The sequence below is a fragment of the Myotis nattereri genome, assembly GCF_964212035.1.
Source record: "Myotis nattereri genome assembly, chromosome: 1".
NCBI lineage: Eukaryota > Metazoa > Chordata > Mammalia > Chiroptera > Vespertilionidae > Myotis > Myotis nattereri.
This window is the reverse complement of record NC_138075.1, coordinates 155009918-155082006: the sequence shown is the minus strand read 5'-3', so window position 1 is coordinate 155082006 and position 72089 is coordinate 155009918. Positions and strand designations below refer to the sequence as shown.

The 72089-nt window shown below is 47.4% G+C and overlaps 1 protein-coding gene across 2 annotated transcripts; it reads right to left on the bottom strand.

Moving 5' to 3' along the window:
* Positions 1-33004: 33004 nt before the first annotated feature.
* PFKFB3 (6-phosphofructo-2-kinase/fructose-2,6-biphosphatase 3) lies at positions 33005-61872 on the bottom strand (the record flags this gene model as incomplete). 2 transcript variants are annotated; one of them, XM_081113865.1, is made up of 15 exons in its annotated part: positions 61421-61521; positions 52276-52401; positions 51154-51250; positions 50413-50479; positions 49758-49832; positions 49347-49403; positions 46907-47031; positions 46228-46435; positions 45718-45864; positions 45463-45567; positions 43992-44121; positions 43299-43361; positions 43121-43185; positions 40955-41128; positions 33005-35703 (listed from the first exon to the last, which is right to left on the bottom strand). In XM_081113865.1, the coding sequence occupies exons 1-15, from the start codon at positions 61494-61496 to the stop codon at positions 35656-35658; spliced, it is 1563 nt and encodes a 520-aa protein (XP_080969991.1). In that variant the 5' UTR covers positions 61497-61521. The 2 variants fall into 2 exon arrangements, with proteins under 2 accessions (XP_080969991.1, XP_080969990.1); XM_081113864.1 differs by lacking the exon at positions 33005-35703 and adding an exon at positions 39363-39389 and having other exon boundaries at positions 61421-61872.
* Between the last annotated feature and the right edge of the window lie 10217 nt (positions 61873-72089).

Genomic DNA, 72089 nt, shown 5'->3' with positions numbered 1-72089 from the left:
GGTAGGTGAGCACATGCTTTGACCCAGAACTTGCTGTAACTGAAGACCGAAGACAACGGTATCCTAGGAAACCCGAACATCCAAGGAGCCCTAACATGACCTTTCTTACCCCACCCCTATTAGCCAACCACACATGCTGAAAATGATGGCATAGAAACAAAGGAAAAATAGGTCAACCCAGAGTTCCCCTTCCTTTTGGTCCTTCCTTACTCATCAATAAGAGAGTGTTGGTAGCCCAACCTGTGTGGCTCAGTGTTTGAGCATCAAACTATGAACCAGGAGGTCACTGTTCCATTCCGGTGGTCAGGCACATGCCTGGAATGCAAGCTCAGCCTCATGTGGGGGTCATGCAGGAGGCAGCCAATCAATGATTCTCTCTCATCATCTTTTTTCTATCTCTCTCTCCCTATCCCTTCCTCTCTCAAATCAATAAAAAATATATATAACTAAGAAAAAGAAAAAAGAGAGTGTCAGTAAAAATGTGAACATATCAAGAAGTGAAATTAAAACAATTGAGTTAGTTTCATATGATTCCATTATTTTGGTAAGGACAAAATACATATGCATGTACAAGTTAGGAAAAACTAACTGTGTGACTTTGAAGATTCTGCTTATGGGTAAATGCCCTTATATTTGCATTTAAAATTGGCATTCCACAATATAAAGATAATCAGTAGAATTCACACTAATTACATAACTTTAATTTTTCTTTATTTAGAATGATACTAAATGCCAAATTTAAAAAAAAAAACACTGTAAATCAAGAAACCACAGAAGAAAAAACTTTATATTTAAGTATCTTTAATGACTTTTTTTTTTTTGCTTTGTGAACAAATGGTTTTGTATTTTCATTTTGCACATGGCCCCCACAAGGTATTGCCATGAGTAGATGATGTAAAGCCCTAGGTAGCGCTTTGAGTTAATATTGCCAGTGAGCAGTCTCACTATGGAAAAGCTTAATATAAGGGATGATGAAGGCAGAGCCCTCTTCACCTGTGTGAGACCTAGGCAGTCGACATGGCCCCATGCTTCAGAAGGGCCCATTGCTTGGTTTTATGCTCTCCGTTGCTGTCTTGAAATTCTGGACACATTTTGAATAAGCAGTCCCACATTTTTTTCATTTTGCATTGGACTTGCAAATTATGTTAACAGTCCTGGGTGATGGCACAGTAGAATCCTGTGGGTTCTACTGGAATTAAAGGTATCAATATAAACTTATGTTTCAAATAATATAATTATATATACAGATATATTATAGATATTGCATAGCTTTACATATGTGTATGTATGTACAAGTATACACATATATATGTGTGTATGTATACTTACTTATATTGCGTATACACCGATATTTATCCCAGCCCTGACCACTGAAAGAGCCCAGAAGCAATCACATCCTAATAGTTATGCATGCATCTCCGTCCAGATTGAGGAACAAGGGCTAGTTGGGATGTGGCTGATCCCAGGACTGAGAACAGGGAAGGCACAAATGAAGGCAACATGTCAAAGGAAATAAAAGCCAGCTTGAATATGTTCCCACTACCCAAATCTGGAACAATTTGAGCATCAAGTGATTTAGAAAACAAAAAAATAACACATACCTATAAATACAATGAAGAAAAAAAGAGACAGAATTCCAATGCAAATGTGGCAAAACATTTCTCAGGTGTTGAATCTGGTTCCAGGAAATAAAAGATTTCTCTGTACTATCCTTGTAGTTTTTCTATGAGTTTGAAATTACTTCAAAATAAAAAGTTAAAAAATCAAAGACTTAAGAATAAATGGTATACACCATGTGTAAGATTTCTAACAGAAGAGTGTCAAATATTATTAAGAGAAAATAAAGAAAACCTGGGATGGGGCAGGAACTGGGTGGAAGGGGAAATGGGAGGGGAAAGGGTGGATATCTGCAATACTCTCAGCAATAAAGATTTTTTAAAATTAGAAAAGAAAAAATGCTCAATATCACTAATCATCAGAGAGATGCAAATTAGAACCACAATGAGGGCCCTCGATGATTTGGCTCAGTGGATAAAGGGTCAGTCTGTGGACTGAAGGGTCTGGGTTCAATTCTGGTCAAGGGCACATGCCCTTGTTGTGGGCCCAATCCCCAGTAAGGGGTGTGAAGGAGGCAGCTAATCAGTGATTCTCTCTAATCATTGATTTTTCTATCTCTCTCTCCCTTTCCCTTTCTCCTTGAAATCAATAAAAAAAATTTAATTTAAAAGTACACAATGAGGTATCACCGCACACCTGTCAGAATGGCTACCATAAATAAACCAACAAACAGTAAGTGCTGGAGAGGATGTGGAGAAAAGGGAACCCTGTACACTGCTAGCGGAATTTCAGACTGGTGCAGCCACTGTGAAAAACAGTGTGCAGTTTCCTCAAAAACTTAAACATGAATCTGCCTTTTGACCCAGTGATCCTACTTCTGATAATATACCCTTAAGAATCCCAAAATTTCAATCAGAAAGATTATAGGCACCCCTATGTTCATAGCAGTGTTATTTACAATAGCCAAGATCTGGGAACAGCCCAAGTGCCCATCAGTAGAGAGTGTATAAAAAAGCTAGAGGAAATCCAGCTAGTGAAAATACTAGAGGAATCCAAAGGCAACAAAATCTCAGACACATGCCGAAGCAATTTCTTCACCGATACAGCTCCTAGTGCATTGGAAACTAAAGAGAAAATAAACAAATGGAACTACATCAAAATAAAAAGCTTCTGCACAGCAAAAGAAACCATCAACAAAACAACAAGAAAGACCACTGCATGGGAGAACATATTTGCAAATGTTATCACTGATAAGGGTTTAATCTCCAAAATTTATAGGGAACGCATACAACTTAACAAAAGGAAAATAAACAATCCAATCAAAAAATGGGCAAAGGACCTAAATAGACACTTTTCAAAAGAGGACATTCAGAAAGCCAAGAGACATGAAAACATGCTCAAAGTCACTAATCATCCAAGGTGCAAATCAAAACAATGAGATACCATCTCACACCTGTCAGACTGGCTATCATCAACAAATCAACAAAGGACAAGTGCTAGAGAGGATGTGGAGAAAAAGGAACCCTTCTGCACTCCTGGTGGGAATGCAGACTGGTGCAGCCACTGTGGAAAACAGTATGGAGTTTCCTCAAAAAACTAAAAATGGAACTCCCATTTGACCCAGTGATCCCACTTCTAGGAATATATCCCAAGAAAACAGAAACACCAATCAGAAAGGATATATGCATCCCTATGTTCATAGCAGCACAATTTACCATAGCTAAGATTTGGAAACAGCCTAAGTGCCCATCAGCAGATGAATGGATTAGAAAATTGTGGTACATCTACACAATGGAATACTACACTGCAGTAAAAAAAGAAGGAATTCTTACCATTTGCAACAGCATGGATGGAACTGGAGAGCATTATGCTAAGTGAAATAAGCCAGTCAATGAAAGAAAAATACCACATGATCTCACTCATTTATGGATAATAAAGACCATTATAAACTGATGAACAAAAGTAGATACCGAGGCAGAGGAGCATTGAACAGACTGTCAAACTACAACAGAAAGGCCGGGGGTGGGGGGGGTTGAGGGGCAGGGGGGTAAGAGATCAACCAAAGGACTTGTATGCATGCATATAAGCATAACCAATGGACACAAGACACTGGGGGATAGGGGAGGCCGGGGGAAGGTCGGGGGGGGGGGGAGGAGGGAGAAGGAGACATATGTAATATTCTTTGTAATATTTTAAGCAATTTAAAAAAAAAAAAAAGCTGTGGAAGAGGGAAAGGGAACTCAGTGGGACCCTTTCCCCCTCTCCACTTGGGAGTCTGTACTTGTTCTTCAATAGAAAAATAAATAAATAAAAATAAAATAAAGCTGTGGCACATTTACACAATGGAATACTACACAGCTATAAAAAAGAAGAAACTCTTACCTTTTGCCACAGCATCAATGGACATGGAGATTATTATGCTAAGTGAAATAAGCCAGTCAAAGAAAGGCAAATACTATGTGATCTCATTATATGTGGAATCTAATGAACAAAATTAACTAATGAACAAAATAGATCCAGGGGTATAGAAGCATGGAACAGACTGTGGAAACGCAGAGGAAAGGCAGAGGTAGGTGGGTGGGAAGAGATCAACCAAAGAACTTGTATGCATAAATGCAGAACCCATGAACACAGACAATAGGGTGAAGGCCTGGGCCTAGAGGAGTCAATGGGGGGATAAAGGAGGGCACATGTAATTCTTTCAACAATAAAGATTTAATTTTTATAAAAGAACTGAGGAAAGAAAAGCAGAAGTCATTATCATATATATCAGGATGATGGTTACTTTTAGAAGGTAAAGAGGGAATGGCAATTAAAATGGGGCAAAAAGATGACTTCTGGGGACTGGCAATGTTCTATTTTTTACCTCATTATATATGTCACTGCTTTTTGATAAATTTCAGAGTCATACTTTATTTTTGTACACTTTTCTTTATGTCTGGTTGCATTTTACAATAAAAAATTAAAATGTAGACAAAACTACACATTTCTTAGGATCATTGTAAGGATTAAATTAATTAGAGTGTATTTAACATTTGCAAATATATAATATAATATAATATAATATAATATAATTAATATAATATAATATAATAATATAATATAATCTATAATAATAAAAGCATGATATGCTAATTAGACCAGATGTCCTTCCTTCCGGACAAAGCCACAGTGGGCAGGGGCCAAGACAGAGGCAGCAGAGGTCCCTGGCCACAGTGGCAACAGGTGGGGGCTGAGGCAGAGGTGACAGAGGCCTGCAGCTGCCACAGCAGGCAGGGACCAAGGCAGAGGTGACTGCCATGGCAGCAGGGGCCAAGGCCCTTGCACAAATTTCATGCTTCAAGCCTCTAGTATAATATAATGGGCATTGAATACAAGGTAGTTATTATCTGACTAGAGGCCCGATGCACAAAAATTCTTGCAAGGGTAGGCCTTCCTTCCCCTGGCTGCCGGCACCAGCTTCCCTCCAGCACCCGGGACCTGGACTGCTTCCCTCCTCCAGCCGCCCACAGGCACCTGGGACCTGGGCTGGCTTCCCTCTGATCCCAGCTTTGTCAAGAAGGACGTCCAGAATGACGTCCAGAAGACATGTGGTCTAAGTAGCATATTACCCTTTTATTATTATAGACTAGAGGCCCGGTGCACAAAATCCATGCACTGAGGGGGTGTCCCTCAGCCCAGCCTGTACCCTCTCCAATCTGGAACTCCTCGGGAGATGTCCGACTGCCAGTTTAGGCCCAATCCCACACAAATTGGGCCTAAACTGGCAGTCAGACATCTCTCTCACAATCTGGGACTGTTGGCTCCCAACCGCTCGCCTGCCTGCCTGCCTGCCTGCATGATTGCCCCTAACCCCTTCTGCCTGCCAGCCTGATCACCCCCTAACTACTTCCCTGCCAGCCTGATTGACGCCTAACTACTCCCCTACCAGCCCGATCACCCCCAACTGCCCTCCCCTGCTGGCCGGGTCACCCCTAACTATCCCTGCTGACTGGGCACCCCTAACTGCCCTCTCCTGCAGGCCTGGTCACCCCCAACTGTCCTCCCCTGCCAGCCATCTTGTAGCATGGCAGTCAATTAGCATATTCCCTCCTTATTGGCTGTGGGCACCGCCATCTTTGTGATAGTGTGAGGGTCAATTAGCATATTCCCTCTTTATTAGATAGGATGTAGTACTACTGAGAGGTGAAAGTAACAATAAACTCTGGGCTAGGTAAAAACATAACCCTAACAGAGGGCTTACAGTGGTTTCTAACATATACTAAAGTCTGCAGGTAAAGGTGGTGTTTACTACAGATAAATGCCAGGAGACGAGGAATTATGCTTGCTGCAATGCCTGACTTGTGAGAGTTTCTCAATCATTATTAGAAAAATGGATGGATGGATGGATGGATGGATGGATGGATGGATGGATGGATAAACTGAAACAAAAGTTAGTCTGATACAAAACTGCAGTTCCAAGAATGTAGAGACGTTCTCCATGCAGTGCTCTTTGCCCCAAGTTAAATGCAACACCATATACAACAAGACTTCAGGCTTTGTGATAACAGGAAAGACCATTTTTGCTGAACATTTCATGGTACTTCCTGGCTGTTTACAGGCCAGGGTAATGGATTATGTCAACCTGGATCTATAATATCTACCAAAGTGGGTAATTTCTTCTACCTACAAATTAAGGGTTCTTCCAGGGCTACTAATCTAGGCTCAAGGCAGAGTATGGGTAGTTTCTCCACCCAAACAGCCTCCCACAGAGAGCAGAGGCTAAGCTAATGCACATCCAATGGACAGGGATTCAAGCACGAAGGGGAGGCACTTGACTGAAAACCTGTTTTCCTAAGACAGCCTAAAATGGCAACCAGGCATCTGGAATGGAAACCACCAAAGCCACAATTTTCAGTCCAGTATTGAACATAATTGTAGACTTCAAAGCATTGTTCCTTGCAGGGAAACATCACATATTCTCCAAGTAGCACTACTCTCCTTTCACTCAGTATGGCCCGTCTGATTATCAGAACGGCAGACCGAAAAGCCCAACTACAGAGGCATGAGCTCTGGTTCATGGCAGAGATCTTGTACATGTGTTATTTTTTATTCCTATGATAAAGCATAATATGTTTGCTCATAAACTCTGAATGCCTCTACCTAAAAAAAAAAAAAAAAAAAATTAATGCCTCTACCTACTCCTCCACCTCTCTTCCCCAACCCTAATCCCTTCTGAGGTAACACAACAGTTGGGTCCTTTTCCTTCCAGGCTTTTTTCTTTACATGCACATGTTTCTTTTTACTTTAAAAAAAATGGTATCAGCCCAGCAGGTGTGGCTCACTGGTTGACTGTGATGCAAACCAAGAAGTCACGGTTCAATTCCTGATGGGAGCACATGCCTGGGTTAAGGGCTCAATCCCCAGTAGAGGATGGGCAAGAGGCAGCAGATCAATGATTATCTCTCATCATTGACGTTTCTATCTCTCTCCCTCTCTCCCTTCCTTTCTCAAATCAATAAAAATACATTTTAAAATAAAATAAAATAAAAATGATATCAAACTATATGTGTATAGTATAATAAGCAATATAGTTGCTCTTTGTCCTATTCCTGGCACAGAGCTCCTAAAAGTCTTGGAAATTCCTGAGCAGTAGGAGTATCTTTTTGTATTCATAAGGATCCCTTTTTTATTATCCCTGAATTTATGTTGAGATAATTCAGGTGGGGCCCCTAGGTATCCTGAGGATGGGGCTGGTCATCAGAAAGACCAAGTGATCAGAGGGTTGGGACTTTCAGCTCCAGCTACAGACCTAGGGTGAGGGTGGTGGACTTTAAACTATAAAAACTCTTGGACAATGAGATTGGATGAGCTTCTAGGTAGGTGAGCATGTGGAGGTGTTGAGAGTGCGGTGCACACAGAGAGGGCAGGGAAGCTCTGCACCCCTTCCCACATACCTTGCCCCATGCATCTCTTCCACTTGGCTGTTCCTGAGCTATATCCTTTATAATAAACCTGTAAATGTAAGCAAAATGCCTTCCTGAGCTCTGTGAGCCATTCTAGCAAATTACCAAACTGAAAAAGGGGTCTTGGGAACCCCAACATGTAGCCAGTCCTCCAGAGTACAATTGGCAACCTGGGACTTGTGACTGGCATCTGAAGTGAAACTGAGCCCTTTAACTCGTGGGATCTGACACTGATTCCTGGTAGCTAGTGTCAGAATTGAGTTGAATCATTGGATACCCAGCTGGTGCTGAAGAATTGATTGGTGTTGGGACATACCCCAGGAAATGTTACTTGGCAACTTGTTTGGGTTTTTTTATTTGTTTGTTTGTTTGGGGGGGGGGGGGCAGTTAGCTTAATGATGATCATAAACTTCCAAAGGAAGGACTTTGCACTCTCACATCATTCTTTCTGTTAGTTGCATAACAAAGCAGACACTCTAACCAGAACCCCTGCAATCCCTTTACCATTCCAGTGTGAGTCAACCCCTGGCATATGTGTGCTTTTCTTTAGCTGCCTGCACCTGCACGTCTCTCCTGAGGCCTGACATTGGGCCTCTCGAGCCCCTGGCCTGAAAGCACTGAGAAGCAGGAGGACCTGCCAGGTGATTATTAAAGCCCAGCTCCTGGCCCCCCGTTGGTACAGTTTATACTCCAGAGTTTCCCAAAGGGACCAGGCAGGTGCCAGAACTTTATACAAAAATCACTCCCTGACTCTTTCTTTTTCTTCCCCACTCCTGCCTCCCCCTCCTTTATCAGGTTCTCCGGGACACTTCCATAATAAATCACGTGCAGATGATTCCTCATTGCAGGTGTGTCGGGGAAAGATGACTTATGACACGTAAATTCCATGGAATATGATGTTCCATAATCTACCTAAACAGGCTCCTATTTGTGGATTTTTATGTTATTTCTGTCTTTTCCTGTCCCAGGCCATGCTGGACACATACTTACACCTACAACAGAGTCCCTCACCGCCTGCCAGCTGTTCTAATGAGTTGCTTTGGTGGTCAAGTCAGTTGTTCTGCCTCCTGCCATTATAGTTTAAAAACAAGCATATGAACATGACTGCGAGGATCCCACTACCTTTATTAGTGACTATGAACTAAATGACTGGGCAGCTTGTTTGTTTTTCCTGGAGTTAAGGCTCCAAAAGCTCAGCCCAGCCAAAACCAGTTTGGCTCAGTGGATAGAGCATTGGCTTGCGGACTGAAAGGTCCCAGGTTCGATTCCGGTCAAGGGCATGTACCTGGGTTGCAGGCACATCCCCAGTAGGAGATGTGCAGGGGGCAGCTGATCGATGTTTCTCTCTCATCTATGTTTCTAACTCTCTATCTCTCTCCCTTCCTCTCTGTAAAAAATCAATAAAATATATTTAAAAAAAAAAAAAAAAAAAGAAGAAGCTCAGCCCACACAACTTCCAAACTGCCTGCTCTCAGGTTCCTAAGTAATCAATGGTTATTATCACACACCCTCCCCAGAGGCTGGGTCCAGCAGACGCATTTTCAGATCAATGGCTCAGGGAGAGTCCTTGGTCTGAGGAATTACAGGGTCTTATTTCTCCATGTCTAACCTCTTCCCAATGCCTTGGATAGTCCCAAACAAAAAAGATGAAATCTTAATGGTGGAAAGACTTCCTTTACTGTGAAGTTGTTTTCTGGAAGTTTCTTAAATGAAAGGGCACCATGTAGGTTGAATACTGCTTTCAGAAATGGGCAGCAAGGACGTATGGAAATCTATTCGGAACCACTTTGTGTAGAAAACCTCTAAAAAGAAGCTAAACTATCTTACTCTCTGGGGAATCACCAGAGTAGAGATCACGAAATTCTCTGTACAGAACCTAATACAGCAATAATTGGGTTTCTTCGTTTTACCCGCCTCTTGGGTGAATTTGTTTTACCAGTGTCTGAAAGACCCCCTCATCTCTGACTATGAATTTCCATTCACTGAATAGTTCCAAATGGAATGTCAGGATGATTTTTCTCCATCACATTAACTGTGCCTGGTAATTAGGAGCCCCACCTCATTTTTAAACCTTTCCAGGGCAATTAATAAAGTCAGCCCTCTTACAACATGCAGCCATCGTGTGAAAAAAAGAGGTGTGGTGATTGCAACCTCTGAGTTGCAGGACAGCTTGTCTGAGAAATGGAATATAAGAAGACATTGCAGACACAATTGCATTATCACAACCCTGGGACCAAGTGGGTACAGACAAAATCTTCTCCTCCCTGTGTTATCAAATCTTATCTCTCTTTTTTTTTTTTCATCAGGAATAAGAAACTTAAAACAGGTTGATTCACCTGTAACTCTCACAGTCTCATGTCCCATCCCTTACTGTACTGAAAAAACAGCAACTCCAACTTGTGTCCTCTGGTTCAAGGAATAGTGGATCAAGCCATCCAGGAAGAGAATAAAATCTCCTCCCAGAAAGCATCTCACTTCTGATGCTGAGAACAAAAGACAGAGTAAATGCCGAGAACATGGGCCCTAAAATCTGAGATAGAAGGAAACCCAGAGATTAGACCACACAGGGGCAGTGGACAGAATAACAATTTTTCAGAATGTAAGTGGCTTACCCCAAACCAACTCATTAGTGGCAAGTCAGAGACTGCAGCCTGCTGTCCTAACTCCTAGCCTGGGGTTCTTTCCACTAAAAGACGTTGCTAATGTTTTTAGAAACACAAAGAGCATGGGAAAGAACAGAAGGTAAATGCCAAGGCCTCACAGATCACCTGCCTGCGCATTATTATCATTATTACGGCATGTTGTTGTCACATTTTCCCACACATGTGAAGCCGAGGGAAGCAGCAGCACTACTTTTCCATCAGTGTTAGCATCTCGCCTCCCCAAGCCTCCCCTCCGCGCCCAGGACTTGGAGCACTGCCAGCCAGGCTGATGTCATTCAGAACACCAGCCTTCACCTCATGGAATTCACACAGCCAACTGGCGCACAGCACTGTCTGCCCATGGGGCACCAACGTTTGCTTGGCCTGGCAGAGTTCTGCACACTAGACAAAACTGAACTTTTTTAAAACGACTATTTCTTTCAAGTTTACATAGTGAGATAAGAGAGACGCCTGTTGAAATAATCTCATCCTGCGTTTTTGCATTAAAATTGATTGCGTTTTTAAAAAGTCAAATCAATTTCATTTCATTTACCTGGAGATTAGAAAGAAATAGAAACTGGAATGCTATGAATGGGGCCTGACAAGACTAAGGGAAAAAAATGTCAGGTTAACAGAAAACAACATTTTCACTTGGTCTGTACTGGCACAAAACCACAGTATAGAGTAGACACAAAAACGTATTTTGTACAACAGACATCCGACTCTGGTCTGAGAAAGTGCCAAACAGAACAAGAAAACCTCTTTGAGGCCTGTCTTTGTTTCAGGTTAATGTGGTTTCTTTCAGCCAAGTATCATTAGGAGCTGCTTCCAAGAGAATCAGAGCCCAGCCAGTGTGGCTAGTGGTTGAGCGTTGACCTAAGAACCAGGAAGTCATGGTTCGATCCCATGGTCAGGGCATATGCCCGGGTTGCGGGCTCGATCCCCAGTTTGGGGCCTGCAGGAGGCAGTCGATCAGTGATTCTCTCTCATCATAGATGTTTCTATCTCTCTCTCCCTTTCCCTTCCTCTCTAAAATCAATAAAAATATATTTTAATAAAGAGAGAAGTGGAGAAGCAGTACAAGTGCCTCTCTGGACTCCAGGGTGCTGGGGCGAGCACCAGGTCTGCGTTTGGGTATTGGTCACCTCTCTAAGTATCCACATACTGCCCTGCCAGTCAGGGGTTGGACTAGGTGACCTAGGGTCCCTTCTAGAAACTCCATTGTTTTACTCCTAAGTAGGAAAGAGCACATTTTGATTGATTGGCTTGAGTGGATAAACAAATGGGGGTAAAGAGGAAAAACTAACCATCTGAAAATGCATGAATTAAAAGACACTATTCCTGTCGCAAATGAAATGTGCTCTTTCTCTTGTCTTGGTGGAGCACCACCTGTCCTCTCTGCTGCCCCTGCCTGTGACATGACCTTTTCTTCCCCTCCTTACGCCAGCCATTACGGTGGAAGAATCTGGAACCAAGGCTACGGGAAGCTCATTCTGAGCTAACACTTTGTGTCACAGACACACCTCACCCACCTGGCTGTTGGATGATGACACTGTCACTCTTGCCTGGAACAAATCAGCTACATTAGGGGGCTATATCCTGCCACCCACAGCCATTGACCTCAATGACTTGTTTGCAACTTCATCTGGTAGCCAGTTCACTTCAAAGCAATTGCCCAATTAGTTAATTTTACAATTTAGATTTCTAAAAGAGAGAGTAATTTTTTTCACCTTTCCATAGGCAGCCAAGCTTTAATAGAAGATACATAGGAAGAAAACTAAAAGTCAAGATATTATAAAGGAGCAGTTAAGATTTTATTATTTTTAACTAGAGGCCTGGTGCACAAAAATTTGTGCGTTCGGCAGGGGGGTCCCTCAGCCCGGCCTGTGCCCTCTCACAGTCTGGGACCCCTCGGGGGATGACCACCTGCTGGCTTAGGCCTGCTCCCTGGGGGATTGGGCCTAAGCTGGCAATCAGACATCCCTCTGGCAGCCTGGCAGCCCTCGGGGGATGTTCACTTGCCAGCAGGGAGCAGACCTAAGCTGCAGTCGGACATCCTTAGCACTGCTGAGGAGGCGGAAGAGGCTCCCACCACCACCGCTGTACTGGCAGCCATCAGGCTGGCTTGTGGCTGAGCAGAGCTCCCCCATGTGGGAGCGCCCTGACCACCAGAGGGCAGCTCCTGCATTGAGCGTCTGCCCCCTGGTGGTCAGTGTGTGTCATAATGACCAGTCATTCCCAGTCTTTCTGCTATTAGGGTCAGTTTGCATATTACCCTTTTACTATATAGGATAAAGGCCTGGTGCATGGGTGGGGGCCAGCTGGTTTGCCCTGAAGGGTGTCCCAGATCAGGGTGGGGGTCCCGCTGGGATGCCTGGCCAGCCTGGGTGAGGGGCTGATGGCTGTGTGCAGCTGGTCACACCCCCTTCAGGGTGGGAATCCCCACTGGGGTGCCTGGCCAGCCTGGATGAGGGGCTGAGGGCCATTTTCAGGCTGGCCTGAGACTGAAGCTCCCAGCCTCTCCTTTTTTTTTTTTTTTTTTTATTCTGGGATTTATTTACCTTCTATAATTGAAACTCTGTTGCCGTCACTGGCGCTCCCAGCTCTGAGGCTGAGGCTGGCTGAAAGCAGGTATCTGGGGTTTGTTTAGCTTCTATAATTGAAACATTGTTGCTTTCGGGCTCAGAGCCGGGCCGCGGCAGGCGGGGAACCTTGGCTTCCTCCATCACTGGAGCAAGCAAGCCTCATGTTCGCTTCAGCTGCGTAGCTGCTGGCCGCCATCTTGGCTGGCAGTTAATTTGCATATCTCACTGATTAGCCAATGGGAAGCTTAGTGGAGGTATGGTTAATTACCCTTTTATCTTTTATTAGATAGGATTATATATGTAATAGGTGTAAATGTTTTTATTATAAAAGATCTAAATGTAGTTTATAGACTAAAACATAAAGGTCCTGCTTTATCATCCCCATGCACTTCACCTCCAAAACTAATTTATCTTATTAACATTTCTTCTAGCCTTTTTCTGTGCATTGCCATATAATATATAAAAATGGCATATATACAAGTAAATATAAATAGAGACATACTATACTATACAATAAAGTCATGTGTTGAATAATGACGTTTGAGTCAATGGCAAACCACATAGACAAAGTTGGTCCCATGACATTATAACAGAGCTAAAAAATTCCTACCTCTTAGTGACATCATAATGTGGTAGCTAGTGTCAGTCATAACACAAGGCATTACTGTCTTTTGCTCAGCTCAGTCTATCATAGTCATGCAATTGGCTAGAAATACCTGAGGATTCCCTGGTCCCCGGTGAGCTTCCCATGGACCTCTCCCCTTTCTAAACCAAGGTTACAACTGGACCCAGCCTTATGGTTCTTATTACCATTGCAAGATACCCTTCAGCAATAACCATTAGGAAACTTTGAAGGAAAAGGGTTATTACTTACAGGCCATGGGGAGTATAAGGCAGGCCAGGAGATGCACAGCCAGGTCATGGGTAGGGAGAGAGCACCCTCGGACCTGGGTTCTGCTTTTATTGGGGTGGAGTGTGGGGGCTTAGGGTTTCAGTGGATTCACTCTTTATTGGTGAATTGTAAACATAAGAACAGAAACTTAAAGCATCCAACATAAAGCTTTCCTTGTGATAGATATTCAACTAATGCTCTTAAGGTGACTGATTAAATGCACTCCCATGAGAGTCCATCTTTAGAATGGCATTTCCATGCTAGATAAATTCACATCTTATACTTTTTCACTAGCCCAGGAAAATGAAGTGAATATATTTCCAAGGGAAAGTGCATCAATAAAAATGAAAGAAAAGGCCCTAACCGGTTTGGCTCAGTGGATAGAGCATCAGCCTGCGGACTGAAGGGTCCCAGGTTCGATTCCGGTCAAGGGCATATACCTTGGTTGTGGGCACATCCCCTGTAGGGGGTGTGCAGGAGGCAGCTGATGGATGTTTCTCTCTCATCGATGTTTCTAACTCTCTATCCCTCTCCCTTCCTCTCTGTAAAAAATCAATAAAATATATATTTTTTAAAAAAATGAAAGAAAAGTTTGGATTTCCCATTTCAAAAAATTGTTCCCATTGGGTTTCTTCTCTTTCTGGAGATTCATTGATTTTCTCTAATCAAGTTGGACCAAGCAAAACAGCAAAGACAATGGCTTCCTGGCCACCTGGTAACTACAGTTACCTGGTTTAATTCCCCTTCTATCCATGACATTCTGTGTGATATAAGGCACATCATTTAACCTCTGAGCTGGAGTTTTCTCATATAAATTGTTAAAAGATAAACTGAGACATATTAAAACTTTAAGGTTTTAGAGCAAAAATCAATTCAAATTGGTCCACAACATCTAATCCATCAGATAGAAAGGAGCCCCAAGCAGCTGTACAAAATGGAAGGCTTTACAGTGGGAATAGGAAGTTGTATTAGGTGAAACAGTGGTTAGTTACTGCAAGGTCACTTTCCTTTAGCAGATGGAAGGGATCTGCTGATCAGGTGATTCCTGATTCACCGGTTTAATGTTCCATTTCTGGGAGAGCCAAAACTGTGATTAAGTCTCAATTTGGTGATGTGGGACTTAACCTAAGTGACTCCATTTTGGGACTGTTGTCTTGTTTTTAACAATATAAATGGCAAAAATATATAACTATCTCATAAACTTGTGGTGAAGATTCAATACAGTGTTCTAAGAGTAAACATCTAGCCCATAGCATGCATTCAAAAATTACTTTTGTTTATTCTTTGGGACCATTTCTTCATTTTTACCCTGGAAAGAAAATCCAGTTAAATTCTTGCCTCTAGTTCTTATTCAAAGAACACTTCTAATACTTTTGACCACTGAAGAGGTATAATATCCCCCATCAAAACCAGAAGTGGTTCGATTAGGAGGGGTCTGGAAGGTACAACATCACAGCAGTGGAATGAGAAAAGAGGTCTGGGCGAACCAGGGAAAAGAAAGATGGATTTTCTCTTAATGAATGGAGAGCTGAACTCTTGAACCAACTGGATGTTTTCCTTTGTTTTGCCTTCTCCTGGACTAGCCAAAAGCAATGGGCGGGTGGATGTGACTGCCTACTTCCTCCCGATTGTTTTTACAGACCTACATTTTGAGAGGGCTAATTGTTAGAGTCCTCTTCTTTCTTCCCCACAAGAAGAGAGCTTTGTTTGGCAATTAAATCAGGCTGCCTGAGACACAAAGCCTTACCATTTCAAATCAAGGTTTGGCCCCCAAAATAAAAGAAGTATTGCCTCATTTTCACTTAGCTGACAATGTTTTCTCCTTCAGAGACTGAACTGGAGTTTTCCATCCAACAGAAATACTGGCCCAACCATGATGCAAAGCAGAGCATGAAGACAATTACTTAGATATCTCTGTTCTACTTGCAGTTGAAATGCCGAAAATAAACTGGAATGTGTTGTTTTTCCCTGGGCAGGATGCAAAGGTGGCTTCCCAGGTTCTTGTCCAGTTGGATTCAAAGAATGAAGCCACAGACAAAAAGGTGGTATAGGAAAAGATGGTAATTTATTGAGAAACAAGCACAGACTCCCATGTGGGGAGGAGGAGAGAGTCCCACCAAGGCCCTTTTTCTTAAGGTTTATAAAGGTTGCAGTTCTTTGTGTCCTGATATCCCTTCTGATTGGTCACTATAGATCCTTCAGAGCTCAAATCCCAGGTGAGGTTCCCCTCTTTTTCTCCCTTTTGTTCTTCTATTCCCTTTGGCCTTCCTCTTCTTTCTCTGAATGAGTGGCTTCCTTTCTTTTATTCTGTAGATGTATACCTTCTGCAGCTCCCAGCTTTGCAGCTCTGTGATCCTCCCCCATGGACCCTCTAATTCCTAAAGCTTCCTAACCTGCCTATTTTACCCCTAAAAACTCCTTTCACAGTGAATGAAAACAAGCAAATATTGCCTTTGGTTTATCTACATAAAACGGCCCTGGCCCTCTCTCTTCCTTTGTTTGGGACTTACTGCACTTCAGACTCCTAGGGAAAGGTCACCGTACCAGTCTCCAGTCTCCGGGGGACATGGGCTAGTCCTTGCTATCTCTGGAGGTTTGTTTGACAGCCAGCTTTGCAAAACAGATGCACTTTTGCCCTAGCCAGTTGGCTCAGTGGATAGAGCATTGGCCTGCGGACTGAAGGGTCCCAGGCTCAATTCTGGTCAAGGGCACGTACCTTGGTTGCAGATTTGATCCCCGGCCCTGGTTTGGGAGGCAACCAATCGACGTGTCTCTCTCACATCGATGTTTCTCTCTATGTGTTACTCTCCCCTTCCCTTCCACTCTCTCTAAAAATCAATGGGGGGAAAAAATTAAAATAAATGGAAAAATATCCTCGGGTGAGGATTATCAAAACAAACAAACAAAAAAAAAACAAAACAAAAAACCAGACATAATTTTCTCTGATGTTCTAGAGAGCCCCTGACAACTTCTCATTGTCACCGTGGAAGGTGATTGTCTGCCCTGAGACTAAAGGATTGAATTCTGTGGTTTAACCTGCATGTAAACTACTTCGGTCCTGCCTTTGGGAAATACTTCTCATGTTTCCTGGTGCAAGTCACTTGGCAAAGTCACCCTCTAAACAGGAGACTCTAAGGGAGTGTGACTCTAGCAGGGTAGACAGCCAGCACCAAAAGGCAGCCCCACTTTGACAGCAGAGTTGAACGAGAGGACCTGGAAGATCGCAGTTCACACAACCTAGGCTTCTAAGACTAAAAAGCTCATATTGTGATGTGTTATCCTTCTCTTTGATAAGGATTAATGTTTTTCTCATCACCTGTAAAATTCCTCCTAGCATTTAGCACAATCCTGGAGCATAATAGGAGTTCCATAGATTCTGAATGAATGAATGAATGAATGAGCACATGGACAAACAAACAGAAGAACCTGGTTTAACTCAGTTCATCTCACCTCCCCACATAGCACCGTAGTGATGTGGCGAGGGCCCCGATATGCTTTTGTCCTTAACTGCCCTTTACAGCTTCGAAATCCACTGTAATCTTTTGTGAGCTGTGAATTTAAAAGATGAAGAATTCCTTGTGCATATATCATCTGCTTGCCACAGAACAGATTTATTTTTGTGGGGAAAAACCCAGGTGCTTGACTGAACTAAGTTGTGTTTTAGGGTCCAACTGACCCAGAGTGCCTGCTGAGTATAGCTTTTCCTGAGCACTGTGTTCACTCTCAGGGCTGGGCCAGGTTGCAATATACTTAATATCTTTCCAAAACAGAGGAAGCAGCCTGATTGCCCTAGAAAAACCATAGTCTCTCCAGAAGTTCCCTTCCACTTTGACCAAACTCATCTTCCCGTGGCCAGGGGTGGTTCTGCTCGAAAGACTGAGAGCTTGATCCTCACTAAGTGGACTTCATTCAGTCTCCCTGTGTATAGTGCTTTCTTACCCTATAGGGGATTGGTGTCATGCTCTTCCTTTGCCATCTGAGTCCCAGAAAGGCTCAAACAGCTGAGGCAAGGCCACGCTGCCCTCTCCATGAGCTGAGGAAACAAAGAGCTAACACATTTAACTCAAAAGCCCTGAAGTTATAAAATGATGACTAACAATTTGTCTCACACCTTTCCACGTCAGCTGAGGAGATGCAAAGTGAGTTAGAAAGAAAACAGGCCCCAGGAGGAAAGTGTTCCAGCCCAGGAAGACAGCTGCCTTCAGCTGATGGCTCAGATGTGCAAATGAGATAAGAGTGAGAGCACCCAAAGGCCAGCCTGTTCAGAACAGCCAGTCCTTGCTTCCTTTCAGATGGAAGGGAGGGTTTCTCTGAAGCTGTCACAATAGGGTTGCTTCCTTCCCCCTCTTGTACCTCTCTCTGTATTTGTCATTCCTCACTAACTTCATCCACTGATGCAGTCTGGGATTTAAAAACAAAGCACACAAAAAAGTAAAACAATCTTGGATTGAGTTTCCTAAAATCATGGAGCTAGACAAAAGAAACTAAATTAACCATTTTGGGACCAGGTACCTGGGACCAGCAACAGCTCCATTTCTAATCACTACAATGTGATATTTAAATATCTCTTTTTTTTCTTTTTTTCAATGAGTCTTTTTCTTAAATAAGACTCTCTGAAGCTCTAGCTTTCTTCTCCTCATGGCTACCTTGGCCGTCTTGGAACTTTAAGAACCTGAGCATCTCTGCTGAATCTATTAGATTGCTTGCTATAAAAGTGATACCACTCTAATTAGCCAATTAGTAATAGGAAAGGAGCAAAGGGAGGCCAGACATGTCATTTAGACAGCTTTCCCAGGAAGCTGCAATTTCACACTCCCCAGGGAGCCACCAGCCCATTCCCTGTAGATCACTGGGGGAAGGGATCCAACAAAGGGGAGATAGACATATGCAAAGTGAAGTTGGGGTGAATAGGAAAGATGCCTATTAGTCACCCCTGGGAACAGAGGCAGTTAGCCAGAATTGGTGTGGCCACTGCAAGCCTGCAAAAATTTGGGAATACATAATCCCCTAAAATAAAGCATTCTCTTTTTTGTTGTTCTTGGCTCATGGGGCTCTCTTGTTTCCTCCATAGCCCTGTGGTCCTGCGGACCCCACAGGAAATGGACTGATGGGCTACAGCAGGGAACACAGCTAAGCTAGCCTAATGATATATTGGACTTCTCCAACATGGGACAGGAACTCAGGACACTGGCTCAAATTCTAGCCTTATTAAAGCCACTGCTACATTTCTTCTATGGTGAGACTGAGAGAGAGGGGACCTTGGAAACTCAGGGATTTAATTCCACACAAATAAAAATCACTCGTTCTCCCATGTGAGTCTCAGAAAATTCTTTTCCTTGGGATATAGCAAGAATTCCACTTCCACAAGCAACAGGTGGGTCTGAAGACTTCTCCCCATGGGTAACAAAAGGATGTTCCAAGTCTTACAACGTTTGCTAGCTCTAATACTTAAAACAATGACCTGCATATGACAGGCATTCAGCAGAATCTTTTTGGTGAGAATAACCCCCTTCCAAGTCATACTGCAAAAGCCTCACTGGAATAATTAAAATAAACCCCTCTAAGCTGGACAGAAAGTAACTGAATCTGATGTTTAAAAACAAACAAACAAAAAACACACCCTGTTTTCAGGGCATTGCCATAAGAGTACATTCATCCTGCAGGCTCGACCCAAACATCTGAGAGAAATCTTCCGTAATTATGTTTTCACTCTTTCTACTTTTGTCAGAAACACAAAAAAGAGTTCTGTCTTTTCTAATCATTATTAAACTGCTGATTTAAAGTGGGCAAGGGGAAAAGCCAACTCCATAGACATTTTTTTGTTTAGTTTCATAATAAAAATTGTTTGAATAATTAAATCTGCCTTGTTACGGGGAAGAGAGGATGAAGAGACCTTGGTTCTTATCTTCTTGAGAGAAAGATTTCAATCCAGAGGCAAAGTGTAGAAAAGCAAGCAAGAATTTATTGACCATAGCAAAAATATAATTAAGAGAGTGAAACAAGGGCCTCGAGAAAGCAATAGGAGAGTCTAGACTGGGCTGCTTTGGCTCATTAGGAAGTCAGAGAGAAGGGGGCCTTGGAGACAGGTTCAGGAGGTTAGTCTGGGACGAGCTGCCTCTGCTCATTGCTCCCCTGGTTGCAAGTCTCCTGGGGTCCTTTACACGTTAGGGGATATGTGTGGGGAGTAGGAGGAAGGGAATTGGAAGGAATGGCACAGGTGTGCTCCCTAGAGGGAGAGTGTGCTGGGACCTTCATTTTCAGAGGCTTTAAAGGCTGGACATTTAGGGGAGGTCTTGGGGTGGATCAACAGAATATTCATCAGCTTTATGCTGATGTACCAAAATGAGATTTATGCTCTTAAGTTGTCTGTCCTTGGTGTGGTTGGCAAATGTCCTTAATTGGATTTCTGTTATCTGTCTCCCTGAATAGAGTGATTTAAGCTTTTTACTCTCTGGTTGGAGAGGAGAAGTACAAGCCATTTATTTTTTAAAAAATATATATATATTATTGAATTTTTACAGAGAGGAAGGGAGAGGGATAGAGAGTCAGAAACATCGATCAGCGGCCTCCTGCACACCCTCCACTGAGGATGTGCCCACAACCAAGGTACATGCCCTTGACAGGAATCGAACCTGGGACCTTTCAGTCCGCAGGCCGACGCTCTATTCACTGAGCCAAACTGGTTACGGCACGAGCCATTTACTTTTAAGTGTCCTTCGTTTAGGGAAGATAGGATTTGCTAGGTGGACACAAACTGCTGTTTAACTGTCTCAGCTTCCCTATTTTGCTTCTAGAATCTTCCTAACTTGTTATTATTCTATAAAATTCCCCCCTCAAAGATTTCCAACCCTAAGATCTTTTTTTTTTGTATCCCTAAAATCTTTTAGGATTGATGAGTAAGTATGGTCTATCTTTAATAACTGATTCCTGCTGATAATAGTCATAGTCCCTGCCTATGTTAGGGTATGGAAGTCTCTATCCCTGCCAGATCTAAGGGAGACAAGGGAATGGGATTTGAGACTGGAATAGAGAGGCCATTGGTTGGTTTTTCTAAAGTAGGGATGGGCTGGAATTCCTGAAGTGTCATCATTTTGACATGGAGTCTCACTTCTGGAGGTAGCGATGTAGATAGACCTATATTGTGTAAACAAATAATCAGTTATTTAATAAGGAGTATGCCTATGAAAACAGAAGCAAAAATGAAGGTTAATAATCATAGCAAATTATAAATCAGTTTCTGAGTCTGTAAGACTGTCAATCTGGAGAAGTCTTAACGTTTCTTTTGGTAGAATGAAAGCAAGCAGTGACAATTTGATAGATCCTTTTTATCTGCAGTTTCAATATCTTTGATGATGTCATCAGATGTTCAGGTAAATTCTATATGGTTGACATGAAAGGGCGAGGACTACGCCCTCCAGCTTGCCCCAGGGTAAGGGCTATGCCCTCCATCTTACCTTGGATCCTCCATTTTTGGGCAGCCGCCACTAGCCATGTACTCAGCAAGGCTTCTTCCCGGAAGCCCAAGCCTCTGCTAGCCACATCCAGGACTTCTTTAAACTAACCAATGACAATCAAGGGAAGTGCACGCCATAGATATGACCACATCCTGTGTAACAAGACACCAACTTGAGCCTGGCCAATTGGCAGGGCCCACACTCCTTTCTCCTCCCCTTATTCCAACCCCCTATAAAACCCCTCTTCCCACAGGGCTAGCTCTCTCTCTCTGCCACTTGCTGCTGCGTCAGTAAGGAGGGTAGGGGAGCCAAGCCCAGGCTTGAATAAAGACTCTTATGCTTTTGCATCGGACATGGCTGGCTCCCTGGTGTGGTTTCTTGGGGATCCTGAAATCTGGGCATAACAGACATTGTGATCACCAGAACACTGAGCTGAGTTTTTCCCCCCTCCCCCCCCCCCGGAGTCATGTCTCACGATGCCAACGAATGAGCGCTGTGGACCAGAAGATTTAAGCAAAAGTGTGAAAATTTATTACAAGTAGACTTGTTGTAATGTACCCCGTGAATCACAGAAGGATGCCTCAAGAAGTCGAATTAAAGAGTCACATTTATTGCAATCTGGGACTATGAGGGGCCATTCCCCAAATCTCATAGTGATAAGATGGCTGCAATACCAGATTTATATAGGCAAAGATCACAAAGATAAGATTACATCCGAAGGTTTGGAATGAGGAACATGGTTCACAAAAAAGCAGTTTACAGAAACAGAAGCAGCATGTTATCTAAATTACAGTTTTGGGTCTCTGGATCACTGAATTGACAGAAACACATTATCTAGATCCCTCCGGTCTAGAATGAGGAACCTGATTTGCAAAAAGCAGTTTACAGAAGCAGAAGCAGTTTCATGTTATCTAAATTACAGTTTTTGGGTCTCCGGATCACTGAGTCAACAGGGACACGTTAACTGGAGCCTCTGACCTTGGGATAATTGTGCTGTTCTTCCCAGGTAAAGGAAAATGTGCTTTCTAAGACCAGTATGACCACAACCAATGGGATAGTCACAGTACAATCAATAGGGTATTCAATCGAATGGGGTGATTTATATAATTCAGAAAATCAAAATAACTTTCCTATTGTTAAACAAAGCAAATAAGTACAGAAGCCAAACAGCAGGGCTAAAGTTAAACTAGTTTCTACCTGAGATGATTGGTACCATAGTTCAGACTCAGACTCACTGCCTAGGGAAAGGGTCCAGATAATGGGTTTCTAGTAAAGCTAGTTGGTCTAGACTCTAGGGGTGGGCAAACTTTTTGACTTGAGGGCCACAATGGGTTCTTAAACTGGACCGGAGGGCTGGAACAAAAGCATGGATGGAGTGTTTGTGTGAACTAATATAAATTCAAAGTAAACATCATTACATAAAAGGGTACGGTCTTTTTTTTCAATAGTTTTATTCATTTCAAACGGGCCAGATCCGGCCCACGGGCCGTAGTTTGCCCACGGCTGGTCTAGAGGTATATATGTGTTACAAGCCTGCTCTATATCTACCTGTGTCACCACCTGATTGATTCCCTCATTGTTCTTGCCCAGTAACAGACCTGAACTTTCTCTGTTCCTGTGCATCAGTTCACCTTGTTATTGCAGGCCCTCCCTTGATTTCACATGCCTCCCACTCTGAGTCCAAAACATTCAGTTATTACTGCATGGTTGGTTCCTGTGATTAGGCTTGCTCAAACTGCCATGTCTGCCAGGTCCTATGTTCCACCTGCCTTTGTTTTCCACTGGCCCCCTGCCCTGTCTGCCTATCTGTCAGGCCAATTCCTCTCAATTGCATCAGTAGTTCTCAATAATCCCAAGTTAAAGGATGGGGTAAAAAAGGAAACATTCGCTTGGAGGATTGAAGGCAACTAAAAGAATTCAGAAATCAGTTCAGTTTATAGGTAAAAATAAAAATTTAGAAATGATCAACTGCACTAGAATCCAAGAATCACAATTGGGCATTGTGATTTCCATTGAAATACATTTTTCCTTTCTAAAAAATCACTCTCACTTTTATCAAGGAGACTGTATTAGATCCAGTTTTAATTTAACCTGATTATTTGTATAAACACAATAAGCATAGCAATTGATTGCATAAGCTTTGTAAAATTTGCTTTGCTGTAATTTCATTCACATGAAATCTTCAGATTGAACTTTAGTCAGCCCCTCCGGGCACAGAAGTCAAGCCACACAGTTGCCATCCAGCTTTTCCTGCAATGCCTATAGGTTTGGGTGGATTCCTCAAGTTCTTGAGGTCCCAAAATGTCTTGAGGTCCTTTCTTTGCCATCTCCCAGGAAAGCAACCTTCATTCTTACCTGAAAAGATGGCCATGAACCATGTGAATAAGCAAGGTACCAGGCCATATTTTCCAAGGGGTACTTATGGGCTTCAAAGTCAATCTCAATTCCTTAAGTCTCTCTGGTGACTTCCAGAATGAATCCTAACAAATCTCTCTTGATCATGACATTCTAGTCAAAGACTTGGTTAATAAAACCACAATTGTAATCTGGTTTTGTGTGTCCTATTATAAAGATGTAGATGAAAGGAACCACATGCTGACCTGACAAGCTCAGGGAAGGCCTGCATGGCAGTCTTGCAAACTCAAAGACCTAAAGTAACCACAAAGGATGGTCTGAAGTTAAACTTTAACTAAAAGCAGTCATGGTGGGTAGTCACCTCCCAGATTGGTATCTTCCCAACAAGGTCAAGCTTAACCTTAACTTGTGGCAGAATGCACGGGAGAATGATCAGCCAGCACTCTGAGGAAGGAAAGTTTAACCTTTATTTCACAGATCTGCTAGTCCAGGGGAATTCTGGATCCAAAACCTGAACTGAACTCTGGGGAGGATCTGACCTAAAAATCTCTTCCTGTGGTGAGCCCCTGAGGGTCCCTGCAGCTCTGCCCAAGTCAGTCTTGGCTGGACCTTGGGGGCATGCTCTACAGCTCCACCCAAGTCAGCTATGGTGGGGCCCTGGGGTTAGGCTCCGCAGCTCTGCCCAAGTCAGTCAGAGTGGGGAAGTAAGACTACAGTTTTAACCAGATACTGAACTAGGGTGCAAGCCCCCCACCTATTTTCCTTTTCATTCTCCACCCCCCCCCCCCCTGCCCCCCACACCCCATTGTCTTAGCCAGTTTGGCTCAGTGAATAGAGTGTCAGCCTGCAGACTGAAAGGTCCCAGGTTTGATTCTGGTTAAGGGCAGGTACTTGCATGTTCAATCCTGACTCCAGGTCAGGGCATGTGTGGGAGGCGACCAATCAAAGCATCTCTCACATCAATGTTTCTCTCTCTGTCTCCCTCTCCCTTCCACTCTTTCTACAAATCAATAGAAAAATTTGCAGAGGTGAGGATTAACAACAACAAAAAACACTGATGGAATCTCAGGCTTTCACAACATTGATGCAATCCCGGGCTTCGTATCTTACTGAAGTAATAAGTATTAAATTTCTAGCAAATTCTGTCTATATGTCAAATAGCATATCAGTCAAATATTTTGGGAGCTGGAAGGGGCCAATAGTGGCTAGACAAGTCTTAACTTCACCTGCTTTTGGCTTTTTATTGCAGAAAGTCTGTAATGTGGATTTGAAACTGTTGATAGAAATGTTTTGTACTTTGTTGAAGGTATGTTTTTTAAAAGTGAGGGTGAAAGGGAAAATAGGGAAGGGGGCTTGCAACCTAGTTCAGTATCTGGTTAAAACTGTAGTCTTACTGCCCCACTCTGACTGACTTGGGCGGAGCTGCAGAGCCTAAATACCTCAACAATCGGTTTGTCAAATGTTGGCAAAAGACTGACAAATTCATTTATCCATTTTCAGAATGTCTCTTTCCATTTGGGTACATTTTTTTAGTCACAGACAGTTTAGGGTCACTTCTGAGAGCCATAAAGGCTTAGATATAACCCCTTGTCCATTCTCTTGGGAACAGCAAAACAGGCCCTCGCTGTAAGATAGTTTGGTCCCATAACACTTCTAGCTGAAAGAAAACAGGTTCTGATTTAAAGTCAGGCATTGATTAAGAAGCTTTACTCTGAAGGAGAAGGCAACTTGAGTTGGGTGTGGTTAGGAACAGATAAAGTAGCCCCAATATCTATAAGAGCCTTAGGGGCTTCCTTTTGTATAATAAATTTAACTTCTCCAAAAAAAAAAAAAAAAATTTAACTTCTCCCAAATTGTCACTGAGAAGGGGAAATACCCTTGGAGCAACTCTATGCTAGCTTCTGGTTTCTTTCTTTCTTTCTTTCTTTCTTTCTTTCTTTTTTTTTTACTACAGTTGAATTTATTTGACATAAACAAGCTTCTATTTCAAAATTATTTCAATATATATATATGAACAAATTAAATGTGCCTACTTTAAGACATAATTTTTTCTGTTATATTTTTTAATTGAAAGATATATAGCAAAACTAAAGGCTGCTGGTTTCTTTTCTAAGTCCCATTGCAGCTTTCTATAATTCTTTTTGAGGTGACCTGGCTTTCTACAATAGAAACAGCTCCCCTACAGCTTCCTAGCAGACCCCATTTAGCAATTCTGTTGCCTTGCTCTCAGAAACCAACAGGCATATATAAAAAGGAAAATGGGGGCCTTGCAATAGTTCCCTGAAAGGGCGAGTCGTCGCGGGGCCTACGTGGGCCGGCCGCCGGGCCCCATGAGGCACAGCCTGACCACGCTGCTGGCGAGGCACCGACTCCCCAGCCCACTGCGGGAGCCCGGCGCAGGCCGCCTGCCCACCGCCCCCGGATCAGACCCACGCGGCAGCAGTGGTGGCAGGGTGGGGCGCGTGCCCTTGCCGGAGGAGATGGAGGAGGAGGCGATCGCCGGCGCCCCCAGGGATGAGACAGAGGACTTGAACTTCCTGTCTGGGCTGGAACTGGTCTATCTGCTGGACCCCCCGGCAACCGGACTGGCCCCTGGAGCCAGGGCTCAGCTCGCCCTGGGAGGGGCGAGGACTGCGCCCTCCATCTTGCCTTGGGTTCTCCATTTTTGGGCAGAGCCATGTGCTCGGCGGGGGGGCTTCTTCCCGGAGGCCCAGGCCGCTGCTGGCCACGCCCAGGATTTCGCTGGACTAACCAATGATAATCAAGGGAAGTGCACGCCATCAATATGACTACATCCTATGTAATGAGACACCAACTTGCGCCTGGCCAATCGGCAGGGCCCACAGTCCCCTCTCCTGCCCTTACTCCACCCTCCTATAAAACCCCCGTCCCATCAGGCTTCGGGCTCTCTGCCACTGGGCTTACCGTTGCATCTGTGAGTGTGGTCGGGGAACCGAACTAGTTCGAAATGAAGGACTCTTTGCTTTTGCATCGGACTCGCTGGCTCCCTGGTGGGCTTTTTGGGAACCTTGAAATCTGGGCACAACATTCCCCACTCTGACTGTCTTGGGCGGAGCTGCGGGGACCCTCAGGGGCCCACCGCAGGAGGGCTTATATGCACAATAGTTTCTCTGCTTTGCAAACAGAAGGCAATGCCCTCACCCAACCCAAAGTGCTTACTAAAGTGCATTGCCCCCAGCTCCAGCCTACCTCTTTGGGGCAATCCATGAGGAGCCCCGATGGGTGGGCAGGGCCTACCTCTTTGGGGAAATCGATCACGGGGCTCCTGCACTGTGAGAGGGCACAGGCCAGGCTGGGGAATGCCCCCCACCCCTCCAAGTGCATGAATTTCATGCACCAGGCCTCTAGTATATATATAAAGGGCTAATATGCTAAGTGTCCATTTGGGTAATGGCATCACATAGCAACATCCAGCTTTCTCTCCCTAGTGACAACTAGCCTCCTTGCAGTTTCTTCAGCCCAAGAACACAACTTGCTTTATAGCCAGGTGGAAACATTTCACACTTTAACCAAATGTCTGTGAAATGTTTTTCCCTGCCTCATCTCATTTAATCCTCACAGAAGTCCTGGAGTAGGTAGATAGGAGACTCAATGGAACCTATTTTCTTTTCATGGCTGGAAAATGGAGATTTAGAAAGTTTAGAAAATTGACCCAACTGAAAATAAGTAAGAAATGGTGGACCTTGAAAATGACTTCAGGTTTTCTCACTGCTCAGAATATAGTCAAACACTGCTGCAGTTAAATATTTTACCCTTTGTTCTCCCTGCGTGCTCTACAATAATAATCTGCTTTGTGTTGATATTTACAGCTGTGTTGCTGACAATTACCTGAAAGAGAAGTTGGAGTGCTTCACTGGGCTGGAAAAAGTTTAGCTAAATCAGAAAGCAGGTCTAATTAAGCAAGTTTATTCTATATATATAAAAGGCTAAGTTGCTTTGCACATGTGTGATACATATAAAGCTCTCACTGGTGCCAATCACAAGTATGTGTTTTGATCTGTCATTGATTGTGAATTTGGTTGACACTTTTATTATAGGGAAAGGGCGAATAGCAATATTAAAATATTTCTTCTAATTAATTTCCTTTCAATGTGCACAAATCCGTGCACCAGGCCACTAGTAAAAAATATGCTATTCTCACTAAATATTTTCAACTTTGTAAAGTAGTTATTTTGCATAAAATATATTAACTAATGTGAGGGGCTTTGCAGTTTTTATTTCAAACACACTAAATATGGACAAAATAACCCACATAAGTAAGGGCTCTTTAGAGTCCTTAATAATTTTTAAAAGTGTAAAATTCTTATATTTAAATATCAAGTCATCACGTTGTGCATCTGAAACCAATATAATATTATGTGTCAATTATACCTCAATAAAAAAAACCCTATCTTTTTAGGTTCTTATTTGGCTTAGGGGGGGAAAAAAGAGTGCAAAATAATTTTGAGATCAAAATGTTGGGAAACTGCTGCACTAACTTATACTGCTTCAGTTGTTGTAAATTCAGAACATTCCAACCGTTAACAAAAAGGTAGTGGAGGAAAGAAATCCCTGGGGTTATAGTCCCTGGGCTAATCACTAAAGGAGCTTCTCTTTGTTGGGTGTCCTAGAGGTGTTTCCACTCTTGGGGCAATGCACTTTAGTAAGCACTTTGGGGTGGGTGAGGGCATTGCCTTCTGTTTGCAAAGCAGAGAAACTATTGTGCATATAAGCAAACTTCCCAGACTGTTTTAGAAAGGGTGAGTGTAGAGGCTGAGGCTCTGGAAACCTATTCCTCTAAAACTATCTATGCCAGTGTGCCCATGGGATAGTCTTCATGTAACCCAGGAATAGGGTGTCCCAACATGCTGGGCCCTATTTCCGCCAGGCCCTATTTGGAAGAGATGGGAAGGGGAAAATACAGAACCTTAGATACTGGCTATCTGGTAAAGAAACCTTTTATTCCAGGGGTGGGCAAACTTTTTGACTCGAGGGCCACAATGGGTTCTTAAACTGGACCGGAGGGCCGGAACAAAAGCATGGATGGAGTGTTTGTGTAAACTGATATAAATTCAAAGTAAGCATCATTACATAAAAGGGTACGGTCTTTTTTTTCAATAGTTTTATTCATTTCAAACTGGCCGGATCTGACCCGCAGGCCGTAGTTTGCCCACGGCTGTTTTATTCATTTGGTTGCAGAGATCTCTCTGTAGCCCCAAGGAACACAAAAACTTTTTGCTAATTAGCATGTGACTCAATTCAATTCCTGTGGTTGATGATCCATCCAGCAGGGCCTTGCCCAGCTCTGTGGCTCTCAGGCTGTGTGATAGACAGTCTGACAGACCTGGAGCTTTCCCCCAGTTATGACTGAGAAAAATCCAGCAGGATCCTTGAGTTCTCCTAGTCTCTACACCTGCAAAGTAGGGATAACATTACCTACTTGGCATTTAAAGCACGTGACACACATTATTAGATTAGTATCTACCATTTCCGAGCTTACTCTGTGCCAGGAACTGTCAAGAGCTCTTCCTTTGTAAGATTTAGTCCTCACAAAAAGCCTGAAAAATAATTGTGGTTTTTCTTGACTTCTAAGGAGAATTTTTGTCTACATTCAACATGTTTAAAATTGAATTTGGTCTTGCATTTGATGTGCACATGGTTTGTCCTGTTTTGTATAAAACTAATAAATTGATGATGCACCTTGTAATAAAAAATACAGTATGGATTTCCCCATTTTATAAATAGGGAACAAGTTTAAAAATATGAAGTAAGTTGTTTAAGTCCACACATTTGGAATGTGCTGGGACAGAGAGGTGAAGTGTGAACCGTCCATCTCCAAGGCCTGGGTTTGTTTCACTGATTCATCACACCTGGCTGGTGCCTCGCCTCTCCCCAGCCCCTGGATTCTACTACTACACAGTCAGGACTTAATGGGAAAGCATCTGGTCCCACCTAGGCCTTGGGTGCCTCTTCTGCCCGTTTGTTCACACCGAGTGTATTTGTCAGCGTACCCCAGTGAGACATCTTTTGCTCAGTTAATCCTACATATCTGAGATAGAATTCCTCTGAGGCCTGTAGCTCAACTTTAGTCCTCAAAGAACTAAAAGCGGACAGCTTTCATTGAGCACTTATGGGCAATGCAATAAAATATTTTGTATATGGGAGACACTCTTCCACCTCCATCCCCACCTCCACTAGGTTTCATTCTAACGGTCTACCAACCCAGTCTGCCCCTAATCTTCATTTTATCCTGTACATGGAATCGAATGTGGCTAATGATCCCTGTGGATAGAAAGGAAATGAAGCTTCTACCGACACCCACACTATTAAATAGATCCAGACTTCTCTCAGAGAGTGGGCAAAGGGCCCTCTTTAGTCCTAAGTGGCCAGAGTACCATGTTTTGAGGTACGTCTGTTGTCTTTACAGGTGTTCTTCCAGTATCATCTTAGGAGTATGTCAGAACCTGTGGTTGAAATCAGTGTCTTTATAGATTACCCGGGCCATAAATACATTGACTGTGAAGACCTGCTCACACTCCAAGAAAAAATAGATTTGAACCCACATTGTGTTGAAAAATGTTGTGTTCAAAATGAAGTTTAGAAAACAATCTTTAGGACTTAATTCCACCAAACTTTCGCTGTTTCATCTTTATTCTTTAAAACATCAAAAAAGTTTGTGATAAGGATTGAATAAAAGCCTTTGTCCAGGTATCTAGAAAAATCTCAATGTTTTATCACTTCAGATGGGTCTCCAATATATATTTTAGGATAATGGGTGGTGGTGGTGGTGTCAAATTTGTTGCAAATGTTTCTTAGTATTTTTTTCTTCTTTTGCTTGACTTTTGATGATTTTGAACTTAAAATATTTACATTGTGAAATCTTTTCCTTTGTAGTTTATTTTCTTTGTATTTATTTTTTAAATATATTTTTATTCATTTCAGAGAGGAAGGGAAAGGGGGATAGAAACATCAATGATCCCTTATTGGGGATCGAGTCAGCAACTCAAAAATGTGACCTTAACCAGAATCGAACCCACAGACCGACGTTCTATCCACTGAGCCAAACCAGCTAGGGCTGTAGTTTCTTTTATTGCTTTTAATCTTGATTGCTGTCCATCAAAAATTTAGACATTTACCATATTTTTTTCTCCTTTTAATAGTTTGATTTAAAATATATATATATATATATATATATATATATATATATATATATATATGGCCTTGGCCAGGTAGCTCAGTTGGTTAGAGCATTGTTCTGGTACACCAAGGTTGTGGGTTTAATCCCTGGTCAGGGCACATGCAAGAAGCAACCAATGAATGCATAAATAAGTGCAACAACAAATCGATGTTTCTCTCCTCTCTTTCAAATCAATAAAAAAATGTTTAAAATCATATAGGTCAAGATAGATGTTACAGTGCTATGATCTCATTAGCTTTTTCTTCCCAGATAGTTGAGCAATTCTTGTAGTGGTACCATTTATTAAATAATTCCAAGTTAAGATATTCCTAACCATGCTGGTGAGAAAAGTGGAAAATGAGCCCAGGGCAAAGTGAGATGAGAATTAATCTGACTAGAGACTGATCAGCGGCACTGGCCTACAGGAGGGAAGCGCCTGGGGTGAGGAATGCAGACCCAGACCAGCCCCACTGCTGTGTAAGAACTGCTGCTGTTTGAAAGGGCTGGGGAGGCACGGAATGGAATGAAAGGAATAAAAACCGATGGGCATACTGTATACCATAATGGTGGATACATATCAGTATGCATTTGTCAAAACCCATAGAACCGTACAACACAGGGCAAACCCTAGTGTAAACTATGGATTCTAATAAACAACCATGTATCAATATTGGCTCATCAACCATAACAGGTGCACCACATTAGCAAAATCCTATCTAATAAAAGAGAAACATGGTAATTGGCGTACGACCGCAACCCTTCCCATTGGCTAATCAGCGAAATATGCAAATTAACTGCCAACCAAGATGGCGGCCGGCAGCCAGGCAGCTGGAAGCTAACATGAGGCTTGCTTGCTTCGGTGACGGAGGACTCCAAAGTTCCCCGCCTGCCTTGCCGGCCTCTGAGCCTGCAGTTTAAGAAACATTGTTACAAATATAGAAGCTAAACAAAACCCCAGAAACCTGCTTTCAGCGAGCCGGGATCTCAGAGCTGGAGTTGATACAGAGTTTCGATTATAGAACCGAAACAAACCAGATACCTGCTTTCAGGAGCAGAGGCCTAAGAGCTGGAGCCTCAGAGCTAAAGCTGGCCCAGAATAAAAAAAAAAAGAAAAAAAGGAGCGGTTGGGAGCTTCCGTCACCTGCCAGCCTGAAAACAGCCCTCAGCCCCTCACCCAGACTGGCCAGGCACCCCAGTGGGGACCCCCACCCTGAAGGGTGTGTGACCAGCTGCAAACAGCCATCATCCCCTCACCCAGGCTGGCCAGGCACCCCAGTGGGGACCCCCACCCTGAAGGGTGTGTGACTAGCTGCAAACAGCCCTCAGCCCCTCACCCAGGCTGGCCAGGCATCCCAGTGGGGACCCCCACCCTGATCCAAGACCCCCTTCAAGTCAAACCAGCCGGCCCCCACACGTGCACCAGGCCTCTATCATATATAGTAAAAGGGTAATATGCCTCCCAGCACTGGGATCAGCGGAGCTGTGAGCGGCCTCCCAGCACCGGGATCAGCATGACAGGGGGCAGCGCCCAAACCCCCTGATCGCCCTGCGGCTGTGTGTGACAGGGGGTGGGGCCACAACCTCCCTATCGACCCTGCCTTAAGTGTGACAGGGATGGTGCCCCAACCCCCAATCAGCCCTACCCTGAGCATGACTGAGGGTGGCATCACAACCTCCTTATCCGCCCTGCTCTGTGTATGACAGGGGGCGGAACCCCAACTCCCCAATTGGCCCTGCTCTGAGCCCGACCAGGGGCTGCACCTAGGGATTGGGCCTGCCCTCTGCCACCCGGGAGCAGGCCTAAGCCAGCAGAGCATTATCTCCTGAGGAGTCCCAGACTGCGAGAGGGCACAGGCCGGGCTGAGGGACCCTCCCTTCCCCCCCCCCCCCCTCGAGTGCACAAATTTTTGTGCACCAGGCCTCTAGTATGTTAATAATAGGGGAGACTGTGCAGGGACAGGGGAGAGCACATGGGAACTCTGTACTAGCTGTTCTTTCCTGTAAACCTGCACTGTTATAAGAAATCAAGTTTCTTATTGTTATTTCAAAGTTGACACAGCTTATTGTTTCCCAAAAGCTGGCACTAGGCGATCAGTATCGGCATGTCCTGTTTAAAGGAAGCAGTGCAGAGGGAGGTCAAGAACTGAGGGGTAGAAACTTAATGTACTGACCAAAAGTGTCAATTAAAGATTCTTCTTGCACTCGCTGGTCTGGCTCAGTGGATAGAGCGTTGGTCTATCTGGACACATGCTTGGGTTGCAGGCTTGATCCCCAGTGTGAGTGTGCAAAAGGCAGCCGATCAATGATTTTCTCTCATCATTGATGTTTCCATCACTCTCCCTCTCCCTTCCCCTCTGAATTATTCTTCCCCCCCAAAAAAGACCAGAAGTGCACTATAGTGTAATTCAATTGGGTATTTTATTGTTTTGGCAACTGCAAAATATACAAATTTCTGAAAGGCAGCCCCTGTGTGAAAGCCGGCACAGCTTCATCCCAGATAATTAATTCAGACAAATATACAGAATGCAGAGAAGTCTTAAGTCGCACATAAAAGGCCCCAAACCAACCGACAAACAACAACCCAATGTAAGAAATTGTCTATGTTCAAGCTCCTTTATACACATTAAATAAATAAATAGCACATTTGCTATCAAAATAATAAAAAAATAACTTTCAAGTATTACAAACGAAATCATCATTGGTGTGGTTCAAACAGTTTTTCTTCTCCCCCCAAATGAAGAGTTTTGTCCAGGGTCTCAGGACAGAAAAAGGAGAGGGGTACACGTACCCAAAAACAAATATGCAAAGTTAAAAAAATTGGTCCCAGATTTTTTGGGGGGAGGGGGTGAGGGGGAGTGAGAGGCAATAAAGTAGCAAGTGCTCCGTGCCTGCAGCTCCCATACACCCTCCATCCAACACCTCCTCAGAGGTGACCTCAGCAGCATTCTGCTCCTCCCAAGTCTCCCTCCCCATCCATATTCATGCCTATGCCCCACCCAGGCCCTTACAACTATGTTCTGTGGGAGGCAAAGCCTCATTTGTCTGTACCTACTTCAGGCTGTCAGAGGCAAGGGGTGTGCACCTTCATGCAGCCCCACTCAAATCTGCTGTAAGAGTCAAAAACCAGAGCTAGCTCTGACAACCAGGAAGAGAATTCCAGAAAGTGGGACACAGTGAAGTCTTCCTCAAGAGCAGAACCACAGACCCCTCTGCCTAAATATACGCCCACCCTACCAGCACACACTCGTGTCAACCGGACACAAGATAGCGAGAAAGAGGGAAAATAACCCATCTTCAGTGGTACAGAATGTTACATACAGATCCTCTCAGGCAGACTGCAAAGTAAGGGGCAGGGGTTGACTGATTTGGTATGAAAACCTCCCATTTTATTGTATGGTATCTGAAGCATGTTCCACTTCCCAAGTAATCCCAATCAGAGAAACGTACACTCTCTAAAAGCTCCTCTCAAGTAAAAATAGCAGTTCTCTCTACTTCCCACTCCCTCTGTCTCAGCCTGCCCACCCCTGCTCTCAGCTAGCTCACAGGCCAAGCAGGGTGAGGATGTCAGGCTCAAAAGCAGAGGGCAGAAAAGGAACATGACCTTTGGCACCAGCTTTTAGAAAGATCCTCAAAGGTCATTTGGACAAAAGCTGTCTCCAAACCATTTCTTCTGGACCTCAGGACACCCTCTACTTGGAGGCAACAAGGAGATAGAAACTACAGGTATTTAGAATCACATGTTCCCCAATTCCTGCTTGAAATGCCCCCCAAAAAATGTCACAGGTGCCACTAAGGCAAGAGAGGACATTCCCCAAGGAACCCACACCATGCTCAGCATACAGCAGATGCTCCATGAAAACGTGCGGGAATGAGCCGACTCCTGCGGGAGGCGATGAACATAGCCTCTTAGAGGAAGTGGCCCAGAGTGAGGCCTGGCTTGGGCCACTGTCCCCACCTGGGAAACATGGGAAGTGATGAATGTCCTGAAGGAAGGAGGCTGGATCCTTGTTCTTCTCCATGCTGTCTCCCACGGGCTGTCTTGCAATGATCTGAGCGCTTGCTCCCAGCCATTTACTGGGGTTCCTCTGCGCCCCCCATCTCATGGGAATGCCTGACTCCCCACATTCTTCAAGATCTCTAGCCCCCAGGGGCACAAAACCCAAAAATCTAAATTCCTGAAGGGAAGGTGTGATGTTCAGGTCACATGTTCTGCCAGAAAAAAATCTCAAAGCAAAGCAGCCCCAGGGAAGCCAGTCTCATTCAGGTGCCTCTGATCCAGGCCTGCGGCAGAGGGACCACGCAGGTCCCAGGAAGGGTGAGGCCCCGGGGCCATTTCCTCTTGCCAACACCACCAGACTGTCCAACATCTTCAGGGGCTGAGCACAGCCCTGGGACGGTGTGTGGACACGGAGAGGGTCACTCTTAGCGGATGAGCGAGTCCAGCTCAGGGACTTCTGTCTGCACCTCCAGACTGGCTCTCTGGCCGGCTCCACCCCAGCAACTCGTCTTGTCTTCACAGGTCAACATCCCAGGCAAAGATGCACCAACAAGCCTTATGAACGTTTCCTACGTCCCTGAACTGTCAGCAACTGGGACCTAGGCCCCTTCAATTTTAGGATTCTGAGACCAATGTCATTTTCCCAGCTGGGAACATTCCAGGCCAAGGTCACAGACATGAAACAAAAAAACAGCACGAGGTGCCCAATGTCCGTCCCCTCCTCAGGGCCTTCTCTCACCTCCTCCACGGCTCATTGTCCTCACCAAGTCTTATGAAGGGTCCATGAGGCCACACAGCCTGGACAGTGGGGAGAGCATGGGATGGGGGTGGCCACAGAAGCCTAGATTCTGTGCACACACAGGAAAGGCGTGCTGGGGTCTTGGCTGCCCAGGTGCTGTTGGGAGCAGAGATTCACTTTGACCAGCAGACCCCTCTTCTACGCCGCCCAGCCCTTTCCAGGAGAAGCCGTTGGCATGGTCGGCCTCGGGTGGAGGGAAGAGCCCAACCTAAGCTGCGGGAATGGAAATGGAATGGAACCGATGGGTCTGCCTCAGTGTGTCTGGGAGGAGTCGACGCTGCTCTGGGTGCCATTCATGTTCTGTTTTCAGGAGAAAAAGGGTGGGGAAGGGGAGTTATTACTGTTGACTAGGTTTCCAAAGCAAAAGACTAAAACCATGCAATTGAGACTTCAACCTCCCTCCCCCCAAACAAAAAACACAATCCCGGGAGAACATTAGTAACCAAACTGGTGGCAGTTGCCCAGGGAGGCCCCAGGAACATGTGGAGGTGAAGGCCAGGGTCACACAGGAGAAGGGCCTCATGGCGGAGGCAGGAGAAGAGGGACAGCAGGCAGCTCTGTAGGTCAGAGCTGCCCTGGGGAGCAATGGGCCAGCACGTAGAGGACCCTCCTCCGCTCACAGCCCTTGAGAGCCGCGAGGCTGCCCCTGCCCCGGGAAGTCTTGTTGGCCACGACAGGCAGGTGCTCCAGGAGGCCCTCTAGAAAAGCACACGGACTCTCCTCCCCACTCGGCTCAAGCAGGGCCGCACACCTCAGCCCGAGATCCAGATCCTAGGAACACGAGCTCGGCAGCTGGAGCACAGGTGCCGCGAGCGGGCTGGACGTGGGCACTGTCACTAAAGCTCTCTTCCTGTGCTCATAAAAGTAATCCCAGCCAGAAGCCTCGTCTGTAAGAAGCTGGCCAGTACCAACCCCCGCCCACCCCAAAAAATGTTTTTCTATCAGCTGGGGATGAGTGATGGCTGCCACTGCACAGCAGAGGTCTCTTTAACCTCCTTAATTTACCCACCAAAAAGGGAGACTCTTTTTAAAAAGTGTTCTCTCCCATCCTGAGTGTCTACGCCAAGATTGTCTTATAGGACAGGGGTACAGAGTGGAACCCAGGGAGACAAATATGTAAGGATCAGCTGGGCCCACTCCTTTCCCTGCAGAACCAAGGGCCCTGGGGCAGGAATCCCGACAGAAGAGAAGCCCAGGCTGGGAGCACTGAAGGCCAGATCTGAGCCTGCTCTCAGCTGGACTCAGGAGCCCAGCGACTGGACCTCCAACTACAGTACATCAGACAGTCTCTGTGAAGTGGGTGTCTGTTGGGGAAGACTCTGTAGCCTCGAAACCAGAGAGGACCCAGTCAACTTGTAGGGTCAGAGTGAGGTGCTGCCCAGCTGCCTCCAACCCGCCCTCACACATGTCAAGCCTGACTCCGAGCACCCACAAATGATGGCGACGGGACAATGACACTGGGGGCCGCAGGCACAGGCATTGTCAAACCATTCACGCATGGTGTCCCTGGCTCAGGACACATGGAGGGAAAGGAGGAAGTGAGAGAGGGGACCTCAGGAGAATGGTGCTGCTCTTAAAAAAATCATGAGTTCTCTGGCATGGGGTGTATGAGTCACACACTTCACAATGGCCAGTCTTCACACAGACCGAGGCGCCCTGCCAGGCAGAGATGCCATGACTCAGAGAGATGCGGAGGGAGGGGACCAAGGGGGGCATGCACCGAGCCATTTACCTTTCCAAGGTTAGTAAGGAGAAAACTTTGAGAAAATGTGACAGACAGTTCGTCTTTCAAGCATAGTGGGGGCAAAGGAAGAAACATGTTGGAAAAGAAAAAACAAAACACATCTTAGGGAGCATTTTGTTGTTAGTGTGCATCTGAAATTTCAAAGTCAAGGATGCATGGTGACTGGCTGGCCCCGAGCACAGGAAACAGCCCCCAGGACTGGACTGGAGGACACCACATTGGCTGAGCCGTCATGCTCGCTTTGTTGGGAAACCACATTTACAGGCATCCTCCAACCACAGCCCTTAAGATCCCAGGGGTTCCCCCACTCCCCAGCCTCTTGGTGCTCCTGCTGCTCATGAGAAGAAATGCCACTGGCCTGTGCAGAGGGGACGGGGGGGGGGGGGGGGGGGCGGGGGGGGGCATCAAAATGCAGAGTGGAGCGCAAGCCAGAGCGCTGGACGTCCCCACCAAGGCACAGGGCACCATCTCTCCCACCATAATGACTATGGGCCACAGGGCACTGACTACGTGCCAGAGATCCTGTAAGTGCTACATTATCAAAACACCTCGCAATGTTCCTAACTCCATTTCACAGATGAGGAGGTTGGAGTCCTAGAATGACACCACCTTGCCCAGAGTTCCAAATTGAGAGGGTAGTAGAACCAAGATCCAAACCCGGTTCAGTGTGACTCTAACAATACATTTTGGGAACTACAGCTCCAGAGAAGGACTTGTGTTACCAGGCTGGGCTGAGCGCTGAAATCCCAGAGTGAATGCAGGTGTGAAGGGTCCAGAGAACTGGAAGGAGTCTAGCCAAAGGTGCTGTTAGCCTTAGAGATGTGCAAGTTCAAGCTTAGTATGTAGGGGAGGTGCCCAAATGGCCCCCTCCAGCAGGAAGATTTCTTTCCTGGCAGCTCCAGGCCATGAGTGAAAAGAAACAGGAGATGCACAGATGCATGGGGCAGTGGCTCCTAAAGCCTGAATTTCATGGACACGCCCACATTAAGTAAACACACCTCAGCCATGGGAAACAGCTGCATGGGAGAGGCCGCAAGAGCTAAAAAGGAAATCAAACAGCTCCAGGCAGTGCCCCACAGGCGGCAAACATCAGGTGCCCAAGGCAGGGGCAGGGGAACAGTATCTTGACTGTTCCCAGAAACCAGCCCAGAGAAAGCAGCCAGCCTCCGGACAGGGAGGCCTGGTCAAGTCCTGGTTCTGCCACTCACCGGCTGACCTGGGCCCTCATCTGCTAAACGGGGATAGCAACTGCCCTCAGACATCCTGGGGTTAAGGATCAAAGACAGGAGATTCTGTGCAAGCAGTACAGGTGGTGCCACCTAATCTAAGCGCCCAACAACTCCTGTTTTCCCAGAGCAAGCCGAGCTTTTAAGCTTATCAGGCTGACCTCCTAAAGGCCTTTGGCTTCTGCATGAATTGGTGGAGGGGCCCTAATCAGCAAAAGGGATCACGGGTAGGTGCGCTTGAGGGGTTGGAGAGGGTGATATTTCGGGTGGCTGTTCTGAAACTGCAATAGAAAGGCCTCGGTTCCTTTTGTAGTTGGGGCCCACCGGAGTACTGGAAATGCTCTAGCTAACACTTAACCAGAACGTTCTGCAGAGAGCTCTGGCTGCAGGAAAGGGGAAGCCAAATGGGTCTGACTCGAAAGCTGGCTCCAATCCTGAACATGACCATTAAGGCTGAGCAGGTTCCCATACAGGACAACCTGATTCCAAACAACGGTTTCCAATCAGATCGCTCCAAAGTATGGGGGTCTTGGAGCCCCAAGTGTGTGTGTGGGGGGGGGGGGGTCCCTGCCAGGACAAGAGGGAGAGGCTGCAGCGCCTCCTTCTGTTTTGCAGATTAGGCTCTGGGTAAATGTTCCCCTAGGAATGAAAGGGCTCTCCTAGGGGAGACAGAATTTTAAAAAACAGTAGCAGGCAGAAGACTTAGCTCACCACCAAAATCTGACGCCAAGGGGGACAAATGAGATTTAGCACTAACAGTAACCCAGGATGCCAAGAGGGAGTGACGCAGAAAACAGCTGGGCCGTAATTACTTTTGTGTCTTGTGCTACAAACTCATGAATCCCTCCTCTCCCTCCTTCAGTGCCTATCTTGCCTCCTTCATATTTCACAAAAACTGTCGTTAACCTCAACATTTTAACAGACAGGAGGCCAAACTGGCAAGCAAGGAGAAAGAGGTGCTAGCAGCAAAATCATACAGAGAAAAATACTTACAAACAGGCTTTCCCTAGCAAAGGCTGCAGAGAGAAAAGGTTGAGAGAGAGGTCAGTAGAGGGACAGGGTACAAGGCCCAGGTCGTGTGAAATCAGGATTCCTCTCCTGGGACCCCCAGCCTGGCCCAGCTTCTAGACTCCCTGAGGATTCATCTCAGCAACCCCGAAGGACTGTCCTGCCAAAGTTGGGAGAGCCCCAGCTATGCATCCTCCGTGACCGGGGATAGTGCAGTCCCACACACCCACCGCCGAAGCCAGCCCAGGCCAGTCCCTGCAAGTGTCAGTGACAGGAGCCTCTAAACTTCCAACTGTGGCCCCAGTTTACACCAAAACAATGTCATAGATGTGCCACGTAGAACTTCAGTTCTGTTTTCATAAAAACAAAAACAAAAAAAACCCTCAAATTTTAGACCTAAAAGGAATATTAATTAGATATCCCCAAGTCCTACCCCCTCATTTGGAAAGATAAGGAGATTGAAGGCCAGGGAGGGCTGTAGCCTGACAATAAAATCCTACAGGTAGTGCCAGGGGCAGATACCGTGCTTGATGCCCAGCACTTCTTCCCTCTTTGATCTGCGGTGGCAGTGGGCATTACTCCCCTATTCTCCAGGTGAGAAAACCCAGGCCTGAAGAGGCTCAGTGCCCTGCCCAAGACTGCACAGCACTCGTCCCCACATCCCATTTCCAGACACCACAGGATTTAAATGCGCTTCCGGCAAAAGGCAGGGAGAGTACAGGCCTCAGCACCGAACTCAGACAAATCCAATCCAAAGTTAGTCACGGCTAACTTTGTAAGAGACAGGCCTGGTGGGTGGAGGTGGGGGAAGACCCTGGGTGGGACCCAAATTTGTGCCCAGAGATTTCTATGTGTCACAGAATCTTGGCTGTCGTTTCTAAAAACAAATCTTAATTTGTTCGCCCAGTAGCGGAGATCTTTCCGCCTTTAATCTTCACAGGGAATAAAGTGAAGTCTAGTTGGTTTTTTGCTTTTGGTTTTTTCGCTACCTGCCAAAGTAACTGCTGTGAGAAAGTGGCTGTTTCCAGAACATCCAGCCCTGGGAGTTAGGCTGCCCAGGTGCCCACTGGACCATGTGGGTCCCGGCTAAGGACATTCTCCGAGGGCCCCCTTTGACTACAGCTTTTCCACAATGGGAAGCCACGGTGAGAAAGGAAGAACTACTCAGCCATGGGCCTGGGACAGAACAGACGTCCTCAGGCCATGCAGAAGCCAACGGCCCAGACTGCATGCAGACTTCCACCCTAAGGGCTGCCTTCCACGCTGCTTTGCAAAACCTATCCACGAACACGAGAGGACACAGACACCACCATTTCTCCTGTTCTGCCCGGTTCTGCCCGGCTCTGCCCAGTGAAGGGAACCTCCTCAGAAGGCAGGTATGCACGCTCACAGCCATGGTTAGGAAGGACCTGACTGGACCTCCAGGATGTTACAAACTTCAGACGCTATCCCGTGTTCTTCCCCCCCCCACCCCCATGCAGGCCTGGGTCTGAGGCTATGGTGGTACCCAAGGGCAGTCTCTCCATCCATACAGGAGTCACAACGGCCAGGAAGGAAAAGGGGGGTCACGCACTTGTCCAGGCAGCTGCGCGGGCACCTCCGGGGGCAGGCAGTTGGGCAGGGCAGCGGAGGTAGAGGCCACATGCTCCTCAAAGCTGTTGATGCGAGGCTTTTTGGTGGGCTCGGGGCTGGCTAGTGGGGTGACACTATTGCGTCTCATGAGTGGGTTAGGTCCCTTCTTTGCGTCCTAAGCGAGACAAAGACAAAAGAGAGAAGGCGACAGTTATACGGAGAAGGGGGGTAAATAAGCCAAAAAAAAAAAAAAACCAAACCCAATCAAAACACGTTTCTCTGCTTCTGGAGTTTACTAACGGGACAAGACCGACCAAGGTGAACGGCCCTGGGATACGGGTTGCCATTCTGTCTTGCATCTCCCGGTCGACAAGGGATGATCTTCTCCTGAGGCACTTTTCCGGATCATCCCAAGACACCCACCCAGACAAGCTCGACGTTCACAAAGCAGGCGAGGGGAGAACAGCAGGACCAATTCTGACAGTATTCAGTTACAGTGGACAACGAGGGGAGAGAAGAACCTTGCTGCCAGCCTCCAAGGAGGGGCGTGGAGGGGAGAGAGGCCTGGACGTGAGCTCGGGGAAGGGGACAGGCCAGCAGGAGGACAGGAAGGCAGGAGAGAGGTGTCGGTGCTGACACCCCCGAACTGACCGCGAGCCAAGATCTGCAGAGCAGGCATAGAACTGCTCCTGCATCCAGCCTACACCCAGCTCAGGACAGGAAAGGCGGGTTCCAAAGCCAGCCAGGAGACACGAGACCAGAGGGAGGCAGAAACAGCCAGCCAGAGCCAAACACTAGCCTTCTGACCAAGTGACAATGCGACTGGAGCGATCCCCGGGGCCTGTCACTGTAGCTTGTGACCCGGGAGCCTGCGTTGGAGTCTGCCTCCACCAAGGACCTGCTCCGGTTCTGCACAGTGTTCAGGGACCATCAGAGCCCGGTGCAGCCAAACCCCGAAGCTGGGGGATCCGGCTGGGAGGCTGCTCCGCACGGAGCGAGAGGAAATGCAGCATCTGCCACCCACAGATGTCCAGAGAGGGGGGTCACAGAGCCAGGGGATGCTGCCCTCCTGCGTTTCAGTCAACCAGCCAGGCAACTGCCGGTGGAACCCAGGGTTTTCATGCCAAAATCTTCTGGTCAAGCTCCCAGGGAACAGGAAAGTCCCCTGCACAGTCGGGCATGTCATACTCGGTGAACAGGAAAGTGTGGGGCTGATGCTGGCCAAGCACCACATTTCAGCAGTCGGTACAAAGTGAATTCCAACTTTCTCCCATGACATACACGTGGGCAGAAAGTGGCTCTGCCCTGGGGAGAGCCCGCCAGGCCGACCACCAGATCGCAGACCTCCCAGAGGATGATGGAATACCACCAGGCTCTGGTGTCTCCTGGAAAACTTTCCACCCACCATCCCTCCTGTCCCTAATTTCCAAATCATACATTTCTCCACCCAGCCGGCGTGGCTCAGTGGTTGAGTGTCAACCTATGAACCAGCAGGTCATGGTTAGATTCCCGGTCAGGGCATATGCCCAGGTTGCAGGCTCGGTCCCCAGTGTCGGGCATGCAGGAGGCAGCTGATCAGTGATTCTCGAATCATTGATGTTTCTATCTCCCTCTCCCTTCCACTCTGAAATCAGTAAAAACATGTTTTTTTAAAAAAAACGTATGTTTCTCCAGTCCCACTTCCCTTTTCACTATTACCCTTTCCCGGTAATTCTGTACCTACGCACAAAGAGGTGACCGTTTTAACCAGTGGCTCTGGAAACTGAAAGCAGTTTTAGCTGCCTCAGAGGAAAAGGCAACAATATTTGTGCTGTGGTTACAGTTAAAGAGCAGAATGTGTCTCCCTCGTTACTACTCGCTTCTCAGGTCAAGGAGAAATGGGGGAAGAAAGCATGGAAAGAGAAAGAAAGAAGACAGCAAGAAGCCACAAGAAAGACAGGGCAGGAGCGCACAGATGCTGAGAAAAGGGAGAGGAGGAAGTCATCCAGGCCCTCCTGGTTCCAACAAACTACCTCCGTGAGAGCCGAAACTTCCTTCAGCGTTTACAGGCAACACCATACTAGGGACTTCCCAAGAGCTCACACGTATGGGTCCCGGCCCTGGACAGTCCTCGGGATGGAGGACAGGAAGGGGTGCTAAAGGGTGGAGGCCCGGAGCTTCCACTCACCTCTGACCTCTCCCGGTGTGTGTTCACGGACTCCACATTCAGGTAGATGGATTCTACACGGCAGCCTGGCCGGGGGAGAGAGCAGCTCATGGTGAAAGGGGACAAGCCACTTGCAGCCCCATAGCCACCATCCCAGGGCGGCAAGGCTCATGGGCACGGCCTGCGTCACCACACTCACCGTAAGCGACTGGTGTCAGCTTCAGGACAGTGTGAAGGGGGCATCTCAGGTAAGGCATTTCCTCTGAAAAGATGAGAAAGGACCCACAATCAGACACGAGACTTGGGGATGGACATTCCCAGGCCCCCAGCGAGAGCTTGGCCAGGTCCGACCCTCAGCGGCATCTCCCCAGCCCCACCCTCACACAGGCCCTCCCTGAAGGCAGACGGCCCGAGAAAAGACACCTAGCCCAAAGAACAAATCAGAGCAAGCCCCAAACCTGCTCTCACAGAATGAGTTATAGTTAAAAATAAAAATAAAAAAGTGTGTCAGGATTCAGCTGAACCTGAACCTCTGGCCGACTCAGACTTAAATTTTTCAGGTAGAATTTTCCGGGCTGTTTGTTCATTAGAGGGGGGCTGCAGAGACGCGCTGGCCTCTCCCCACCCGGCCCAAAGCCGCTAAGAGAGTGGACAAGGGCTTTCAGGGGCTGTGAATGGAGCTGTTGGCCCACCATGCCTCACGTCCTGCTATGACGGTTCCCAGGGGCTGGCCTGAGGGCCCTCAGAAGCACAGCAGCAACCTGCACAGGTCGGGTAAGGCAGGACCAGGTCCGCTGCTGCCCCAACTCAGAGGCCATTTTCCCCTCCTCCTTTCAGGATGGCAGCCAGCTCCCAGCCCCCCTCCCCCAGGACGCTTTGGGGGATGAGGCACCTGCACTCTTATCCAGGAAGTAGGCCAGCAGGCAGCGCAGGACGGCCTGGTGGCAGATGACCAGCACATTCTCCTGCCGCTCCAGCTCCATGATCACTGGCTCTAGGCGCTGGACCAGGTCCTGGTAGGACTGCAAGACAGAGGGACAGAGGGAGAGGCGCTGTGCTGGAGCCACACACACAGGAAGGCGAGAGCTGGGCCAACTTGGCCCCCCTCACTATGAACTAGAGGACGTAAGATCGATCAGTAACACCCTGGCGTGTCTCAGTGCTGCTGCCTATGGGCCCTGGGAACCCACCTCAGTGGGCTCCCTCGGAAAGGGAAATCGCCCGTGTGCTGCTGAGGATGTGGAGAGGCGATCCTGAGAGGACACTGGCCTGCACCCTCCCTCTCACCGCTCCTTCCCTTTCCTGACCCTCTGCACGGGCAGTGAGGACTGAAGTCTGACACACGCTGCAGCGTGGGTGGACCTCGAAAACGGTACACAAAGTGACAGGAGCCAGCCACCCAAGTCCGCATATTGTACAATCCCATTTATATAAATGCCCAGAACAGGCAACTCCACAGGAAGCAGATCCGTGGCTGCCAGGAGCTGGAGGTAGGAGAATGGAGACTGACCGCTAACAGGTTGGGGTCTCTTTTTGGAGTGATGGAATGTTCTAGACCTAGTGGTGATGGTTCCTTGGTATTGTGAATATACTAAAAATCACTGGAATACATACTTAAAAATGGTTAAAACAGTGAGTTTTACATTATATAAATTTTATGTCAATAAAAATAAGTTGAAAAAGGCCTCTCTGCTGTCCCCCTTCCTTCTCTTACTAACCAGGTCCCAGGAAAGACGGCCAGGGTGACACAAAAGGATAGCACCTTGGGTTATGGGGAAACTGAGATGACAGGCCCCAGACGGGCAGAGCTCCCGCTCGGAGTCACCTGCCGTGGACGCCCAGAGCACCACCTGCTTCCCAGACTCTCTGACCAGGGCTCTAGGCAGCTGCTCAGTCGGCCTAACTGAGCTACATATGGCCTTTGGGAACTGCCCGCATCAGGGCCAATTCAGTCAGCGCAGTGACGCGATGGCGTGTCTGCATCTCGCCTGCGGTCAAGGGGAGAACCCTCGCACCGAGGGAATAATCACTCGCCACTGCTGTTCCTTCCGCACTTGTGTGTCGTTAGCGAAACACAGCTCTCACTGTTGCTCATGGTATTTCCCTTGGAGCTGTTTACAGGTTCGGTGCAGGAAAACCCGACTCAAAGGTGAAAGTGCCCGGAACAAGCATCAGAACAACACGTGGGTCCCTGTGCACAGTAACGGTCCGTTGGGGTGCCCAGCGGCCCTCTCTCGGGCTAGCCCGACACCGCGGCCCCTGAAGGACCGTCCAGGCACAGCACACAGCAGCTACACCTGACCATTGCTCGCCGAGTGGACAATGACCCTTGGAGGAAGGGGCAGCTGTGCCAGCACACGTACCTCCCCAGTGGGGTACCGGTAGTAGTACTTGTCCTGCTCGCGCAGAGCATACTCCTCAGGGTAGGTGTCCTTGATCTCCTCGTAGGTCATCTCCTCGCAGACACCCTGGAGAAAACACCCCGGTCACCTTGAGTTGGTCAACACAGCCCGTGTGGTCTGAAAGGGCTTTCAGGATTTCCGGCAGATTCGGCAAGAAGAGGCTTCCTGGCCGTCTCGCTCCTGCCCCCCGACGGCCACAGCCAGACCAGAACTCACAGCATCGATTTCGTTGAGCGCTTTCCACTGTTCATAGGGAAGCTGAAGGGCTTCTGCCGTCTGGATGGTGCTCTTCAGCTGGCTGGCCCACACCTTGAGGTCCTTCAGGTTCTGCTCCTCCACAAATTTGCTCAGGGCGTTGGCAAACTGAGGGCAGGGACAAGAGGGACACACACTGGACTCCAGGCTCCTGTGCCGCCTGGAGAGGCAGTGCAGGGTTCGTCCCCTGCACTGGGGAAGGTCACTTGGTTGTCATTAGGATGGTGAGGAGGAGACAGCAACTGAGGAGCCACCCCCACACACCCTCCTCACAGCCCTGGAGACGTTCCCTTCTCATCCACACAAACACAGGCACACACATACATACAGAGATGCGTACACACATACACACACACAAGCACACATAAATGGAGACATATACACGCATGGACACACAGACACACACACATATACAGACACTCTCACACCCCACCCCTCAGCCCCTTACCTTTCCCCCCGTCCCCCTCCTACCTTCCTGCCCCGGACGGACAGGCCCGAGTCCCCTCCGATCTTCCCCTGGAGGTTGTGCTCGCTCTCTCCGTGCCGACACAGGTAGATGGTGCGGGGCTGCACGTGGATGTTCATCAGATAGTACACAATCCGGCTCTGAATGTGGTCCTGAACTCTGTTCACCAAGAACCGCCGGCCCACGTCGATCACCTTGATCAAGGACAGGTCCCTGCAGAGGAAGGCGACCAGCAGGTCAGAACCCGCTCCCCCCATCAGCACAGCACCCGGCTGGGGTCAAGGGCAGAGGTTGGCCCCAACAGAACCACACTGTCTGGCTGTATGTTCCTGGAGGGCACAGTCTGCATCTACGTGATCTAACAGGTTGAGTTTGTAACTCACACAGCAGAGTGTGTGGTCGAGAGGCTGACGGCCTCCCAGAAGAGAGAGGGGAGAAAAGCAAAAGAAGGGAAAGAAAAGAGAGGCCGTGCCAAAGGGACCCAGCAAGACGGGGCTGGATATTCACTTCCCGCACTTCGACATAGCTCGCATCTGAAACAGTTACACTGGACATGCAGTGAAGGATTTTCTTCAAAAGATATTTTACAAGACAGTTCCTGAAAGTATCCAGGAGCCATTGCATTGTGGGAACTTAAAAGCCCTGAAGTCGGTGATTCAGAGAGGATCCCCTCTGAAGAACTACCTGTCACATTTGTCGGGGTCGAGGGGCTGATAGCTGGCTTCATAGCAGTTAATTCTCTTCATGAAGTCCTCCATGGCCTCTGCTGAGTTGCAGTCTTTGTAATCCGGGCTGGAGATTTTCACTTCCTGTAACACCACAAAGAGGCAGCTCATGAATCATGCTGGAGGCTTTCTGCTTAGCTGAAGCAGGATTTGGGGAAAGCACAGACAGCCTTGGAATAATGATGATCCGAACCAGTGTTTAAGGGAAGAAGGAAATACACTGGTGCTGAGTCATAACCCGACAATTACGCGTGGAGGGCACCACGGTAGACGAAGGATCGCTGACTGGATGGACAGAGACGGGGGACCCACGAGGGGTCTAATGAACACCTCTGAATCGGCCGCGATTCGGGATCAACCCAGTAGGCATGTCACCTTCAGCATCCCAGCCCTCAATAACTGAGCTCCGTGTAAGCACCTGTGACATTCTCCACACCAAGAACAGGCTTTCGGTTAGCAAAGCTGCGTCCAGTACTGCTGCAATGGCCCTGGCCCTGGGTGGCAGGCAGGATGCTTCCTCCACCACCCGTAGACAGGCAGCAGCCAGTCCATGGCTAGCACTTTTCTAACTCAGGCCCAGTTCCTTCCAAGGTTCGCTCTTATGGGAAGGAGATGGAGGAGAACCAACTCTCGAGCCTGCCATCTCCTCCTCTACGTGAACAATAGATCTGAGCAACCTGGCAGATTGTAGGGAAAACTCTGAATTTTTTAATGCATGTGTCCTTTTCCTCAGCAACTACCACAGCCACAAAAGAGAGGCAGCTACTCTTTCAACATCCAAGTCCAGTGGGGGAGTTGGTGTTTCATGGTGCAGAGCTTCAATCTGAGAAGACGAAAAAGTTCTAGAGCTCGATGGTGGTGGTTGCACAATCGTGTGACTATGCTGAAGGCCATGGAACTGATCCCTTAAAAACAAATCTTTTCTCCCAGCACAGCCACCCACACAAAGAGGAGAGTTAAGCCGCAAAGTCGCTTTGAGGCTTAATCAGAGAAAGAGGCTTCTGATCACGGGGGGTCGGGGCGAGTGACTCCTGGCCACACACATGGTGACAGCTGGTCACCGGGAAGAGTGACTTTGCAGCGACTCTGTCCTTTCCTACCAAGTGGAGCTGGTAGAACCAAACCAAAGAAATACAGCAAAACCCTTTGTTTAGATTACAACAACTTCTGTTTCCTCGTCCTCTGAGCCTCTTCCGCTGAAACCACTCTGGACTGATTTTCCACAACTTGAATAGCCCTTCCTGAACTATGAAGTCACTTCTTAGAAATGCGTGTAAATATTCCCACTGCCTTGGACAGTGGTTCTCAATCTTCCTAATGCCGCGACCCTTTAATACAGTTCCTCATGTTGTGGTGACCCCCAACCATAAAATTATTTTCGTTGCTACTTCATAACTGTAATTTTGCTACTGTTATGAATCGTAATGTAAATATCTGATATGCAAGATGTATTTTCATTGTTACAAATTGAACATAATTAAAGCATAGTGATTAATCACAAAAACAATATGTAATTATATATGTGTTTGCCAATGGTCTTAGGCGACCCCTGTGAAAGGGTCGTTCGACCCCCAAAGGGGTCACAACCCACAGGTTGAGAAACGCTGGCCTTGGAGAACAGGCCCAATACCAGAAGCTCATGAGCATTCAGCACCCTTTTAAAGGTGCACACTTATATGTAGTGATACCACACCATGCCCTGTGGCAATACCAGACCTGTTGCTCTGTGTAGCTGTGTCTTATTCTGATGTATTTAAGCTAGATGGAAAATTATCTAGAAGGTGACTTGTGGTAAAGTCTTCCCAGTAACTGTTTCTATTTACAATATACTGTTATCAAGTGATACAATTTAAGAATTAATCAAATTAAGCTGCCAATTACCCTCAGTTTATCCGGGCAACCTTCTCTTGACACAGGGAGAGGACGAGGATATGTTGTAGATTCACCAGCAGGAAGATAGTTTGACTACTCCCAAGCTTGCCAAACTAGGAATTCTGCCTTTAGTCCATTGAGTCCTATGGCTGTTGTCAATCCACAACCACTTACCTGCCTGGAGGGGTGAGCGCCCCTTGCCCCAAGCAACCCCGTCACCACTCAGCCACCAAGCTACTGCCACCCACAGAAACCGTTCCCGGACCCTGCCTTACTGCCCATGTGCCACAATAAGTGCCTTCTGCAGACTCTCTGAAAGGGCATGGATAAAGCCAGGCCAGATCGCAGAACATGCTTCTACGTTAAATGCCCCTCTGCACTTCTGACCTCCCTGGATCCCACCTCCCAGACAAAATCAACAACAAGAGGCAGCTTGTTCTCAGAGTCTAGGTGCTTCTCTGGGCCTGACCTGGTTCCCTGCTTTTCTCAGACTCTGCCACTAGAGTGGGGGTCCTGCGTTGTCTTACCCTAATGTTGGAGGCCACAACTGTAGGGTCATCGCACACTGACTCGATGAAAAACACCTGGGAAGAAGAGAGACAGAAACGTTAGGAAGCAATAAATGTGGTAACGCAAAGGGCCAGCTTTGGTATCACTGTAATGCCATCACCATGTGTGAGGAGGAATGACACCTCTCACAAATCCTCAAAACCTAAAAAGGGAACCACTCACTCAATCCCAAGTCCTGCCCCAATGGAGAGATGCCTCCCCCCACCCCACCAGTCATAGTAACCCTAAAAGCCAGCGCCAGGAAGGCCCTATCTACATGTAGCAAAACCAGGGCAGCAGAAGCAGAAGGACCAAGTATAAATCAGCTGATTCCTGAGGGTTTTCCTTTCTCCTGAGCACTCCCTGGCAAGACAAGACGTTTGGCTCACCTTGAAATCATTTTCTTTGGCAAAATTAAGGATCATGTGTCTCCTCTCTCTAGTAGTATTGGTGGCATCGAAAACCTGGTAGAGAGCAAGGAGGATAGTGAAGAGAACCCAAGTTTGAGTTTTAACAGTATTCACCAAGTCACCAAGGAGATCAGGCCTGTCACATCTAGGTAGAAGCCAAAAACTGTGGTTCCCGGAGAAACTGCGCCCTGCCCCACGGCCCTCCCTTCTCTCCCCTTTCCCACAAACTCCAGCTCCCAGGGAGGGAAGGGGAGGGGTGGACACAACCCTTAAAGCAAACGAATAACAGTAACCTGCAGGGAAGGTGCATATGGAAGGGACACTGGCTCCGTGGCTGCAGCCACCCCAGGTCCAGCCTGCCTTGGAGGGTGGTGCCGAGAGCACACAGAGGAGGGGTGAGCAGAGCACACCAGATGGCTCTGCCCCTGAGTCCGCCCGCTACCCACCTTCCTGGGTCCCTGTGCTACTCTAGCCACCTGCTTCCCTCAACTCTCAGGACAGAGGCACTCGTCCCTATTTGAGGTGTCCCCACAATGGCTCTTGGTAATGGCTCGGGCTGTGTCTACATTTCACTCTCTCCAGGGCAACTTCCCATTCCAGGGCTGGAGACAGAGCCAGCATACTCCCGACTTACTGAAATTTGGCCCCCTTCCTTCGTCAGGTAACTTTTGACATCTCTCAAGGCAGCGAGGGCACACTGCCTGCAACACGGAGAAAGAGAACACACATCAGAGCCTGCCCATCCGAGCAGTGACTGGCGATCTTACTGCTGAACTGCCCAGGCTGGCCAGGGCTGCCAGGCGCACACCCGCAGGCCCAGAGGCTCCCACCAGAGCTGCACAGAGGGCTGCCATTGCCGTCTGGAAGTGGTGCTCATGGTGGCGGCACACTGAAACCCCCCGGGAGCTTTTAAGAAACCTATGCCCAGGTCTGGCCCATAGATCCTCACCAAACTGGCCTGGGGTAGGCCTGGCATTGGGATCGTTCTAAGCTCCCTGGTGATTCTAAAGTGTAGCCAGGGTTGAACACCACTGCACTTGGGTTTCGTGATCACCTTGGGCTTAAAAAACACAACACCATCACCCTTTTCAGTATAAACAGCTGATTTTCCATGAAAACAATTTTGTTCATTCTTAATAATGAAACATTGTTCTTGAGCTGGATTAGAGCATCCGGAGCAGATAAAAGCAGCAAGCCTCAGAGCGGCCAGGAAACTCCTCGTCATACACACGGAGGTGGGGCCAGATCTGATGGTCACCAACAGAGAGCCACCCTACAGGCCAGCTTCCTCTTTCTCTTACCAAGCCTGGCTTTCAAAAGCAAAGCAAACCAAAACCCAAAGCCTCCTGCGGCAGCTCAGCAGCTCGGGCCTTACTTTCGGACTCTCATGGCCTCCTCGTTGTCAGGGCGGAAGAAGTTGTAGGAGCTGTAGTGCTTCACAGCCTCCCGGCGGTACTCGCCAACATTGAACACTGCAGAGGGAACAGAGAGGTCACTCAGCTGGCCCCCAGGAAGAAGGGGCCACTCACAGCTGGGAACACCCTCCAAAAAGGGAAGCCAAGCCAACACACCCACACGCACACACACACACACACACACACGCACGCACACACACACACACGCACACACGCACGCGCCAACTTGAATAAGATCCTGGTAAGATGTGGAAACCAGAAAGGGAACTGCCTTGTCCAGTGCAATCACTGACCTAGAAGGCAGCCCAGCTTCCCCCAGACCAAACATGGCTCAGAGCCACCTGCTTTTTCACAGGTTGTTGCCTACAGCCCAGCCTCCAGTCCAGCCTCATGAGGTCAGGGGCTGGAGACTGAGGCTGTGAGAATAGGTGGCAGCCATACATCTAATGAAAACAGGCAATGATTTCTGCCGATGGTGCCCAGGAGAGAGCGGGCTTGCGCACCACGGCCAGGTCCCAATCAGTCACTCTTCTGCGGACGCGGCAGCCTGCAACCCATAGGAAGCACTGAGTATTTACTGGGCACTTACTATGTGAGGCACTGTGCTGGGCCCAGGGGGACAGCAAATGTAAAAGTTAGTCCCTGTTCTGAAGACATTTCCCACACAGTTGAGAAACCAGGCAAAGATTCGTCACAATATTGTCAATCGTATGGAGCACTTTATGACCGTCAGGGGTGAATATCACGGGAATTTAAAGGAAAAAGATCAGCATAGACTTCGGTGGCCAGAAGGCTTCCTGGAGGCAAGGGCTGAGCTAGGCAGGATTCAGGGCAGAGGGACTAACAGAGCGGCCAGTCAGAAAAGATCTCAACACGAAGTAAGGGAGTGTAAACAGCATGGTGGGACACAGCCACAAAAAGTCCCCCCATTATAGGGAGAGATCAAGCCAAGATAGTCTTGCGTGGTGAGTCCCAGCAGCTAGAGATGGGGCAGTGGGCGGCGGGGTGGGGGGTGTGGGGGGGGCTTCGTGAGCAGGATTGCCACACGCAGAGTGACTATCAGCCTTGGGACATGGCCTCACCTTTCGTGGGGACACCAATCCAGTTGAGGTATCGAGTCAGCTTCTTGGATATGTAGGTCTTACCCCGGGCTGGGAGGCCCACCATGACAATCACTGTTGGGGAGTTGGTCAGCTTCGGCCCACAGGCTGGAAAGAGAAACAAAGAAAAGTGCCATGGATGAAGCAGTGCTCAAGGATGGACACAAAATCCTGTGCCCCACAGCAAACTTAAAAATTCCACAGAAATTCCTATTTCATTCCCACCTTAAAGCCATGGGCACTATACAATCCAACGGGCCCAGCGCCCCCTGGTGGCTAGAGCCCTTTAGTCACACCTTGCAGTCCATCTTGTTTTCAGGTGATGAATGACAGGAACCTTAATTCCTGGCCTGATACCAGAGCCCTAAAGCCAGCTGAGAAGCCGGTTACTAACCCCAGAGTAGAAGGCGCTCCTGGGAGTGTAAGAAAGACACTCCACCCCCCCAACACTAACTAGGATGAGGTCAACAGGTTCCAAATGCAGTATATAAGTTGAGGTGGCAGGTAGGAGTGGGACATGAGCGAGTGGGGCTTCTACAGCTGAAATACAGAGAGGCCAATCATTAATTTCCCAACCTTCACACAGTAGGTCTGGATGACCTTCCTTAAAAAACTGTTTTTAAAGAAGATAAGTAAGAGTTTATCAAATGAAAGTAGGTCAGGGACCCAGAATGCAGTCCCACCCCCATCAAGAGTGACAGATAAATTCCTCTGTCCTTGAGACTCGCCTGCCCTTTTCTGCCAAGTTCTGACTGATGCCAGGGCTCTGCTTAAGAAATGGCAGGTCAAGCCCTGGCCGGGTAAGTCAGTTGGTTAGAGCATCATCCCCATATGCTAAGGTTTCCTGTTCGATCTCTGGTCAGGGCGCTTACAAGAATCAACCACCAATGAATGCATAAACAATGAGCAAGAAATTGATGTTTTTCTCTTTCTCTCTCCCCCTCTCTGAAATCAATAAATAAAAGTAAAAAGGAAATGCTGGTACCAGAGCCTTGGCAGAGTCCCGGGAAACCCAAAAGTTCTTGCCTTGTGAATCTCCTCTGGCTTCGCTGCTTCACTACTGCCCCGTGTTCCTCAGAATCTCAATAAGACAAAACACCAGGGAGAGAGGTTTTTCACTGTGTTTTAAGAAAGCAGCCAAAAAAAAAAAAAAAAAAAAGGCATCCCAAAGAGCCCTACTCTAAACATTTCACGCACAGTATTTCCTTGGCTGGCGTCTTGCCCCGAGACTCTCAGGCAACTCCAGTATCCTGGTGATGAGTACGCGTGAGCCAGGGGCTGCCCACTGGGAGCAAAGACTGGCCATCTGCCCACTCCCAGCCCAGCAGCACTGCCTGGAGCTCACTGGCTGCCACAGTCAGCCCAGCTCTCCTCATCAGCCATGCAGCACTGCTTCCCAGGCACTGGCTACAAGGGTGCAGGCAAAGGTATTCATGCTGCACCCCAAATCTAGGCCACGGTCAAATTTAGACAGGGGCTCTGTTTCTCTCTAATAGGCGAGTGCCAGATGGGTGGGAGGAGAGAAAGCCACCAGGCCACTGACAAGCACAGGCTTGAAGGAAGAACGCCTCCTCTTAAGCTGGATGTGCCCCCACACAGACCCACACTCGGCCTGGTGACCAAACTGAGGTCAGATGTCCAAACGCCCACTACAGGTCTAGGACCTGTCCCCTGGACTGATAGGCTAGGGGCAAGGAGGAAGCAAGCATAATACACAGGGGCTGTTTCTTTCATAGTTTTGACCATCAGTGACCTCCATGCAGAGTGAGGAGGAGGAGGAGGAGGAAGAAAGGCCATCAGGAGGCCAGGACACATTCGGGAGCCACAAAAGCTCAGGCCAACATTCCTCAGATCCCAGTGGCCATGAACAAACAAGTGCCTAGAAATTTCCCTGCCCAGCGTGATCACATGAGTAGAGGAAAGAAACACAAAAGGGCTTTCTTGAATCCCAAGGGACAAGCAGAGAAAGGTGACAGGCTCCCCAGAAACCAACGGGAACATAAGACACACCCTACCCTATGCATTGTGGCAGCTGTAGGTGATAGATGAGGGAAGTGTTCTCACGTGTGCCCCAAAACTATACTTACTGTACTCATCCTTCCCCCAAGCCATTGGTTTTTCCCTGGTCTTATCTGATGCCCCCACAAAGCTACGGCTCCCAAGAGCAACCAAACATGCAGAGACAGATGGACACACCACACACACACAATCTCTGAGCTGTGCACATGTATGAAATACTTTTGTTGGACTCATGCCAAGGAAGTGGAGACAGATATTGACTGATTTATCAAATTGGAGATTAGTTCTACTATCCACTAATCATACAAATGGACTCCAAATCTCCTTTGGCAGGAAAAAAGCACAAAGACACGGCAGAGTAAATATCCTAAGCTAAAAAACCAGGTTAAACCTCAAATCTAAATAAACCACCAGTCCCTTATTTGGCAAAGCAGAAGTCGTTCTTCCTATTCCTTTGGCTTGTTGTATAAGATTCAAAGGAGCTGGAAGGGGGACTGCCAAAGGTGGCCACAGCTGTCCCTGGGCCCAGGTGCTCTGGGGTCTCAAATAGAACAGGAAAACCATGAAAACTTGACTAAACCTTTGGGTCTTAATCTCCATCATCCCTCCCTACTCCTTATTTTTTAACAGTTTATTTAATGCTCAACAGAGAATATGTTTTTACTGATTTTTTTTTTTTTTTTTTTAGAGAGAGAGAGAGAGAGAGAGATCAATGTGTTGCCTCCATACATGCCCCAACCAGGGATCAAACCCACAACTTAGACATATGCCCTGACTGGGACATATGCCCTACTCGGGTCCGTATACTACAACCCTCTAATGTACGGACCCAAGTAGCCAATCCTGAAAATGGTCAGCCAGAAGGACAGAGGCTGCAATTCCATACCAGCCCTACAACCAGGTTAATCTGATAATATGCTAACATACTCTCTATTAACTTCTCTGATAATACAACCCACTGACATAAGCAGGTAGTTGACAGCTGTCCTCACCCACTATACTTACACCCACAACTCATGCTCAGAATATAAAATCAACCACTGGAAGACACTTTGCTATTGCTCCCGTTCCTCCTACAAATCTCCCCAGAAACCCTCCAAAATGCTAGCCTCAAAAAGATGCCCAAGTCATTGTGTTCTCTTCTACAAATGGGTAAGTTATTGCTTCAGTGACAAGTCCCAGGGGAACAAATAGAAGGGGCTGTTTGCATGCAGCCTTGACCAGTGTTGCTAAGTGGTTAGAGCATCGGCACCCCGGCCTCCCTACAAACCTCTGCACCGAAGGATTGTGGGTTCGATTGCAGGTCAAAGGTACATGCCTTAGTTGCAGGTTGGATCCCAAGCACTGATCGGGGCACATGCAGAAGGCAACCAATTGATATGTCTGTCTCACATCTCTCTCTCTCTCTCTCTCTCTCTCTCTCTCTCTCTCTCTCTCTCTCTTTTTCTCTCTCCCCCCTCCCTCCTTTCCACTCTTTCTAAAAACCAATGGAAAAAATATCCTCGGGTGAGGATTAACAAAAGAAAAGACAGACGCGTGCAGAGTGGGTCAGTCCCCAACACCACCTGATGGAGCTGATCATTGTGTGTTTACAGAAACCACTGAAACCTACTCCCACCAGGCAAGGGCACACCAAACTCTGTACAGAAAGATCTGCTGTGACCCTGCAGTTACACCATCACCTAGGAAGGGCTCTCTGGGAAAATGACTGCATACACTTGGCCCTAGGAGAATGAAATGCAGGCTCAGAAAATGATAGTGAACACTTAACTATTGTCTACTAGACATAAACACTCTTTGGGATCACATTAGCCCAAAGAGTCTGCTTTAGTTGATGTTTAAAACCAACATCTAAGTGAGCTTGCCCCAGGGGCATGTGCCTGAGGCTTGGCGGGCAGGGGAAGGGGGGGGAAGAACCTGGCTGAACCAACCCTTTTTCAAAAGCTATTGTGTACTATTTGATGAATACCATATTCACTCATTATTTTGCATGCATATTTTAACACATGCCTAACTAATCTTTGTCCAATGACTGGCCCTCCCAACCCTACATGGTCTCTGCCAAGGACACGGAGGGACAGGGCAGTTTTAGTGAATCATTTGACAACCTTGGGAGGCCATACAATACCAGAGTGGTTCAGAGGGCAAGGCCTGGAGTCAAATAAAGTTCAGAGCCAGTTCCCACTGCTTCCTTGGACTTTGAACAAGTTCCTTGATCTCTCACTGTCTTAGTTTCTTTTTCTAAGTGAAATGGAGGGATGCTTCATAAAGTTTCTTGGGAGGATTAACTACAACGTAATACATGGGAAATGCTTTCTTCAGCCGCCTGTCAACATCAGCCTTTACAGTTTTCATCACCCCAGATGAGGAAACTAAGACCCACAAGTGAGGAGAGGGCCCACCGTACAAGTACTAAGAGACATGGTTGGGGCTCACAAAGTCTCTCTCACCTGAAATTCTTTAAGTGCTCTTTCCTAAATTAGTGGCTCTCCACCTACAGCACTCTTAAAAAAACAGGATGCAGCCCAGACAACATGGCTCAGTGGTTGAGCGTTGACCTATGAACCAGAAGATCACGGTTCAATTCCCCATCAAAGCACATGCCCACGTTGCAGGCTCCATCCCCAGTGGGGGGTGTGCAGGAGGCAGCCAATCAATGATTCTTTCTCATCATTGATGTTTCTATCTCTTCCTCTCCCTTCCTCTCTGAAATCAATAAAAATATGTTAAAAACAAAACAGGATGCCCAGGCCTCCCCTGTGGCAATTCTGACTTGGTTTAAAGCATCACATGGAATATCCCAAGAAGCCAGAAACACCAATCAGAAAGGACATATGCACCCCTATGTTCATAGCAGCACAATTCACCATAGCTAAGATCTGGAAACAGCCTAAGTGCCCATCAGCAGATGAGTGGATTAAAAAACAGTGGTACATCTACACAATGGAATACTATGCTGCAGTAAAAAAGAAGGAATTCTTACCATTTGCAACAGCATGGATGGAACTGGAGAGCATTATGCTAAGGCAGTGGTCAGCAAACTGCGGCCCCTTGAGTGTGGCTCTTCCACAAAATACCACGTGTGGGCATGCACGTACAGTGCGATTGAAACTTCATGGCCACACTCAAGGGGCCAAAGAGCCGCATGTGGCTCGAGAGCCGCAGTGTGCGAAGGGAAATAAGCCAGTAAGAGAAAGATAAATATCACACGATCTCACTCATTTATGGAATATAATGAACATAAATTGATGAACAAAAACAGATCCAGAGACAGAGAAGCATCGATCAGACCGTCAAACCTCAGAGGAAAGGTAGGGGAGGGTGGGGGTAAGGGGAAAAGATCAACCAAAGGACTTGTATACATGCATATAAGACTAACCAATGGTCACAGACAACAGGGGGATGAGGGTGTGAGTGGGGGGTTGGGAGGGTAATGGGGGGATAAGGACACACATATGTAATACCTTAATCAATAAAGAAATTTTAAAAAATATATATATAAATAAATAAAAAATAGTAAAGTATCATATGGATTCCCCACTCACTAAAATATCCCCAAAATTATTCTAATGTGTAGCCAGGGCTAAGCATCAACAGTATAGGGTAGGAATTTCTCTTAAACACTCCCCCTACCTTCCTTCTTTAAACTAGAATGCCTTCAGTGGCTTTTAGCCCCTGCTGAGATGAAAGCCCTTCTATCAGTACACAGTATGCAACCTACTTTAATGATGAGAAAACGAAGGTTCTTTTTTTTAATTGATTTGAGAGAAATGTTGATTTGTTGTTCCACTTTTTCATTGCATTCATCGGCTGCTTCTTGGACGTGCCCTGACCAGAGCTCAAACCCGAAACCTTGGCATATGGGGACGATGCTCTAACCAACTGAGCTACCTGACCAGGGCCGAGAAAAATAAGGGTCTGAGTGGGTAAATAATCAGGGACTCCCATGCAGAGCCTCTCCACTTTTACTGGTGACAGAGAAAGGACAGGCAGTCCTTGCCAGTCATTTTTGACGTCCTTGTCGATGATGCTGATTCACCAATTCAGTTAAGTCTCCCCAAGTTATGGCGTGCATTTGAAGGAAGCTGCAGGCTTTGTAAGAAGTATTTACCACCATGTGGGGGGTCCTAACAGGGCATCCAATGGATGTGCTTCAGAGGAAGAAATATCAAACTAATCAGTCTGGGGTTTCCTGACGTTTTATTGTTCTTTGCACATGAACAGTAATGTTCCCCATGCCCTCAGAGGAATCTGCTGCAGACCCCCAATTACAACACCACTTAGAAAGATGGTAACAGGTTTAGAAGGAAGAAAATCCAACCAATCTTCCAAATGCCATTAAAGAAGGGGGTGGGTCAGGAAAGATGCCAAGAAAAAACACCCTGATTTCTCCATTCCCATGGAAGACAAATGGGGCTATAGGAACCAAAAAAAACACCGCTACTTGAAATAAGGGCATGTAATAACTATTTAGGCTGCGGTTATTTTTATAAGGAAGAACACATCTGAGATTACACCTCAGAACCACACTCAGAATTCCAGAAGTAGGCGGGGAAAGGGAATTAATCCCTCAGCTTTTAGCATCCCCCACCCCACCCCCAAGCTCTGAAAGGTTCTGACAGGGATTTTTAGGCAAATCTCTCATCGGCGTGTGAGACGTGCAGACTGACAGAGTCTAATGGATGGGTCTCTGATGCCTGGAGGAAGGAAGCATCACTGCACATTTGTGTCTCTCATAATCACACGACTGGGCAAATGCAGTCAATCTGTGCCCTCTACATGGAAACTCAGGGTCATTCCTCCCAGACCTCAGCCCACCACCGTGAACCTCAAGGGACTACTAAGTGTGTGTGTGTGTGTGTGTGTGTGTGTGTACACACACACACAAATGCATGCATTTGCATAGAGAGAACCAACATATATTCATGACCAATTACAGTTTACCAAGTGCTCCATAAATACACTTTATTCCAAGTCACAAAGGGCTGAACTGAATTGTTTCTGCATCTTGCTGTAGCCAAATCTCCCTCATGATTTGAGGCACTGCATTTCTCACCACCAATAGGTTTTAAAGAAATACAAGCAGACTGTTGTCAGTACAGTTTATAAACTATTTAAGAGCATAGCTAGCCCTAGCTGGTTTGGCTCAGTGGATAGAGTGTCGGCCTAAGGACTGTGGGGTCCTGGGTTCGATTCTGGTCAAGGGCACATGCCCGGGTTGTGGGCTCAACTCCTAGTAGGCGGCATGCAGGAGGAAGCCAACCAATGATTCTCTCTCATCATTGAATTCAACTTAAAAAAAAAAAAAAGAGCATTATCTAGTCCTGGCCAGTGTGCTCAGACGATTGGGGGTCATCCCATGCATCGAAGGGATGCCAGTTCAACTCCCCGTCAGGGCACCTGCCCAGGTGTCGGGCTCAATCCCCAGTAGGGGGATGTACAGAAGGCTCTCACATCAATGTTTCTCTCTCTCCCCGTCTAAAAGTCAATAAAGCATTCCTTTAAAAAACAAAAGAGTACATCTAAAAGATGCAGACCTGCCAAACTCCCGGCTACCTTGCAAATAAACCCAGTTAGTTCTCCTTAAGGCTTCTGTGGCCCCAAGAACCCTCAGGTCCAGCAAAGGAGACAAGCTGGTGGAGGAGGGGCCGCCAGTATCAGGAGTGCCTTACCAGGTCCCCATCACCTCTATGACCAAGGAGCACCACAGGGCCAGTTCTCCCCACCTCCTGGGGCAGGTGGGCGTGGGGGGTGGGGGGTGGGGGCAGTGATTCACACCTGAGCTGTCACCACAGCTGTGTGGGCTGTCACAACAGCAAAGGTCAGCAAGCCACCTCCCCTAAACAGCCACTGAGGCCTTAGAAGCCATCCCTAGGGCTTGCATCTGGGATCCCATGTTTACTCGGGCAATCCAACCTGGCCGGGGCAAAACACCCACCACTGCGTTCTACCCAATCCACCTGATGGGCTCCTGGGCAGGTTACCTGGAGGAGCGGTGTTACCTGCAAACCACTGGAACTACCCTTTTAAGAGGTGACTCTCTCAGTAGCTAGGGATAGAACCTAAGGCACACCTTTCCAAAGCATTTCTGGCCGAAGGCAGACGGGGCAGGTTGGTGCACTGTGCGTGCACCTCGCGTGCCCGCCCGTGGGAAACGCTGCCAACTGTACAGACAGGGATCCACAGACCCCCAAACCGGGGCCAATGGCTTAGTTCCAGGGCGAGCTCTCTTGTGGCCCCAGCACAGGAGCTAGAGGTGGGAGCAGAGAGAAGAGACAGAAATACGTATAGAGGGAGAGAGAGGTGAAAAGAGAGGACAAATATAAAGAAAGTAGAGAGATTATAAATATATAGAAAAAAGGAGAGATATGGGGATGGAAATATAAAGATGAGATTAAAATGTATGGAAAAGGAGACTAAGAGAAGGTGAAACAGAGGCAGGGAGGAGACAGAAATATAGAGGGGCTAAGAGAGGCTATGGAAATAGAGGTAAAGAACAACAACAAAAAATAAACCAACAAAAAGAAATAGCGGTAAAGAGAGAGGGTTAGAGAGAGGTGAGGCACAGATGGAGACCCGAGGTGACGCTTCGCGTACGAGCGGCCTCGTCCCTTGGCCGGACTCAGCCCGGCGGGCGCACGGGAGGATGGCCGGGACTGGGGAACACGCGAGCGTCCCTTCTCAAAGGTCCCGAAGCAAAGGCTCACTGCAGTGCCCTGCGCTTCCTCACCCTGCTCTCCAGGGCCAGTACCCCGGCGCGCTCGCTGCTTCCGGCTCCCCCTACGCTGGGGGGAACAAGCCGGTGCGGCCAGCCGAGCCACCCGCGGCACACACCGGGCAGGGGAGGTGCAGCGCCGGCGCAAGAGCCCGCGCGGTCCCGGCTCCGCGCCACCGCCAACCCCTCCCCGCGCTCCGGGGAGGAGTGGAAGGAGCCCCGCCCCAGCCAGCGGAGACTGCGGCGGAGGGAGGTACCCGGCCCCGCAGGAACGCGCTCGCGGAGAGGAGTCGGTACAAAAGCTCCGCGCCAGCTCCCGCCCCACAATGGCTTTGCGCTCCACGCGGCGCGCCTCTCCCCTGCAGCCCGGCCCCTGCACCTATCTGTACTCACATCTGGGCAACGAAGGACGGTGGTCGACCGGGATCCAGATCTTCTGCACCCGGCTCTGAGTCAGCTCCAGGGGCATCTTCACAGCCTAGACTCGGCGGCCCTCCTCTGGCGAATAATTCAAACTTGGGGAAGAGATCGGCTTGTCGACTCCCAGAAACAAAGGGAAAGAGGGAGTTTGTGCGCGGAAGCGCGGCCCGGGCGCTCTCCCTAGCGCTGCTTTTTTGGAAACGTGCTTTGTGCTAAACGACGAACCCTCGCACGGGGCGAGCGGTTCCGCGAGCGCTTCGAAAGGGGCGTGGGTCTGGGGATACACCCGCAACTTCCGCAGGGCCTGGCCCCTCCACTCAGGAAGTCCCCCACTCAGGGATGCTCGAAGAGCAGTGACAGCCGCAGTCCCAGTGAGCCAGTCCAGTCCTCCGCGGTTTCCTCCAGCTCGCCTCCTCTCCTGCTCTGCTAGGATGCCCCGCGCTCCGCGTGGGCTTTTAAGAGTCCGGCCGGCAGCGATGCACACGTCAGCTTTGGGGCGGGAACGCATTCTTCTGGTTCCAGCCCCTCCTCCACGTGGGGAGCTGGTGGGGAAGGGCGGGGAAGGGCTGTGAGCAAGCCAGGAGGCAACCTGCTGGTGCCCCCTGCAGGCTAGCATCAGTAGTGCGATAACCAGCTGCAGATAACGCCCTAAACGCAGATTTGGCTGACGGTCCTAGACTCCTTGAGCCTCCTCCTACCATCCCCTAAAAACGACGGGCATGGCTTCCCAGAATAATCACCTCAACTGTGCTGGGAGGAAAGGAGCACTACCGTCCACTAGTCCGTGGACCCGCGCAGCCGAATCTCCAAGAATGACAGCATCTCTAAATGCATCCTCCTGATGGCCTCTGGGAGTGGGACCCCAATACTCTGCATTCTTTAAAAAAAAGTTTTTAGTTACTAGTAATTCTCGCCCGAGGGTATTTTTTCCATTGAGTTTTAGAGGAAGTGGGAAAGAGGGAGAGAGAGAGAGAAACATTGATGTGAGAGACACATCGACTGCTGGCCTCCACCCCACGGCGCTCTAACCAGGGTGAGGTGGGGGGGGGGGGGGGGACCTGCAACCTGGATTCCTGCTCTTGACCGGAAATCGAACCCATGACCTTTGGTGTGCTGGCCCACGCTCTAACTACTGAGCAACCTCTGCCAAGCAGTAAGTACTCTGCATTCTTAACATACAATCCTAGTCAGGCACAGTCAAGTTGAAGACTCCACTTAATGTTAAAGGTTAGAGACAGGGAAGCCTAAGGGAGGATGCTGAGAGCGCCGGTGGGGCACAGCTCTCCTTGCCAGAGATGCTCCCTGATAACACTTATGAGTCTCACCGCGATCCCTGCCACCCGGGTCCTTCGTCCTCACCCTGCCCACTTTCCTAAATCCCTTAGAAACCTTGACTTGTCCTGAACATTGCTCTCCCAGCAATCATCCCCAAGATCTGGAACCCAGGCAGCACATGAGGAGGGGGGCGGGTAGGCCCCAGGGAGAGGACCCAAATAGACCCAAGTACCTTGGTTCGCACAGTCGCCATCTACAATATTTTCAACATGCCTTTATCTCTCCTACTGGTAGTAGAAGAGTAAATAAAACTGGGTCCTACTGCAACTGGCAGCTGATTATCTTATATAATAAAAGGGTAATATGCAAATTGGCCCTAAAGGCAAAACGACCAGAATGACCACTCAACCAGTCACTATGAGGTGCACTGACCACCTCTTGGTGCCTTTCCCCAGCCGGCAGGCTCCAATCACCGGATGGGAACAGGGAACTGGGGGTGGATGGCCACGGGGGGGGGGGGGGGGGGGCAGGGGGGGGGGAGGGCCAGCTGCGGGCAGCGGGGGAAGATGGCCCTGATTGCAGGCCAGGCCTAGGGACTGTACCCGTGTACGAATTTTGTGCGCTGAGTCTCTAGTCTGACTATAAGCCCCACAAGAAGTATTGGGGGGGGGGGGGGGTGGTGTTAGAGAGCTACCAAAGGACTTGTATGCATGCATATTGGCATATCCAATGGACAGGCACTGGAGCGGTGGGGGCTTGCCCAGGGTGGGAATGGCTGGGGGGGGGGGGTCAATTGGGGAAACAGAAGACATATAAACTTTAGTCAATTAAAAAAAAAAGTATCGCGGGGACTGACACCGGCACAATGGCGTTACGTGGATGTGCGCTGCCCGGCCTCGCCTATAGGTGCGTACCTCAAGCTGAGGCTGGGCTGCGATTGCAAGGAAGTAGGCGGCGCTCCCCGAAACCCACACTGCAGCAGAATAGGCTGAGCTGAGGCTGCCGCCACACGTCGCTCACGTCCCACATGGCTCCGCTGGGACGGTGCCCGCGCTCCTGCGGCGGCCAGCACAGCTGTTCCTGCACCGCCCCACCCGGGCCTCTCATCTTCCCTGCACTCCGGCCCGCCCACAGGCCGGGGGCGCTGAGCGATGCCCACTGGGCGGGGGCCCTCGACCACCCTCCTCAAGTCCGTTTGAGCCCAGCCCTCCCCGGAATCTCTGCTCTCCCTTCAACAGCTCTGCTGACTGTCGGTTTCGGTGCTCGGCTAGGAGCAAATGCCATATTTGACACCCTATAACGCCCCAGGGAGAGTCCCACTCCACTCTTGAAATAGGAGTGCGCTGATCAAAGAGAAAAGCATTCACAAGCAAAGCGCCCGCTCCTTGGCAGGGGAGGGGAGGGGGGAGGGGGCGGATTGCTGCCCGGGGTTTCATAGAATCAGGAAGGGGGGCCGGCTGTGCCTGTGATGGCGGCTGCACCCCTGGATGCCTGCCCAGGAAGAACCAGTGTACCTGCATGCCTGCTATTTTCCCACTGGATTTTTCACACACACACACACACAAACAGGGCAAGGAGAGGAGGCGGCATTCTTCCACCCTCTAAGTCTGCAAACTGTGGTGGGATTCCGCTTAGGCAGTGAGAGGTCCAAAACTTGGAGGCGCGTCTTTAATCTCCTGATCTGATAACGTGTCTGTCCACGGTCCGGCTCTGAGGGCACGAGGCAGTACACATGACTCGGAGATCCCAGTTCAAGCATTCGCACTCGCCATGCGGACCCCGCACGCACTGTCCCTGCCTGTGTATCAGTAACGCCAGAGGCAGCCATTGCTGCCCCAGCAATGACTGAGTTCTTCACTTCCTGCACCTGATGGAGCACAGGCAAATGGAAGGTCACGTAATCCCCCTCCCACAAGGCTGAATTAAACTTTAAAGGGGGCAGCTTGAATTGGTGCCACCCTTGCAGCCCTCAAGTAAACTAGTGTTGCACCCTATGGGATCTAAAATCACTTCACTGCAAAACCCTTTATAAACAACCCGGCCCTGGCAGGTGTAGCTCAGTTGGTAGGAGCATAGTCCTGGGCACCGAAAGGTTGCCGGTTCCATTCCACGCTCAGGGTACGTACGTAGGTGGTTCCATTCCCTCCTGAGGGCACATACATAGGTGGTTCCATTCCCCTCTTGGGGCACTTACCTAGGTGATGGGCAGATACCCAGTAGGGGCAGGGTCCGGCACATATGGGAGGCAACCAATAGTTGCCTCTCTCATACATCAATGGTTCTCTCTCTCCCCCACCCCTCTCTCCCTTACCCACTCTCCAAAGTCAGTAAAACATCCTCAGATGAGGATTTATTTTTTTTTCTTTTTTGTCCATTGGTTATGCTTATATGCATGCATACAAGTCCTTAGGTTCATCTCTTACCCCCCTACCTCCTGCCCCCCAACCCTCCCCGGCCTTCCCGCTGCAGTTTGACAATCTGTTTGAGGCAGCTCTGCCTCTGTATCTATTATTGTTCAAAAGTTTATAATGGTCAGATGAGGATTTAAATAAATAAATAAAAATAAACAACCCAAGTGCAACTGAATGTACTGGTTCAGAGTTTATGGTTTAGACATCTATGTGACTCTTCCCCTAGTTCTGCTGATGGCCCCATCTTCACCATCTTCTAGGGCTTTTTATTAAGTTTCTGGTCCCCAAGCTGGTGGGTGGAAACTCATTCCTTCAAAAAAGGCTGCAGACAGTATAAAAATATCTTTAATACAGGAAAAAACCAACAACATTTTTAAAGACAGGACAGCTCCAAGTACCGGGGGGGGGGGGGGGGGGAGATTCTATGATCCATAGCATTATTAAGGCTAGATAATCCAGTAATGTTTTAAAGAGAGTAAAGGGAAGTTTAGAGATTAGAGGGGTTAAGGAACTAGATCAAAGGTCAAGAAACGCAGCCAGTTTGCCACAGACAAGTTTCCCCAGAGGACTCATGATGCACACCGCCTAACCCCAGGGTGCTGAGTGGAGTCCTGAAGGGGAAGACCACACTGATCCAGCCCATCTCACTCAGAACAGTTGAGCTCTTTGGCAGGAACCATTTGCTCCCATGAACCATCCTATGTCTAAGAGACTGCAGTGAGACACCAAACAAAAGACCAAAATAAACCTTCACCTCACCACCCATCCAAAGACAGGGGAGAGGGGCAACTTTTTTTAAATGTTTGTTCTTCATACATGAATGGGAACAGACACAGGCATCCATACAGTGCCACATCGGCAGACTGAAAACCCAATTCAAAACCTGCACGATGAGACTGGCTAGTGGCTCAGTTGGTTGAGCGTCCTCCTGTGCACCAAAAAGCTGCCATTTTGATTCTTGGTCAGGGCACATACCTGGGTTTCAGGTTCCTTCCCCTTTCTCCCTAGAAGACAACTGATCAACCTCTCTCTCTCCCCGCCCTCTTCTTCCCCTCCACTCTCTCTAAAAATTAATGGAAAAAATATCCTCAGGTGAGGATTAAGAAAATAAACAAACAAGGTTCCATACTCTATATGATTCCAACTCTAAGACATTCTACAAAAGGCGAAACCATGGAGATAATAAAAAGATTAGTGAATGCCAGGGATTAAGGAGGAAGGAGGGATGAATAAGTGGAGCACAGAGGATTTTTAGGGCAATGAAACTACTAATTATACATTTGTCCAAACCCATAGAATGTACAATGACAAGAGTAAAGCTAATGAAAACTATGGACTTTGGGTGATGATGATGTGTCAGTATAGGTTCACCCTTAAAAAAAAATGTATCCTTTAAAAAAATAATGTTAATAGTAAGGAGGCTATGCATGTGTGCGGGCAGGTGGTATATGAGAACTCTATAATTTCAATTTTTCTGTGAACCTAAAACTGCTCTAAAAAATAGAATCTATTTCTTAAAAATTGCTAATTTTTCTGTAAATGTCATATATACTTTTCTCTAATCAAGTAGACTTACATGTTGTAGGGAATGTGAGGACAGTTTCTTTATGGCCACAGCCTAGCTCTGGGTGCATAGACACAAACTGTGCAACTGAAGTCCCACTGAACCTCCAGCAAGTTTCCGTTTCCCCCTGCCCAGGCCATGCTGCTCCACTTCCTGATGCCTTTCCTTTCCTTAGGGCACACCCTGAGCTTGGGAGCATGCTCTTAAAACTGCCTGTTGGTGTTTCATATCCAGCATCCCACATTGCTACTGCTTTCAGGGTATTTTCACTCCTTGTCAACCTCCTCACCTAATATCAAGACATAATATTTATGTTCAAAAGTATTATTGTATGACTTCAAAATATTTCTGCTTTTAAAAAAACAGATAGTCTGTAATCTCGTTGACAGTATTGTACCAATGTCAATTTCCTGTTTTGATATTTTACTCCAGTCATTTAAGACATCGACCTTTAGAGAAAGCTGGGTTATGGGTTCACGGGACTCCATGTTCTCTTCTGTAACTTCTTGTATTCCAAAACAAGAAGTTAAAAAAAAATTTAAATCAGTGATAGCTCAGTTTGCTCAAATCCTGGAGAGAGAAAAAAGAAAAGCATAGATTGTATAGATTCAGGCACTGAGGGAGATGAGAACTGGCAAGAAGGTAGTCAAGATTTGCATGTGTTTCTAACACCTTTGCTTCTTGCAAATGACAGATATGTACAAACAGAATTTGCATGAATCCTGCACCTGGAATCAAGCTCAAGCTATGTTTTAACTTTGGTGCGAGGGGGAGGTTCTATTTTTGGGCTTTGCATAGATCTTTGGGAGAATATCAATAAGTTTGCAATCTTTGTCGCCAATTTGCATGCTTAAAACAAAACGAGGAAGAGAGATTCATACAAAGTTCAACTGAAGATTCCAAGAGGTTATGGCTAAGCCTTTTTCTTTGATGGGAAAAGAGTCACAAAGATGAATAACTACTTGAAAAGCTCTCTGTCCATCTTCCTCTGGTACCTCGCATTCATTAGATGCTCACAAGCAGCAGCTGTGTGTCAGACACGCTACACTGGACATTCCAAGCGACACTGGAATCTCAGTTATCTTGGGTCCAGCCAGGGAGAAGTAGGTGATCAAATAGCTGTCATCATGGTGTGCTGTGCTCAGCCTCACGCTGGGCATTACAAAGAAATAGCTTCCAGGCCCAAGAGCTTATCATTTAAGACCAGATGGGTAAATGTAAACATGTACATTTAGAATAAAATAAAAATATTAGAATAAAAGTAAGGAACTAAGAGAGAGGTGTTAGGTAAGTCAAGAATATGCCAAATGCAGGCTAAGGGTAAATCCATATTGGGATAGTAAGAAAAGTCTGCGTGTAAGTGGGGGCAGATCAACTGAGAATTTCATATCCATCACATTGTTCTTCATTTGATCTCTGCTGAATCCAAGAGAACGCGTGGAACTAAAAAGGTCAAGGTCTCTCACTTCTTTCTACATCAACAAGTATTCACTGAGAGCTGGCTGTACCAAAGGCCATTATAAGCCAAGTAAGATGTGGCCCATGTCAGAATTATGAATTAACTCACTTTTGAATTTCAGAGTGTCCCTTGATCTATCTATCTCTCTCTCTCTCTCTCTCTCTCTCTCTCTCTCTCTCTCTCTCTCTCTCTCTCTCTCTCATACACCTACCTTTTCCCCTTAGAGTTAATGAAGCTGAGACACAGAAATATTAGGTTACTTGCCTGTGATTACAGAGCTAATAAGCCAAGGAATAAAAAACAAAATGTTCAACTGGCTTAATGTTCCTTCGAGTTTCTCCCAATCAAGCTACTTTGCAACTAGGATGCTCAGTGCCCCTTCCAACAGCAATGCCAACAACAAAATTCTGGATCCAAGTGGTTTCATTGACAATCTCTAAATTACTTAGTATTTGGTTATAATGTGGGAATAAGCATAATCTTAAGAAACTATTATGAAGATTAACGACTAAAAACTTTCAAATGGCCCTACAATGTAAAGCTCTGCTTAACATATAGAAACAAAGAGCTAGCCTCTCCAAGGTTCACAGACCTTTATGTTCCAGCTGTCACACTGCCGTCTGATGCAGAAAGGCGCGTGGTCACTGCTACAGGAGAGCCCATTGAAAAAGAACGAACAGTTTTATGAGGTGAACCTGAATCAGCCTTAAAAAAAGGCCCTGGCCAGTGTGGTACAGTTGGTTGAGCATCATCCCATGCATCAAAAGGTCACCAGTTCAATGCTGGTTTCAGGCTCAATCCCCAGTATAGGGTGTACAGGAGACAGCCTCTCTCTCTCTCTCTCTCTCTATCTCTCTCTCTCTCTCTCTCTCTCATCAGTAAAAATTTATTTTTTTAAAAAGAAAAGAAAAAGATGTGGAGGAGGTCTTGGGCTTTTTGTGTGCTTCTAAACAGTTTTAAGATGACTTCATGTATTAATAAAGGGAAAGAAGAAAAATAAGAAATACTCCTATATCCCCACATCATTCAAATTATTAGATCAATCTCAAATTTATATTGCTATAATACATTGTTACAGAGTGGCGACCTCCCCAGGTTTTCAACAGCATGCCATCTCCATGAGCTCTGGGGCGGAGCAGCCCCATAGATTTTCTAGTAGTAAAAAGACACAGGTGAAAGGAATATCAATGACAAGTAGAATGGACGACCTGCCAGGGCAGAGAGGGACCTTCTTTATCTTCACTGATGTATCCATCCTGAGTTCGGGTTTGACCAGCTATGCTAGAGTGGGTTTGCCCAACTATAAAACGGGGACATACCTACCTATAAAGCAGGGTTTTCTTGTGAGACGCACATAGCAGAGGACCTGGCATGTGGTATGCTCAATATTTGGTAGCCAGGAGTTCTGTGCAAACCGAGACTTCAGATTTCTAAAGAATTCATGTCTCTCCCTGAACCCTACACCAGTAAGCTAGAAAACGGAGGGTTTCCCTGATTCCTCCTGCTTTCCCACTCTACCCAACTCTGTGAAATCAATCATATATTTGGGAGGTTCCATTCCTTCCTGTATTAGTCAGGGTTCTCCAGAGAAATATATATGGAGACTGATTATAGGAATTGGCTCAAGCAGTTATGGAATTCGAGAAGTCCCACATCTGCTGTCCGCAGCTGGAGACCCAAGAGAGCCGGCAGTGTGGTGCAGTCTGAGCCTAAGGCCACCTTGGGAAGGATCATCTGCTTTTCTTAGTCTTTTGATACCGAATCAAACACTAACCTCTTCCAGAATACCCTCACAGACACAACCAGAAAAATGTTTTACCAGCTATCTGGGCACCACTTGGCCCAGTCAGGTTGACACACAAATTAACCATCACATTTTCCAATAGCCACTCTCCCCATCTTCCTTCACAGCAGAACTTCAGGTTTTATTTTATTTTATTATTTTTTTGTTAATCCTCACCCAAGGATATTTTTCCATTGATTTTTAGAGAGAGTGGAAGGGAGAGGGAGAGACAGAGAAGCATTGATGTGAGAGAGACACATGGATTGGTTGCCCCCTGCACACACCCTGAGCAGGACCGGGGAACCTGCCACCAAGGTACATGCCCTTGACCGGAATCGAGCTCGGGATTCTTCAGTCCGCAGGCCAACACACTACCCACTGAGCCAAACCAGCTTGGGCAGTACTTCAGTTTTTAGCTGCCCGGCTAAATGATATTTTTCAGGCTTTCAGGTTAGACATGGCTAAGTGGCAAAAGTGGGGCTAGAAAAGAACGTTCATTCCATTACTAGGCAGTGCTACTAGCCAGACATATAATTCTTACTCTCAGCCAAATATATCTTCCTGTAATTTCCCTGCTAGTTCTCATTCTGCTGCTAAGTACGCAGTAAGCCTGTGCCCTCCTCTTCCAGCCCTCAAACAACTGTGAGCAGCTAGCATGTTCCCATGAAAATACGCAAACCTCAGACTAAGAAGCCCACTCCTGGACTTTAAAACAGTGTGGACCCAGTTTTCACCTGGCATAGAGCAGAGCCAACTGAGAGTGAATTTGCCTCGTGATGTTAGAATTAGGTTCTAGGGAGAAGACTGTTGAGTGACACCATTAGGCCTATGGCAAATACCAAAATGAGCCAGGTACTCAAGATTACTAAAACAAAAATCAATTCTAATGAATCCGTGGATAATCTAGGTTTAGATTCTCAACTACTGAGAACAAGCTTGTCTGAGCTCCAAAGCTTATCCCATGGGGGTAGGGGTGGGGGTATGGGCGACACAGTGCAGTGTAGGGAAGGGGCTATGGGGTGGGAGCTAGGAGCCTGGACCCTACAACAAACCCTATCTATACCAGGTGGAAGGGCTTCCCTCTCTGGACCTCAGTTCCCTCATCTGCTGATGAACCAGATGTTCTCTAAGCATCACTTCCACTTCTCCAATGATTCTGGCTGTTCTCAATGAAATATCAGTACAAAGTTGACAGAAATTACTAAACTATAAGCAACTTAAAACAGGGACAGCTGTTCATCTTTGTATCACCAGAGCCTGCTATAGTGTCAGGCACATAGGCAGTGTTCAGTATATGCTTTTTTGATGAAGAATGATTATATTTGCAATGATCATATTTGTATGGCTCCCACTGTGGGCTGTGCTCCCATATCTGTCCCAGGAATCACAGGGCCCAGAGGGGGACAGATAGTCACTCACTGTTGGGAGGAGTTGGTTCATCTGTACAAGGAGGATAATAGCTGCCCTGCCTGCCTCATGAGGTGGTTATGAGGACCAAGTCAGATATGAACACAAGCTCCCTTGTAAACTCTGTGAAGTGCTCAACAAATATATGAAGACTAGCATTTTGAAATTATCCAGGCCCTGCCCGAGGATGGGTGATTGAGATGTCTGAACAGACGTTCTCTGAACTTGACTGCTCTGTGATCCCGTCTCATCCCTTGGTTTCCTCAACAGGTTGACTGTGTCCTCCCTCCTCGCCCCCTCCCCCACCCACCCCCAATATACACACAAAGGTGAGGGGAAGAGTTGAGGCAAAACAACTGAGGTCCCTGCCCCAGGACTTTGGTGAGGACAGAAACTGACAACCAAACCACTTTCTGCTGAGTACGGGAAGCAGAGCGAGCCCGGGGTTGGGAAAGTGGGGAATGGGCACGACTGTGTTGCAAGGCCTGCTTACGCAGCGTGGTACGTGTAAGTCTGCGGAGTGGTGCAACTCCAGGATTGAGACATCAGAATTGGCATTCTTTCCCTTATCTGTTTCCCCTCACACTACTTCTTTCTCCCAGTGGAAAACACTCTAAAATTAGAGGAAAATATTTTCTTTTAATGCAGGTTTTGGAAAACATTGCTGACTAGATGTTGGAAAACCTACCACAGTTGGGCTGTATTAATGTGTAGTGTTCAAATGAGATAGTGGAGTGGTCTGT